Here is a 69343-nt window from a genome sequence, read left to right as displayed (position 1 = left end):
GTGGGGCAGGGCCAGGGTCTCCTTCCCATCCCCTCAGGGAGTCCCCCGCCCCTTTCCTCATGCTGCCCCCACCCCACGTCCCTGCTGGGTGGGTCAGAAGCTCACCCTGCGGGCCTGACGGGGGGCGACCAGAGAGCAGAACAAGTCTCAGCGCAGGGGGGAGGAGGGTGGAAATGCTGGGGGGGCCCAGTACCCCTGAGTCCCCAGGGATGAATGTGACGGATTCTGCTTCCCTTGCAGCAGGAAGACAGCCAGTGAGAGCACAAGGAGCTGAGGAGCCAGCAGCTGCGTCCCCCTCCCCCCAACCCTCCCAATTGTATAGAATGTATTTAAATTCTGATTAAATAACGTTTCAAAAAACATTTGGATCAGGCTTTGTCAATAATTTTTAATGGGGGGGGGCATTTTGGCAAGTGGTCAAGGGCCACATTTCTACCGAGGAGTTTGGGGTCTGCGACGGGGCGGTTGGGTGCAGAAGAGAGCTGAGGGTAGGAGCCTGGGTGCGCACCGTCCATTGCATCATCACGCGGCGCCATTGTGCTAGTGCTGGAGTTTGGGTGACTGGTTTAATTTGAATGTTTACACAGATTAGGTGTTTTAACTTTAGGAAACTTCATTTTAAATAAGGTAAAATGTTAATTTCTGTCTACCACAAAGGGTTTCAAAGTTTTCTTTATTAAAGGCAGGGATGAGGAAGCTTTTTTGTCTCCAGGGCCACTGACCCCCAGAAAAACCAGTTGGGGACCACACACGAGAAAAGCAAAATACAAAAACCCTTCTTCCAAAACCCACAAGCCTCACTGAGGTGAGGGGAAGGGACAGGGAGGACTGAGGTTCGGGGATCCCTCATTTTTGGCCCCCCCTCAGATTGAGAGGGACCCGCAAATGCCACTCTCCCTGGAACCCAGGAGAGTTAATCTGTGCTGGGGCTGGAGTGCCAGGGGAGTGAGATGTCTCAGTCGGGGCCACATTCGTGAGGCTTGGGGGGGTTGGAGGCACCAGGGACGCATTCAGATAGAGCAGGGGAGCCGGCAGGGACCCTGAGAGGAGAAGTGGGAGTGAGAGCCCAGCCGGGGAGACACAAGGAAACCAGAGTCAGTCTAGTATCTCTCAGGCAGCTGGGGTAGACACCCCCCACCCCAAACCCCAGCCTCCTGTTGGATCCTCCTCCCACAGTTAACTGCCTCTGAGTCTGCACCCAAACTCCCATCGCTGCCCTGAACATGTCCCAGAGCCTGCAACCCGCAGCCTCTCCCGCGCCCCACTCCCCAGCCATCCTGCACCGTAACCCCAGCCTCAGGCCAGCGAACCTGAGTGAGGGTGGGGGAGCCCAAGCAGCAGAGGGAGGGGGGAGTGGAATGAGTGGGGGCGTGGCCTCAGAACAGGGGCAGGGGTAGGTGCGGGGAAGGGGGCGGGGCAATGGTAGTGGCCTCTAATGCCCACACCCCTCCCTTCGGCATCGCTTATGTCCCATGTCCGCCCCCTCCTGAGCCCGCAGCCGGTGCCAAGGCCTCGTGCCCAGGGCGGGGTCGCCCCTGTGAGCTGCCAGCCATACTGGGGAGAGGCGAGAGGGTCTGGGCTGCTGTGTCCGTTGCTGGCTCCTGTCAGGCCTTTGCATCGAGTCCTGGTGCAGCCTGAGCAAACCTGGGTCCTTCCCTGCTCCTCCAACACCACCTGGGCAAAGGGAGGAGAGTCCCCAACAGCCTCTGTCACTTCGGCCTCCTGTCGGGGGAACATGCCCCCTGCAGCATGATCCCCTGGAGATCTAGCCCTCTGGGCACTCACACAAGGTCTCTACGCGGCAGCTGCTCTGTGCCTAGTGCTGGCACTGCAGAGCCATTTGCCACTTTGCACCCGACTGTCACCAGGTCCTTTCCATTTGCAGGGCCGGCCACATCTCCTGCCCCCTAGGCCATTGGCTGCACCCTCGTCTCGCTCCTCCTGGTGTCTGTATCCGTCATCACCTTGGTGCTGGAGAGATGGGGCCTGCCCCAGCCTGCCGGGCTGCAAGGGACTCCTGTTGGGAGCAGCTGCATGGGAACCAGAGGCCCAAGAATGGGAGAACCCTATTGACCTGCTGTGAGCAGGAGACGGGGATGGGGAGGGGGCTGGGGAGGTACCTGTACTCAGCTCTGAATGGGGGCTGGGGAGACACAGACACTGCTGATGATTGCTGCACAGTGGGCCCCTGGGTTACAGTCTATGCCCAGGCAGCTCCTCCAGTCACTGCCTGTCACATTACTGGATCTTGAGGGGAGCAGCCAGATCACTGCTGCACCCATAGGTGGGGGTGTTGGCCCCAGAAAATGGTAGAAAAGGGGGCCATGTCGGGTGCTGAATAGAAGCTTATTATCTAATAGTCCTATGTAAGCTATTTATGTGGTTGTATAACGTCTGTGTGTGTAGTTAGGAATCTGTAGTCTGTGTGGATCCTGAATATTTCTCTGCATGTGGTTGACAATTGGGCAGAGCCCGGCCTGTGGACATGCTAATTAGCGAGGCCCTGTGGGACAATGGCACTGAATGGGCCAAGGACACACCTAAAGCGGACACCTAAGAGCGGCCAGCAGAGAGAGGCTGAGGACCAGATGATCTCCTGCAGCCAAGAAGAGGCCAGGAAGGAGGGATAAATAGGCCATGTGGTCGATGCCATCTTGGTTCTCAGCTCAGCACTTCATCCCAGAGGCAGCATTGCAGGGATCGAAGAGCCTGGAAGACCTGTGAACCCATCCTGACCCTAGGATGTGCAACAAGAACTCTTAAACCAGCAGCTGTAACATCTCTGCTAGAGGCTGCATCGAGAACTGGGAGATTCGGTGCATGTAACATACTATTCCTTTAACAACCTTACTCTCATGCTTTTCTTTATTGTAATAATAAACCTTTAGGTGTTAGATGCTAAAGGATTGGCTCAGCATGATTTGTGGGTAAGATCCAGAGGGTAAATTGACCAGGGATCTGTGGCTGGTTTCTTGGGACCAGACAGAACTTGTTCGGGGTAGGTGGGATTGGGTGCTAGGACCCCCACCGGTGTATGAGGCCCGGGGCCATCGGGGGCATGGATATTGCTGGGGTGCCGGAGGGGTTTTGCTCGTGAGGCTTCAGGCAGGCAGCTGAAGCGCTCTGTGGGACTGGTTTGTGGCCTGTGTGGAGAGGTCACCAGTCTGGGGGCTGTAAGGAGCCCCGGATTTGAGCAATTCGCCCTGAGCGGACGCCCTCAGCTGTGCCCAGACACGGCCCGGTCCGTCACACTGCCCCTCAGCCTGCAGGCCTCTCCTCGCTCTCAGCCAGGCCAAGGGCTGAGCCCTGCTGTGGCCTGCCCCAGCCAGCCAGCCAGCCCAGCTCCTCCTCCTGCACAAACAGTCCCGCCTGCTCCTTTAGCAAAGCAGAGCGGGCTGGTTGTGGAACTTCTGGGAGACTGAGGTTCAAGTCCCAGGTCTGCTGCAGAGCCCTTGGCCCTGCCACTCCCCTGAGTGGGCCTCAGCTCCCGTCTGTGAAACGGGGACACTGATTCTAACTCATCTAAGGGGAGAATTTTCAAAGCCCTAAGGGAGTTGGGAGCACAAGTGTGTGATTGTGCTTTGTGCCCACTGCTTGGTGCTCCTAAATCCCCCAGGTGCTTAGCTTGGGAGCTTTTCCGGGCAGGGGCTGCGGCTAGGGTTGCCAGGTGTCCCGTTTGAACCGGACAGTCCAGTATTTGAGCTTTCTGTCCAGGAGATAAATTGAGAAAATCTCTCAATTTTCTAAATAAGATGTACTCTAGGTTGTGATGCAATGGCAAGTATGTCTGGTATTTTTATTGACCATCTGGCAACCCTGGCTGCGGCTGCCTCTCACTACTCTGGTGTGGACAAAGCACTGCAGTCATCCCGGGACAACGCCCCCAGAGACGCTCTCCCTCTGGGGCAGGGTCCTTTAATGCTTTTCACACTGACATAGGCTACGGGACAGCCCCTTGGACACGGGCATGAGTGTCCCCGCGGGGCGGTATCCCCCGGACGCTGCGCAATGCAGAGAAGAGGGGTGAGTCCTGGGGGATTGGTGGGACAAGAGACGTTCCGTTATTTTAACCCCACCCGCTATAAAGCAGCAAAACCCTGGGTCCAGGTACTCAAAAGTGCAGGGCTCTGCTTCTGCGGGATTAGCCGCCCCTTCTCGGCTGGGAACACGCAGGCGAAGCATCAAAGGGCTCCCACCCCACTGAGATGGTGACTGCATGTCTCGGGAAGGGAAGAATCCAGCCATGGGGAGGGGAGGGATCCCCTCTGGCACTGACAGAGAGGCCCAGAGACATGCAGAAGGAAAGTTCGGGAGGGAGGGGGCAGAGATACCAGGTAGGGAGGAGGACGGAGGTGCAGCTAACTCTGGTACTCGTGACACCCAGACCCCATCTCTCCCCACCTCCTTGGACCCAGGCAGCACCTGCTCCTTTTTGTCTCCTCTCCCATTGACTGCCGCCCTCCTCACCACCAGGTCTCCCAAAGGTTCCTCTCCCCAAATGTTTCCCACTCCCCTCCCACTGTTCCTCGCTCCCAAATCCCTGGGGTCCTGTCAAACAAACGTCTCTTCCTCCCTCCTGTCGCTGGCACCTCCATGTCCTGTAGCCTGGCCCCCCTCCCTTTACTCCATCCTTCACCAACCCTTCCAGCTCCTTGAGTTCCATTTCTTCCAGCCTCCACCCCAACTCCCTACATCTGCATCTCCACCCCAGCCCTGCCTCCCAGCCCCGCCTCTTAGCCCCCGGCCCCAAACCTTCCCTTCCCTGGTTCTTCCCTCCCCAAACTGCCTGTTCTGGTTATTTCTAGGCCAGGGGTGAAGCAGGAGCCATTCTGCTGGGCACTCTGCAAACACAGAACAAGGACAGTCCCAGCCCCACGCATCTGGCCCTTGAAGAACAAACCCAGAGGCAGAGGGACCTGGACAGACGGGATGGTGGGGAACAATTTCCCTCAGCAGCTTGGGCCGTCCTGGCAGAATGGTGTCTCAGTCTCCTAGGAGATCACGGTAGTGGGAACCAACTGTCCATGTTGTGCTAGACAAGGGCGATAGGAAGCTTCTCTGGGGTGCCCCACTAAGCCTGGCGGGTTGGGGGCGGGGCTTTGGGTGCTGTCAGCACGCTGGGCTGCACAGCCACTGTGTACTCCAGGGATCTGGTGGCCAAGTAGTGTAGTGGCTGCACTCCCAGTCCCCTGAACTGAGCCTCCAAACACCCCCCACCACCTACCCCTGACTCCTGCACCACAATCCCTGCACTGCGCCCCCCCTCACTCCTGGACTCCCTGCCCTGAGCTCCCCACACCCATACACTCCCCAGCCCCCTGTCCTGAGCTCCACCATACCCCTGCCCTGAGCTCCCCATCCTCCCACACTCCCCACCCCCTGCCCTGAACTCCCCCACATCCTCACACTCCTCATCCCCCGCCCTGAGCTCCCCATACTCCCACATTCCCCATCCCACTGCTCTGAGCTCCCCCACATCTACAGACTTCCCACCCCCCTGCCCTGAGCTCCCCCACATCCTCACACTCCATCCCCCTAACCTGAGCTCCCCACACCCCAGCCCTGAGCTCCCTGGATTCCACACATTCAAATTTCTCACAGGTAATTTCCTGTCATTCAGTTTGGACACAGACGGGCTAACCTTGTGAGGAGGGCTTTAAACTAGGTTCGACCGGGACAGGTGAGCAAAGCCCACAGGTAAGTGCTGAATGTGCGGGACTGGGAGATGGGTTGGAAATGGGGGGGACTACGGCCTATAATGGGAAGGAGCAAGGAGGGTCAGGGCACAACAGGGAGGCAAGATCAAATCAGTATCTTAGATGCCTACATACAAATGCAAGAAGTATGGGTAATAAGCAGGAAGAACTGGAATTGCTAACTAATAAATACAACTTTGATATCATTGGTATTACAGAAACCTGGTGGGATGGGACGCACGATTGGAATGTTGGTATGGAAGGGTACGGCTTGCTCAGGAAGGACAGACAGGGAGAAAAGGGAGGAGGGGTTGCCTTGTATATTAAAAATGTACACACTTGGACTGAAGTGGAGATGAACGTAGGAGATAGCTGTGTAGACAGTCTCTGGGTTAAGCTAAAAGGGGTAAAAAACGAGGGTGATATCATGCTAGGAGTCTACTACAGGCCACCTAGCCAGGTGGAAGAGGTGGATGAGGCCTTTTTTAAACAATTAACAAAACTAGCCAAAGCCCAAGATTTGGTGGTGATGGGGGACGTCAACTATCCAGACATATGTTGGGAAACTAACACAGCGGGGCGCAGGCTATCCAATAAGTTTCTGGACTGCATTGGAGACAACTTTCTGTTTCAGAAGGTTGAAAAAGCTACCAGAGGAGAAGCTGTTCTGGATTTGGTTTTAAGAAATAGGGAGGAACTAGTTGAGAACTTGAAAGTGGAAGACAGTATAGGGGACAGTGATCATGAAATAATAGAGTTCATGATCTTAAGGAAAGGTAGAAGGGAGACCAGCACAATTGAGCTAATGGATTTCAGGAAGGCAGATTTTGATAAGTTCAGAGAACTTGTAGGTAAGGTCCCATGGGAAGCAAGACTGAAGGGAAAAACAACTGAGGAGAGTTGGAAGTATTTCAAAGGGACGTTGTTAAGGGCCCAAAAGCAAACAATTCCGCTGTGTAGGAAAGATAGAAAATATGGCAAAAGACCAGCTTGGCTTAACAAGGAGATCTTGCATGATCTCAAAATTAAAAAAGGAGTCGTATAAAAAATGGAAACTAGGACAACTAACAAAGGATGAATATAGGCAAGCAACACGGGAATGCAGGGGCAAGATTAGAAAGGCAAAGGCACAAAATGAGATCAAACTAGCTACAGGCATAAAGGGAAACAAGAAGACCTTTTATAAATACATTAAAAGCAAGAGGAAGACCAAGGACAGGGTAGGCCCACTGCTTAGTGAGGAGGGAGAAGCAGTAACAGGAAACTTGGAAATGGCAGAGATGCTCAATGACTTCTTTGTTTTGGTCTTCACCGAGAAGTCTGGAGGTGTGCCTAATGTAGTGAATACAAGCAGAGAGAGGGTAAGTTTAGAAGATAGGATACACAAAGAACAAGTTAAAAATCACTTAGGAAAGTTAGATGTCAGCAAGTCACCAGCTCCTGATGAAATGCATCCCAAAATACTCAAGGAGCTGATAGAGGAGCTATCTGAGCCTTTAGCTATGATTTTTGAAAAATCATGGCAGACAGGGGAGATTCCAGAAGACTGGAAAAGGGCAAATATTGTGCCCATCTATAAAAAGGGGAATAAGAACAACCCAGGAAACTACAGACCGGTCAGTTTAACGTCTGTCCCAGGGAAGATAATGGAGCAGGTAATTAAGGAAATCATATGCAAACACTTGGAAGGTAATAAAGTGATAGGGAATAGCCAGCATGGGTTTGTGAAGAACAAGTCACGCCAAACTAATCTGATAGCTTTCTTTGATAGGATAACGAGCCTTGTGGATAAGGGAGAAGCGGTGGATGTCATATACCTAGACTTTAGTAAGGCATTTGATACGGTCTCGCATGATATTCTTATTGATAAACTAGGCAAATATAACTTAGATAGGGCCATGATAAGGTGGGTGCATAATTGGCTGGATAACCGTAGTCAGAGAGTTGTTGTTAACGGTTCTAAATCCTGCTGGAAAGGGATAACAAGTGGAGTTCCTCAAGGGTCTGTTTTGGGACCCGTACTGTTCAATATCTTCATCAATGATGTAGATATTGGGATAGAGAGTACGCTTATTAAGTTTGCAGATGATACCAAACTGGGTGGGGTTGCAACTTCTTTGGAGGAGAGGGACATAATTCAAAATGACCTTAGCAAGTTAGGGAAATGGTCAGAGGTAAACAGGATGAGGTTTAATAAAGAGAAATGCAAAGTGCTCCACTTAGGAAGGAACAATCAGTTCCATACATACAAGATGGGAAGCGACTGTCTAGGAAGGAGCATGGTGGAAAGAGATCTAGGGGTCATAGTGGACCACAAGTTGAATATGAGTCAACAGTGTGATGCTGTTGCAAAAAAAGCAAATATGATTCTAGGTTGTATCAACAGGTGTGTTGTAAGCAAAACTCGTGAAGTCATTCTGCCGCTCTACTCTGCACTAGTTAGGCCTCAGCTGGAGTACTGTGTCCAGTTCTGGGCGCCACATTTCAAGAAAGAGGTGGAGAAATTGGAAAGGGTACAGAGAAGAGCAACAAGAATGATTAAAGGTTTAGAGAACATGACCTATGAAGCCAGGCTTCATGAACTGGGCTTGTTTACTTTGGAAAAAAGAAGATTAAGGGGGGACATGATAGCGGTTTTCAAATATCTAAAAGGATGTCACAAGGAGGAAGGAGAAAATTTGTTCCTCTTGGTTTCTGAGGACAGGACAAGGAGTAATGGGCTTAAAGTGCAGCAGGGGAGGTTTAGATTGGACATTAGGAAAAAATTCCTAACTGTCAGGGTGGTCAAATATTGCAATAAATTGCCAAGGGAGGTGGTGGAATCTCCCTCTCTGGAGTTATTTAAGAACAGGTTAGATAGACATCTGTCAGGGATGGTGTAGACTGAGCTTGGTCCTGCCTTGAGGGCGGGAGGCTGGACTCGATGACCTCTTGAGGTCCCTTCCAGTCCTATTATTCTATGATTCTGTGATTCAAGCTCTTGCCTTGACCTCCACAAAGGGAGGTGTGGTACCACAGTACCTGTAAGAATTTTAAGTTGCTTTCACTCCTGACGCTAGACACAGAAAGTGAGGGGGAATTTTTAGGAAACAATGTGGGGGAGAGGAAAGCAACTTTTCCTCCCTGCCCCCAGTCATGTTACTGGATGTTGAGGGGAGCAGCCAGATCACTGCTGCACCCATGTGGGGGTGTTGGCCCCAAAAGTGGCACAAAGGGGGGCCACGTGAGGTGTCCAGTAGAAGCCTACTTTCTTCTGATTCCATATATGCTATTCATGTGATTGTATAATATTGGTATGTGAAGTTATAAGCATGTATTTTGTGTGGATACCAAATGTTTCTCTGTATGTGGTTGAACTATGGGCAAAGCAGCTCAGCCTATGGATATGCTAACGAGTAAAGCTCTGGAACAATAGCCCTCTTTAGGCCAAGGACACACCTCAAGAGTGGTGACTCATACCTAGTGGCTACCAGCAGGGAACACAGGGATAAGCCATGGGCCAGGTGACCTGCTGTAGCCAAGAAGAGACCAGGAAGGAGGGATAAATAGGCCATGTGGTCGACTCCATCTTGGTACTCAGCTCAGCACTTCATCCCAGAGGCAGCAGTGCAGGGATCGAAGAGCCAGGAAGAACTGTCTGCCCATCCTGACCCTAAGATGCGCAACAAGGACTCGTAAGCCAGCAGCTGTAACATCTCTGCTAGAGGCTGCATCGAGAACCGGGAAATTTGATGCATGTAATGTACTATCCTTTAACAACCTTACTCTCATGCTTTTCTTTATTGTAATAATAAACCTTTAGATGTTAGATGCTAAAGGATTGGCTCAGCATGATTTGTGGGTAAGGTCCAGAGGGTAAATTGACCAGGGATCTGTGGCTGGTTTCTTGGAACCGGACAGTACTTGTTCGGGGTATGTGGGATTGGGTGCTAAACCCCCCCCCCCCACCGATGTTTGAGGCCCGGGGCCATCTGGGGCATGGATATTGCTGGGGTTTCGGAGGGGTTTTGCTCGTGAGGCTTCAGGCAGGCAGCTGAAGCACTCTGTGAGACTGGTTTGTGGCCTGTTTGGAGAGGTAACCAGTCTGGGGACTGTAAGGAGCCCCGAAGTTGAGCAATTCGCCCTGAGCGGAAGCCCTCAGCTGTGCCCAGACACAGTCCGGTCTGTCACAGCCCCAGCCAAGCCGTTTGCTGCGCCATGAGGAGAACCGCCCTGTGCTGGGCACCTGATCAGTGAAGAGAAGTTCAGCGCCCAGACTGCCTGGGAGGGCAGCACAAGGAGTCATCGTCTCCAGGAGAGGCAGTGGTCTCATCACACCATCAGCCCCAGGGTTCTCCTGGCTTTGCAGGCGTCATGGAGACGGGGAGTGCTACGGAGGGAAGGGATGATGAGGCAGCTCAATGGATGTTTTCGGGGAGTTCGTTCAGAGCAGCGAGGCAGAAAGCACAGAGCCCTGGAGGGGCAGAGCGTCAAGAAACCCCCTGAAATCTTCAAGTCTGAGCTGTGAGGGGAGCACGTCACCCTGGACCATTCCTCACAGGTGTCTGCCCAGCCTCTTTTTAAACGCCTCCAGCGACAGCGATTCCACAGCCTCCTTTGGGAGCCTCTTCCAGAGCTTAACTGCCCTTAGGGACAGAAAGTTCCCCTAAATCTCCCTCGGTGCAGGTAAAGTCCCTCACACATTGTCCAACTTCAGTGGACATAGAGACAAGTGATCATCAGCCCCTTTAGAAGAGCCCGTAACACACGGGAAGGCCTGTTATCGGCCCTCTCTACCTTTTCTTTTCTCAAGACTGTCTATGGCGTTCTCATGGGTCAGGTATTTTACACCTTTTATCATTTTTGTGACTCTCCCCTGGACTCGCTCCACCTGGCCCACATCTTCCCTACAGTGTGGCAGCCAGAACCCAACAGAGTCCGTCAGCTGAGACCGGTGGAGGAGGACAGGCACCGCCCAGATCTGACAAGCCAGAGCCCTGTTTAGACAAACCCTTTTTTGCAGCTGTATTACCTTGTTGACTCATATGCCCATTTGTGATCTTGGATAACCCCCAGATCGTGTTCAGCAGCACTGTCCCCAGCCCATGGGCCATCCTCAGCTGGAGCAATTGCACAATCTGGCCTGGGACTTCCTGTCCATTACTGCCCCATGCCCTGCTCTTTCCCACCATCACCCCGCCCTCTCCCTGCGTGGCATCTTGTACCCTAGGATGCAGCTTTGGGGATCACTGGGGGGCTGGCACCACATGGAGGCAGCAGTCATGCCCCCGCTAGTCTCTGTGTGGCAGGAGCCATGGCGGAGTCAGACAGCACTGGACAAATGCACTTGCTCTGTTGTGCTCTGCTTCCCCATGGCTCCTACTGATGTGGGGAGTGTGTGTGGGGCCCGACTGCTGCCTCTGCACAGCACCAGGCCCCCCAGTGACCTCCAAAGCCACGTCCTCCCTCTTCCCAAGCAGAGAGATCCGATCCCAGACAGGAGATGCCACAGCTGAGGATGGCACAACTATGAGGAGCTGCCGGTGTGGGATGCTGGCTCCTGGGAACTTCTTCAGAGAGGTATCCCAAGCTCTGCTACCACTAGCAAGCTTGAAGAAAACCCAATAATCTCTGATAGCTGACCTCTCAGTCTTAGTCATGCACTCACCCACCTCCTATTACTTTCCAGGACACAAGAATCAGATCCTAGTCTTTAAAAGGGTGTTCTTATTAACAAAACAAAAAGATATTCTTGAGAAAGGATACTTCATTGCTAGGTGTTATAGAGCAGCTGAGAAAAGAATAGATTAAAACACAGAGAATTGCTTCCCTGGGATTCAGTTTTAGTTACAGCGTAAGGGGGGGTTAACTAAACACCAAAACAAAGAAAATTGTGTATAACTATAAACATTCCCTATCTACTCACATGTTTGTACTTCCAAAGTCTAGTCCATTTCTAGGCATGGGTATTCATCTCCCTTCCCCCCAGTTCTTGGTTTGAATGCCCAAAGGAAAAGCAGCAGGCAGATTCCCTTTCAAGCCAACTCTAACACGTTCTTCCCATTGGTTCTCCTGGCTACCTGCCAACACTTCCTGGTCACCCACTTTCCAGGGTGAACCCTTTACTTACTGAATGCTGAACTGTTTCTTCAGACAACGAGGGTGAGAAAGGCCAATCTGTACCTCTCTCCTTCACTCTCTTACCAAAACATTGCTTCTCTTTTTAAGCGGTAATATTTTACTAGAAGACTTACTTGGCCTTGCTCGGGTCCTTCAGGGCAGGGGGCTGGCGGTGTGGGGAGTGCAAGAGTCAGAGCTAAGTGGGATGGGCCCTGCCAGCAAGGAGGAGACAGGAAGCCTGCACCTCGTACTCCTGCGAAAAGCCTGCCTGGGGGAAACTCAGCTCTGGAGGGAAGAAGGAAGCCACAGGCTGGCGCACACAGGGCTCTGTGGGCTTGTCGGAGGCTATGGGTGTCAGGCTGTGAGCCCAGCAGCAGAGCATTTAAGGCACCCAGAGTTCCAGGGCAGACGATGACACAACACCTCACTCCCAGAACATGCACCTCAGTCTGTAGAGCGGTGCCGGTAAGGTTCAGGGAGGTGTCACAGGCCGAGGGAGCGAGCTGCAGTGGCTGGAGGCTGACCCTGGAGGTGCTCCCTGTGGCAATAAGAGGCCAGGCTGATTATGGAACCTGGTGGGAGGGAGGGCAAGGGCATGGCAGGTAGCACTGGCATGAAATGCCCAAGCCAGGCAACGCTCCTCAGCCTGGTCCATCCTGCCAGGCCGGAGCCATTCCCTCCCATAGGCTGTGTGAACCACGGCAGCCAGCCACTCCCAGCAACTCAGCCCTGGCTCCTCGTGGTCTCCTGGATGCTTTATTCCCACTGTTCAATCCCAGGGCGCATCCCAGGGGAACGCCCCCAGGAGGCCTCCCATGCGGTCCCGGTAGATCCCGTCGAAGGCCTTGCTCTGCGCCGCTGTGAAATGGTTCTTCCAGTCCCCACAGATGCCTGTGGAAGGCGAGTGGCGCTGCTCAGGATTCGCACCATGGCCATCGCGGGGACTGGGACTCGCCTCCCACCCTGCAGATCGCGGGGCGCTTGCTGCTGCAAGGGGGGTTGAGCCCACCCTGCTCCCAGTGCACAATCCTGGCTCTGCCCCCGGCTCATCCCCCACAAGGGCTCGATGGGATCTGTGAAGCTCCCCAATGATGGGGCTGCCTGACAGCAGCCTCCTCACTATAACTTTGGGCTGGGCCCTGACTGAGCTCCCAGGCAGCCTTCTTATAGTCCTAGTCCCGCCCTTTGACTTCCGGTCAGGTGAGGGGGCGGGGCTAGGCTGGGCCCAAAATGGCCCCCAGAGGGGTTCCTCCGCCTCCGGCTCAGTGGGTGGCCATTCCACCCCCCTACACTCCTCCCCCGTTAAGTCCAGCTCCCAATCTCCGGGACCGGGATTCTGCTCTTCCTCCCTGCGGGACAGGGCATCGACATTGTCCCTCCCTGCTCGGTGTTTCACTGTGAATACATACGGTTGGAGGGACAGGTACCATCTCATCATGCGACTGTTGGTATCCTGCATCTGATGGAGCCATTGTAGGGGTGCATGGTCTGTAAAAAGAATAAAAGAGTCTCCAAGGAGGTAATACCGCAGCGCCTCGATGGCCCACTTTATCGCTAGGGCCTCCTTCTCAATTGCGGCATAGCGGCGCTCTCGAGGAAATAGTTTTCGGCTGATATACAGCACTGGGTGTTCTTCTCCCTCAATTTCCTGGGACAGTACTGCCCCCAGTCCGCAGTCTGACGCGTCCGTCTGGACAATGAAGGGCCGGGAGAAATCGGGGCTGAACAGAACTGGCTCGCTGCACACAGAGGCTTTTAGGTCCTGAAAAGCTGTCTTGCATTCCGGCGACCACCTGATCCTTTGAGGACTATCTTTCTTGAGGAGCGCCGTGAGAGGTGCGGCTCGAGTTTCAAAGTGTGGCATAAAACGGCGATAGTAGCCTGCCAACCCTAAAAACTGTCTTACTTTCTTCTTGGAGTTGGGTGCCGGGTAGTTTTGGACCGCCTCCACCTTCCCTACTAGAGGCCGGACTAGGCCCCACCCCAGCTGGTACCCGAGGTAGGTGGTTTCCTGCCAGCCAAGTTTACATTTCGTGGGATTGGTGGTCAGGCCAGCATCCCGCAATGTCCGCATTACGGCCGCTACCCGCTCGAGATGTTCCTCCCAATCTTGGCTGTAAATTACCACATCATCTAGGTACGCGGCGGCATACGCCGTATGCGGGGATAGCAAGCGGTCCATCATTCACTGAAATGTTGCAGGGGCCTCATGGAGTCCGAATGGCATCCTTATAAAATGGAACAATCCCGGGGGAGTTGAAAAGGCAGTTTTTTCTCTCGATTCGGAGTCCAGGGGGATCTGCCAATATCCCTCTGTAAGATCTAGGATGGTTATAAAGTCGGCTCTCCCCAAGCGTTCTAACAGTGCGTCTGTTCGCGGCATGGGGTAGGCGTCAAATTTTGAAATTTCATTTACTCGTCTGAAATCGATGCAGAAGCGGACACTGCCATCTGGCTTCGGCACCAAGACGATTGGGCTACGCCACTCGCTCTGGGAGCGCTCTATCACTCCCAGTTGCAGCATCGACTGGACTTCCTCCTCGACTACCTTCCGCATCTGGCGGGGGAGAGGCCGAGTACCTTCTCGTACCACTTGGCCTGGAGGGGTCCAAATGTTATGTGTTATTACCCCAGTATGGCCGGGTTGGGTTGTGAAGGTCTTTCGAAATGTCTCTCTGGGTATGTCTACACTACCCTCCTAGTTCGAACTAGGAGGGTAATGTAGGCATACCGCACTTGCAGATGAAGCCCGGGATTTGAATTTCCCGGGTTTCATTTGCATAAGCGGGGCGCCGCCATTTTTAGAACCCCGCTGGTTCGAACCCCGTGCACGAGGAGTAACGGTAGTTTGAACTAGGAAGCCTAGTTCGAACTACCTAGTTCGTGCCCCGTGTAGCCGCGCTGCACGGGGTTCGAACCAGCGGCGTTTTAAAAATGGCGCCGGCCGGCTTATGCAAATGAAGCCCGGGAAATTCAAATCCCGGGCTTCATTTGCAAGTGCGGTATGCCTACATTACCCCGCTAGTTCGAACTAGCGGGGTAGTGTCGACATACCCTATGAGACAATGTGCTTGTTTCACCTGGGTTGCAGAGAGGGTGTTTCCCAGCTGTGGCTCTCTTTCCTCCCCCAGATCAGGTATTTCCGGCCCTAGAGTGGGCTCCGCTGGCTAGGGGGTAATCATCAGGGTCTCCCGTTCTCGCCAGTGCTTCAGGAAATTTACATGAAATATTTGGGTTTTCTTCTTTCGATCCGGTTGATAGATCTCGTAGTTCACCGGCCCGACCTGACGAGTGACCTCACCGGTGTATGAGGCCCGGGGCCATCTGGGGCACGGATATTGCTGGGGTGTCGGAGGGGTTTTGCTCGGGAGGCTTCAGGGAGGCTGCTGAAGCGCTCCGTGGGACTGGTTTGTGGCCTGTTTGGAAAGGTCGCCAGTCTGGGGGCTGTAAGGAGCCCCGAATTTGAGCAATTCGCCCTGAGCGGATGCCCTCAGCTGTGCCCAGACACGGCCCGGTCCGGTCCGTCACACATTGCAACGGATGCCAAAGGAAATATGATGACACAACAGGGGGGGCGGGCTCGTCCAATGAGATGCTTTGTCTCCATGCCCCTTTCCTGGGCTTTGCCCAGCATGACTGAGCCTGGAAATGTCTTTTCAGGGCAGGAAAGTGGCTCTTTCCAAGGGGGAATGCCAAACCCTTCTGCTGGGCGAGTTTCTTCTGGAATTCCCTGCCCCTGTCGTAACCCGGCAGCCAGTGAGTTATTGCCTCCTCTGCACTCACTGGGTGGGGGGTTGCTGTGGCAGGAGGCACCAGACGTATCATCCCACCTGGGCTTCTATTTGACATTTTCTTTTATTTTGAGTTTTTTGCAAATGAAAGGAGACAGAACGGTCAGTTAGAAGCACAAATGGCTTGTGTGAGGTTTAGTTTCAAATAGACATTTTCCTGCCAGTTTGGATTTGGATGCCCAAATCCAAATTGTCACCGCAAAGCACAGGAAAAGATCGCCTTTCAATGCTAAATTATTGTGTGGAAGGCCCAAGATCATTGCACGTGAAGTGTTGAGGGCAAAGATTTAACTTAAATTAAACGATTTGTGCTTTAAATATGTTGGTAAAATATTGTAGAAAAAATTCAATAAGCTTTTTTTTTCATACGCAACGTTTTCGGTGCAGTCTGTTGCCCTCTGTTGCATGGCATCAGAACTGCAAGAGTGTGTCATTAATGGGAATGTCTACACTACAGCACGAATTCGAACTAACTTAATTCGAATTAGTTAATTCGAACTAAGCTAATTTGAACTAGTGTATCTAGACCTAAAAGCTAATTTGAATTCAATCGGGGGACTGTCAGGATCCAGGAGGCCCTGCAGGAGAGCTTCCACCCCAAGGAGCCCGCAGAGCCACCCTAGTCCTCCCCATCGGGGGCTCATGCCCCATTCCTCCCTCACCTCCTTCCACTTACCCCTCCCTAGCCCCGCTTCCTGATGTAAAAAAATAAAGGACACGTGTGTTCAAAAATACAAACTCTCTTTATTTAACAAAACTGGGGAGGGGAAATAAAACTGTGGGGAGACGGGGGAAAGGAGGCAGGAAAGGGCAGGAGAGAGTGTGGGAGAGGGGAGGGGGAAAACTGGGAGGAGGGAGCTGGAAGGGGAAAGCAAGGGGAAAGAGGGGGAGGGGAAACTCAGGGATCGGGGTGGGGGTGACGCCGGGCCAACCGCCTCCCAGCGCGGCAAGGGAGGGGACCTCGGCGTCCCCGGGGGGATGAGGTGGAGGGTGCAGAGGTTGAGGTGGGGGGTGTGGACATTGAGGAGGAGGAGGGTGTGGGGGTTGAGGAGGAAGAGGTGGGAGGGGGACAGGAGTGGGAGAAGGGACAGTTGTTGGGGGGGCAGCAGGCGCAGGATCAGCACAGGGCACCATGCTCTGCAGCAGGGCCTGCAGATTTGCATTTCTGGCTCGGTCCTCAGCCAGCTGCTCCTGGCGGAGCTGCAGGTCTTCCCACATCCAGGCCTTGACGGTGTGGTGCAGGGCTCGCAAGGACCCCAGGTGCTGGTCCCAGTACTCCTGCTCTGTGGTGGCGGACCGGAGCAGGCCATGGGTGCGGGAGCATGTCCCGGGTGGGGTGGTGCGCCCTGCACGAGCAGCTGGTACAGCTGTAGAGAAAGAGAGTGGTCACTTCTCCCTGGGGACACAGTAGATGATGCCCAGCCCCCTCCCCCCGCCCCGCAATGTGAGGGCGACCATGCCCTGCACCGTCAGAGCCGCTGTGCTTGTACAGAGGCCATGGTCAGGATGTCTGGCTCTCCCCGGGACTGGGAGCTGCCCCAAGACCGCACCCATGTTCCTGTGCCATGTATAGTGTGGCCGGGGCGGTGGGCGGGCGGGGGGGGGGAGAGAGATGTCCCCTGCCTCCATGTAGAGGAGACGTGTGGAGGGAAAGCATCCTGCTGGGTCCCGCCCCAGGGTCAGGAGCATGTCAGGTCTCTTCAGACATGCATGTGCCTATTGGGCCACGGCCCCTGGGTGTCACGCAGCTGGAGCGTGGCATGACATGTGCTTGCACGTGCACAGGTGTCTGTGTGATCCGGGGGAGGCATGGCCCACGTGCGCGGTCCCTGGTCTCCCTCCCGCCTCCTCCCCCGAACTACTTAATTCGAACTACTTCCCCGGTACGGTCTCCCTGGATGACCCTTCCGACTCCAGTGCTGGAACCCTTCCGACTCCAGTGGTGGCCCCTCCGGTGTGCCCAGGTCAGGGCCCTCCAGTCCCGGCTCGCTGCCTCCCGGGCTGGCACGGACCGCCCCGCCCCCCAAGAGTCGGTCGAGGGCAGGGAAGTAGGGGCAGGTGGCAGCCCCTGCTGCGGCGCCGCCCCTGGTGGCCCTGGCGTACGCCTGCCGCAGCTGTTTTACTTTCAGGTGCACCTGCTCCTGGGTGGCCTGTGTCCCTTTCGGGCCATGGCGGCCGCTATGCGCCCGTAGACGGCCACGTTCCTCCTCCTAGTACAGAGATCATGGACGCTGGGGGCCTGCCCCCAAACCTCAATGAGGTCCATGACCTCCACACTAGACCAGGAGGGTGCGCGCCATCTACGGCCCCTGGCTGGCCCCTGGGTGCTGGGGGACTGGGCGGGGGGACGGCTCGCTGGCACTGGCTGCCTGGCTCATCCTGCAGCCGCTGGTTCGGGGCAGAGACTGCTGGCAGGGCTGGCTCTGGCAAGTGCCGTCTAGCCAGAGTCTACCCCTTTAAGGGCCCCAGGGCTGGGGAGAGGAGAGGAGTTTTCCTGGTTTGGCCCAGAGCAGCCACGAGGGGAACCTGGGGATGGCTGGCCTCCAGCTACTTCGAATTAAGTGGCTACACAGCCCTTAATTCCAACTACTGAATTCGAATTTGGTGTTACTCCTGGTAGAATGAAGTTTACCTAGTTCGAATTAAGTCCAAACTAGCGGTTTGTATGTGTAGCACCTATAAAAGTTACTTCCAACTAACGGCTGTTAGTTCGAATTAACTTTGTAGTGTAGACATACCCATAGTTCCTATACAACTAACAGCTAATGGGTAGTCTCCCGTAGTTTAAATCTTGGGGCATTTGGAAAAGGAGGGGGAGCTACATGTGTGCGGGGTGTATTGTTGCCCTCTGCTGGATGGACTGTAAATGCTTTATGTATGTATCATATGCCCTATAGTGCTAACAGTTAATGGAGATTCTCCTCTAGCTCACACCTGGCATTTTCTAAAGTAATATATGTGTGTGTATGTGCGAGAGAGAGCAAGAGCCTGGGGGCTCCCTCATGTCTCCTCCCCATCCTGATCTGCTTGGCTTAAGTGCAGGAAAGAAGAAGTAGTGAGCTTTGTGTATTTGACATCAGGTGGAAGCAGGGGAATGGAGGAATAGTGGGAACAAGAGCACTTGGCTTCTTTTCCTGAAGACCGAGAGGGGTGGGGACTGGCTTGAGCTATATAAATCAGATGCCGCTCCATGCCTCAGTTTCCCCCTTCATACAATGCCGATGACACAGAGAATGTTTGTAAAGTGCCTTGTTGTTAGCCCATGGGGCAGAGGGGGAAACTCGGTCTCAGAAGCAGACTGGGGGGAGGTAAAACCCTACCTAGGCAGTGCTGGTTCCACTACGTCACGCTGCCAGACCGGTCTGAGTGGGTCCCTCTCTTGGCTGCTCCTCCCCCCAGAAGGAGTGGGTTCCTCTCCATCGGCTGCAGGAACCAGCATTTCAAGGTCTTTGCCAATGGGCAGCCGTTCTGCAATTCAGCTCTGCCGCGGCTTCCAGCAGATCGATACACTGGAGATCGATGGTGCCGTGGTCGGGTCCTGTGCCCAGTTCTGAGCCCGACCGGTGCCGCTGCCCAGACGGAGATGAGTGGCACACACACGACACCCCCCTACGGCCGCCCTCGCAGACCCAATAAACCTCTCCCTTTCGCAGAACGACTCTGCTCCTGCGTGGTTCTGGGGCTACTTGTGTGTGTGTCCTAGACCCCCTTTCTGCTCACCGCAGATAGAGACTCCTCTGCAGGTAGAGCTGAGTGCGACGCCTGCACTGGGATGGCGTATTGGGATAATGTACTGACAGCTCCTCTGCGCCACCCCTCCTCTTCCTGCCGCTGCAACATCAAATTAACCTTCCTGGTCTGCCCCCGTCCTCCCTCCGGTACCAGGAGACCCCACGCATGATGGGAGGGGCTGCAAACTGGGGAGGAGGCTACTGCAGGGCTGAGGGCAGCAAACCAGCCCCCAGAGCCCTGCAGGGCCTGGCCACGGGGAAGGGGAACTGATGTGAGCAGCATTTACAGCTGGGGGGGGCTGCGGGGAGGAGGACAACGGAGCCACAAGCAGGACAGGGGGTGAGCCAGCACCAGTGAGTCTCAGGGGGTATGTCTACACTACCCCGCTAGTTCGAACTAGGGGGGTAATGTATGCATACCGAACTTGCTAATGAAGCCCGGGATTTGAATTTCCCGGGCTTCATTAGCATAAAGCCGGCGCCGCCATTTTTAAAAGCCGCCTAGTGCAAACCCCATGCCGTGGAACGAGGAGTACAGATAGTTCGGAATGGCTACATAGTCCGAACTATCTAGCCCGTGCCGCGTGTAGCCGCGCGGCACGGGGTTCGCACTAGCCGGCTTTTAAAAATGGCGGCGCCGGCTTTATGCTAATGAAGCCCGGGAAATTCAAATCCCGGGCTTCATTAGCAAGTTCGGTATGCATACATTACCCCCCTAGTTCAAACTAGCGGGGTAGTGTAGAAATACATACCCAGGGGGACTAGAGCCTCCAGGCCTGGCCCCCGTTGAGAGAGAAGCTCAGAGATTGGAGCTGGGGCAGCCAGGAGCCCCCCACTGCTTTGTGGGGTGCAGAACAATGACTGCTCCCGAGGGGGGAAAGGAAGGTGCCTGCACTGCAGGGCCTCCCTGAAGAGACAGTATCGGTCCCTGGCAGACAAAGGTGGAACCAGTTCCAGGGCCTGGCCAGGAAAGAGCCCAAGTCCTGGGAGAAATCAGGCTCCATGCTCAGCTGTGAGTCCGAGTCCCATAGACAAAAGCGCCCCAGGGCAGTGGTGGCTTCTCCACATGTCAATGGGTCTAGTGCAGGCCAGAGGCCTTGCTGGGATGCGCTAGGGCAAAGCCCAGGGCTGGGGCCGGACGGGAGCCCGTGAGAGGCAGCGGGGCGAGTGGGAGGCTCTAACTCTTGCTCCTGGGCAGGAAGTCCAGTGCTGGGTGACATCAAGGCTACGTCTGCACTGCAGGCATTTTGCTCAAGAACAACTGTTCTTGTGCAAAAACTTGTGGCGCGTCTACACTGCACGTGAATTCTTGTGCAAGTAAATTTGCAGTAAAGCATCAGAAAAGAGGGCTTCTTGCACAGGAGTTATTCCTCTCCCCACGAGGAATAAGCCCCTTTTGTGCAAGAGCTGTTGTGCAAGAAGGCAGCGTGGACGGGCACCAGGGGCTTCTTGAGCAAGACACTTTTATGGCTAAAATGGTCATCAGAGCTTTCTTGCACAAGAAAGCGTTCACAATGCCATGGACACTCTTGTGCAAAAGCACATGGCAGGGTGGAGGTGCTCTTGCACGAGACCTTTTGCGCAAGAACTCCGGTGTGAAACAGTTCTTGTGCAAGAAGCCTGCAGTGTAGGGCAGGGAGCAGCCTATGGGGCTACTGGAGCTGCTGGCTGCAGGATGCCCAGTCAGGGAGTGGGGGGGACCCCTAGGAATGGCTCCAACTTCCCAGAGGGGTGGCCAGAGGCAGGACATTTGCCTGGCAGGGTGAGGTGGGGGGGGGCAGTGACCTCACAGGGGCTTTGGGCAGCCCTCAGCAGAGCAGGCAAAGGGCAGGTGGGGAGGTGGTGACCTCACAGAGGAACCCACATCTCAGGCTGAGAAAAGGGGGGGGCGGGCCCAGGGGACTTTGGAGACCCCCGGTTGCTTTAGCTCTGGTGCGTCTCCTGCTCACAGTTGCTTTGTCCTCTGTGAGTTCCACATCCGGACAGCGCTTTGCAGAAGGTAAGAGCCCCCAGGGGTTTGGATCCCGCCCGGGGCCGGCTGGGTTCCAGGCAGGCCCAGCCCTCGGTCAAGGGCCAGAAGTGCCTGTGCAAGACCGAGCCGATAAGCAAGGGGCCATTTGGGGGCTGGGGGCAGTCGCTCTGGGGAGCTGGAACCCCTGGATTTCGCTCTGCAGGCTGCGCCCCAAGCTCCCCTTTGCTCCCCTCATTTGCAGCATGGCCAAACACATCAGGCTGTGGTTCCGGAAAGCCCTGAAGATGGCCCCAGGGCTGGTGGGAAGCAGCTCCTCCGTCCCCGCGGGCGGGGAAGCTGAATCCCACCAGCTCGGGGCGACTCGCCCACCGGCCAGGCCCCTCCGGACCTGGCTCCAGAGGCGGCTGGGAAGGCGGGACCCAGCCCAGCGGGGCAGCCGGGTAGGGTGGCTCTGGGGCCTCCTCTGTGGAGAGAAACACCTGCCCCAGGAGCCCAGCCCCCATTACCACCAGGGGGCATCGCCCTGCCCGGCCCCCGGGGACCTGCCAGTCTCCGGGAGCCCCCAGCCTCTCCGCACCAGCCCCTGCAGCTGTGGGTCCAGCTCAGTGAGCAGCAGCGCCTGGGCCTCCAGCTGCAGCCGGGCCACCTCCTGCAGCCGCTCAGACCCAGGTGAGGGGCCGTGAACATGCTGGGCCCAGGGGCTCACCCAGTACACGGGGGGGGGGGGGGGGGGCAGCCCCAGTGTCTGCCCCGCAGCCAGGGCAATGGATGGGGGCGGGGGGGGGGCTGCTTGGCTCTCTTGTTCCTGGTGGGGGCTCTGCTGAGGGCGTTGGCAGATGTGAGGGTGGAAGGGGGATGGGTCCCTGCGAGGGGCGTGTGGGGCCCAACCTGCCCTGGGTCCCTGACATGGGGGCGCGTGACCCCTGCTGGCCGCTGGAGTCACCCTGGTCCCTTCCCTCCCACACAGAGCCCCCCTGCGCCTCGGCGGAGCTCTGCCAGGAGCGGATGGACTCCCGGGTGGAGGAAGGGGCCATCTATGATATTGAAGAGCAGCTCCACACCCGGGACACGGTAGGAACCTTCTCCACACGGGGGGGACCCGAGATTGTCCGGCCCCTTCCCAGCACGTCCCCCCCTCCGGGAGGGGCTTGTCCCTGGGGATCCCCCTGGGGCCCCTTCTCCTGCATGACCTGGGCCCCCCAAGCTGAGGTCTCTTGTCATGCACCAGCTGGGCCCCCACAAGCCTGAGGAAGCAGTTGGGGGGGGAGTGTGGGGGCTTGGACAACCGGCAGCTCCCACCTCCACTCCTGGGAGGCCTGAGCCCTGCAGCTGTCCGTGGGGGGCAGGCAGGCCCCAGGCTCACAGACTCTCTCTGGGGTGCAGAGCCCAGCCGCCCTGCAGCGGTTCCTCCAGGCCGTCCCCCCCGCCTGCCTCGCCGCCCTCCAAAGGGGCGAGGACACCCTGGCGCCGCGCTGCTGCAAGGACACCATGATGGCCAGGATCGTGGTGAGCGAGTGGCGGCGGCCGGGAGGAGGGGAGGGGATACGTGGGGTGGACAGGGGTCTGCCTGGGCCATGGCGGCGGGTGGGGGTGCTGGAAATGGGATGGGTGGGGCCAGGAGTGCTGGAGGGGGAGGGGGAGGTGGACATGGGGAGGGTGGGTGGGGATGCTGGAGGAGGGAGGGACACAGAAATGGGGCAGGTCTGGGGTGCTGGACAGGGAGGGGGATTCGGAACAGGGAGGGGTCTCCCCGGGCCATGGGGGGGGGAGCTGGAAGGTTAGCAGAGCGGGCTGCTGAGGATGCGCCTGGGGAGCAGGGATGAGGAGGTTCAGAGGCTGGTCACCAGGGCAGTGAGGGGCAGGAGACGGCCTGGGGACAAGGATTGAGCTGGTCCCGGTTTGGGAGGGGGTGCTGGGAGAGGCCCTGTGCCGGGCCGGGGGGCTACAGGCCAGCGGGAGGCAGTGGGGTTGGATCCTGCTGGGTGGGGGCGCTGGCCGTGTGAGCGTCTCTTGGGGGCCCCAGCCTCACACGCCCCTTTGTCTCCTTGGGTCTCACAGGAGATCATGGAGGACTCCCCCCACCCACTGGTCTTGGCCGACTGCCTCAACGCCGCCTGCAGCCTCAGGTACCGACCGCCCCCCCCCCCCCCCGCCGAATCCCCCCCGGAGCAGATCCCCTGACCAGGGAGTGGGAAAGTCTCTGTCTCCTGGGCTATGTCTAGACTGCAAGCCTCTTTCGAAAGAGAGCACCCAGTGAGTCTGGATGCTCTCTTTCGAAGAAGCCCTAGTTACATTCAAGAACGCCTTCGTTCGAAAGAAGCACTTTCCAAAGAAGGCGTTCTTCCTCGTGAAATGAGGTTTACCGCCGTGGAAAGAAAAGCCGCGTTCTTTCGATTTAATTTCGAAAGAACGCGACTGCAGTCTAGACGCAGGTGAAGTTTTTTCGGAAAAAGGCTACTTTTCCCGAAAAAACCCCTGAGTCTGGACACAGCCCTGCTGCTGAATTAACAGTCTCTGCCCCTCTCTCCTGCCAGCACCTTGCAGCCTCCCCTACAGGCCCAGCTCCTGAGCCCCCTGCTGAGGGCGGCCGTGGGACAGACTGTGTCTGGGGACTGGCAGCAGGAGCCCATCCACACACAGGTACGTCCCTCCGGGCCCTGCTCCCGGGCTGGGCTGGAGCTCCAGAGAGGAGTGGGGGTGGGGGCAGAGGGAGAGAAGAAGCTGCAGGTTTGGATCCTTCCCTCCAGGTTTCCCGTTGCTCTCCCTGGGGGCCCGTCCCTTCCATGCCCAGCCTGGGCTCCTCCCTGCTCTGCGAGGCGGCTCAGACCCTGCTCAAGGCTGCACCCCGGGGCCAGCGGGTGGCCTGGATTCCCCAACCCCCCTCTGACCCAGGGCTCCCCCTTGTCTTGCAGCAGTTCATCCGGGCCCTTCCCTTCGACCTCCAGGCCCTACTGGCAAGCCTCCTCGCCGAGTCCCCAGACACCGCCAGGCTGCAGCTGATCATGGAGGTGAGCCCCGTGGGGGGGACGGGGCCATTGTCCCTGCTTCCTCGGGGGGCCGAGAGAGGAGCTGTGTCAGTGGCTGGTGGGGGGGGGGGCACAGTCTGAGAGGAGCCCCAGGCTCTGCCCAGAACCGGCGCCTCCCTACGGGTCCTGACCTGCCTCTTTCCCCCCCAGCACCTGAGCCCGTGGCTGGAGTCCCGCCTGCCCCAGGAGCGAGCCAGGGCCCTTGGCAGCACCACGGCCCTGCTGGGAGTCGCCACCACCCTCCCGGGGTTTGAGGTAAGTGACCTCGGAGCCGGGGGGTCTGGGGCTGCAGGGCGCGGGGCTGGGAGCGTCCCCGGGAGGCAGAGCTGGGAATGGGCCGGGAATGGGCCGCGTTCTCCTTTCCCCGGGGAGGGGCGACCCTGGGCCTTTCCGGGGGGCACCTGGGCCCCAGACTGGGGAGTGGCCGTCAGTGGATCCCCTTGTTCCACCCCCGGAGTGACCCTTCAGTCGGGGCCATTGCTCAGGGTTGTCTCCTCGCAAGGCCGGCCCCGCCCCGCCCCGCCCCGCCCCGGGAGGTGTCTCTCTCCGTCCCCGAGCTCAGAACCGCCTCGGCGGCCGTTAGCATGGGACGTGCAGCCCCAGGATGCTGAGGGACCCCCCCTCTTCTCTCCCCTCAGAACTCCGCCGACTGGCCGAGGATGGGTCACCACGTGGCCCAGCTGGGCCTTTTTATTTCGGACCCATCCGAAGACGTCAGCCGGCTGGCCCGGAAGGGGGTGCACAGCCTGTACCGACTCCTCCTGCACCACAGGGGTAAGGAACCCAGCCGGGACCTGGGCCCCAGGGACACCCTGGGGGTGCCGGCGGCGGGGGGAGGGGACCCAGCCCTTTTCCCCAGACTGGCCCAAGGGGGGATGCGTCCCTCTGTGTTCCCCTTCTGCCCCCTGTGCCCCTCCATTTGCCCAGGGATGCCTGCAGGGACCCGTGGGAGGGGAAGGGCTCAGACCTGCCAGCAGAATCACCCTGGTTTGTCTCTTGCAGGCCTCAACATCCACCAGGCAGAGGACCTGTGGTGCAGGCACTACTATAAGGAGAGATGGGTCCTGGCGCATAGCAACACCGTCAGGGTGGGAGAGGTAAGGACGCGCTGCCAGGGCAGGGCAGGGCTCGGGGGTGGGGCTGGCTGGGGCCCTCGTGCGGGTAGGACGCGGGGTGGAAGCGGGGAGGCGCTGATCGAATGGTCGATGCATTTTCCCTCGACTATTCGAGCCGTGGACAGGGCGGCGCTGCCCCTTTGTGACGCTGTCCCGGCGTTTCAAAGGGGCGGCGCTTCCTAGGGGCAGCGCCGCACCTTGCCCCGGATCTCCCATAGAAGGGGAAGCAGGGCGGGGGGGGCAACACTTTTTGATGGAGGTCGCTCCAAGATGTTGGCCAGTGGCCTAGGGCTGCTCTGTTGTGCGGAGGGGGTGAGGTCTGGGAGGGTCTTGGGGGCAGGAGGAAGGTGTGACCTGGGGCAGGGGTTGGGGTGCAGGGTGAGGAGAGCGTCTGGGTGCAGGGTCTGGAAGGGAGTTTGCAGAAGGAGGAAGCTGTTTTAGCCCCAGGAGTTGGGGCCGGGCTCTGGGCCGTCAGCTGAAACCTCCCGTGCTCTTGATTTCAGGTCTTTGGGCAGCTCTTCACCCCAGAGCAGGAGAACTGCTTTTTAGACAAGGCTCTGCTCGCTGCCCGCTCCCCCCTGAGGCGCCCCAGCCAGGCCGGGCTGGTCCTGGCCCACGCCCTGCATGGGCAGGCCCATCAGCTCCTGGGATACATGGTGAGCAGCCGGAGCAGATGCAGGAGAGTGGGGCAGGGCCAGGGTCTCCTTCCCATCCCCTCAGGGAGTCCCCCGCCCCTTTCCTCATGCTGCCCCCACCCCACGTCCCTGCTGGGTGGGTCAGAAGCTCACCCTGCGGGCCTGACGGGGGGCGACCAGAGAGCAGAACAAGTCTCAGCGCAGGGGGGAGGAGGGTGGAAATGCTGGGGGGGCCCAGTACCCCTGAGTCCCCAGGGATGAATGTGACGGATTCTGCTTCCCTTGCAGCAGGAAGACAGCCAGTGAGAGCACAAGGAGCTGAGGAGCCAGCAGCTGCGTCCCCCTGCCCCCAACCCTCCCAATTGTATAGAATGTATTTAAATTCTGATTAAATAACGTTTCAAAAAACATTTGGATCAGGCTTTGTCAATAATTTTTAATGGGGGGGGGCATTTTGGCAAGTGGTCAAGGGCCACATTTCTACCGAGGAGTTTGGGGTCTGGGACGGGGCAGTTGGGTGCAGAAAGGAGCTGAGGGTAGGAGCCTGGGTGCGCACCGTCCATTGCATCATCACGCGGCGCCATTGTGCTAGTGCTGGAGTTTGGGTGACTGGTTTAATTTGAATGTTTACACAGATTAGGTGTTTTAACTTTAGGAAACTTCATTTTAAATAAGGTAAAATGTTAATTTCTGTCTACCACAAAGGGTTTCAAAGTTTTCTTTATTAAAGGCAGGGATGAGGAACCTTTTTTGTCTCCAGGGCCACTGACCCCAGAAAAACCAGTTGGGGACCACACACGATCAAAGCAAAATACAAAAACCCTTCTTCCAAAACCCACAAGCCTCACTGAGGTGAGGGGAAGGGATAGGGAGGACTGAGGTTCGGGGATCCCTCATTTTTGGCCCCCCCTCAGATTGAGAGGGACCCGCAAATGCCACTCTCCCTGGAACCCAGGAGAGTTAATCTGTGCTGGGGCTGGAGTGCCAGGGGAGTGAGATGTCTCAGTCGGGGCCACATTCGTGAGGCTTGGGGGGGTGGAGGCGCCAGGGACGCATTCAGATAGAGCAGGGGAGCCGGCAGGGACCCTGAGAGGAGAAGTGGGAGTGAGAGCCCAGCCGGGGAGACACAAGGAAACCAGAGTCAGTCTAGTATCTCTCAGGCAGCTGGGGTAGACACCCCCCACCCCAAACCCCAGCCTCCTGTTGGATCCTCCTCCCACAGTTAACTGCCTCTGAGTCTGCACCCAAACTCCCATCGCTGCCCTGAACCTGTCCCAGAGCCTGCAACCCGCAGCCTCTCCCGCGCCCCACTCCCCAGCCATCCTGCACCGTAACCCCAGCCTCAGGCCAGCGAACCTGAGTGAGGGTGGGGGAGCCCAAGCAGCAGAGGGAGGGGGGAGTGGAATGAGTGGGGGCGTGGCCTCAGAACAGGGGCAGGGGTAGGTGCGGGGAAGGGGGCGGGGCAATGGTAGTGGCCTCTAATGCCCACACCCCTCCCTTCGGCATCGCTTATGTCCCCTGTCCGCCCCCTCCTGAGCCCGCAGCCGGTGCCAAGGCCTCGTGCCCAGGGCGGGGTCGCCCCTGTGAGCTGCCAGCCATACTGGGGAGAGGCGAGAGGGTCTGGGCTGCTGTGTCCGTTGCTGGCTCCTGTCAGGCCTTTGCACCAAGTCCTGGTGCAGCCTGAGCAAACCTGGGTCCTTCCCTGCTCCTCCAACACCACCTGGGCAAAGGGAGGAGAGTCCCCAACAGCCTCTGTCACTTCGGCCTCCTGTCGGGGGAACATGCCCCCTGCAGCATGATCCCCTGGAGATCTAGCCCTCTGGGCACTCACACAAGGTCTCTACACGGCAGCTGCTCTGTGCCTAGTGCTGGCACTGCAGAGCCATTTGCCACTTTGCACCCGACTGTCACCAGGTCCTTTCCATTTGCAGGGCCGGCCACATCTCCTGCCCCCTAGGCCATTGGCTGCACCCTCGTCTCGCTCCTCCTGGTGTCTGTATCCGTCATCACCTTGGTGCTGGAGAGATGGGGCCTGCCCCAGCCTGCCGGGCTGCAAGGGACTCCTGTTGGGAGCAGCTGCATGGGAACCAGAGGCCCAAGAATGGGAGAACCCTATTGACCTGCTGTGAGCAGGAGACGGGGGTGGGGAGGGGGCTGGGGAGGTACCTGTACTCAGCTCTGAATGGGGGCTGGGGAGACACAGACACTGCTGTTGATTGCTGCACAGTGGGCCCCTGGGTTACAGTCTATGCCCAGGCAGCTCCTCCAGTCACTGCCTGTCACATTACTGGATCTTGAGGGGAGCAGCCAGATCACTGCTGCACCCATAGGTGGGGGTGTTGGCCCCAGAAAATGGTATAAAAGGGGGCCATGTCGGGTGCTGAATAGAAGCTTATTATCTGATAGTCCTATGTAAGCTATTTATGTGGTTGTATAACGTCTGTGTGTGTAGTAAGGAATCTGTAGTCTGTGTGGATCCTGAATATTTCTCTGCATGTGGTTGAGCATTGGGCAGAGCCCGGCCTGTGGACATGCTAATTAGCGAGGCCCTGTGGGACAATGGCACTGAATGGGCCAAGGACACACCTAAAGCATGAGGGCGGACACCTAAGAGCGGCCAGCAGAGAGAGGCTGAGGACCAGGTGATCTCCTGCAGCCAAGAAGAGGCCAGGAAGGAGGGATAAATAGGCCATGTGGTCGATGCCATCTTGGTTCTCAGCTCAGCACTTCATCCCAGAGGCAGCATTGCAGGGATCGCAGAGCCTGGAAGACCTGTGAACCCATCCTGACCCTAGGATGTGCAACAAGAACTCTTAAACCAACAGCTGTAACATCTCTGCTAGAGGCTGCATTGAGAACTGGGAGATTCGGTGCATGTAACATACTATTCCTTTAACAACCTTACTCTCATGCTTTTCTTTATTGTAATAATAAACCTTTAGGTGTTAGATGCTAAAGGATTGGCTCAGCATGATTTGTGGGTAAGTTCCAGAGGGTAATTTGACCAGGGATCTGTGGCTGGTTTCTTGGAACCGGACAGTACTTGTTCGGGGTATGTGGGATTGGGTGCTAAGACCCCCCCACCGGTGTATGAGGCCCGGGGCCATCTGGGGCACGGATATTGCTGGGGTTTCGGAGGGGTTTTGCTCGTGAGGCTTCAGGCAGGCAGCTGAAGCGCTCTGTGAGACTGGTTTGTGGCCTGTTTGGAGAGGTAACCAGTCTGGGGACTGTAAGGAGCCCCGAAGTTGAGCAATTCGCCCTGAGCGGAAGCCCTCAGCTGTGCCCAGACACAGTCTGGTCTGTCACAGCCCCAGCCAAGCCGTTTGCTGCGCCATGAGGAGAACCGCCCTGTGCTGGGCACCTGATCAGTGAAGAGAAGTTCAGCGCCCAGACTGCCTGGGAGGGCAGCACAAGGAGTCATCGTCTCCAGGAGAGGCAGTGGTCTCATCACACCATCAGCCCCAGGGTTCTCCTGGCTTTGCAGGCGTCATGGAGACGGGGAGTGCTACGGAGGGAAGGGATGATGAGGCAGCTCAATGGATGTTTTCGGGGAGTTCGTTCAGAGCAGCGAGGCAGAAAGCACAGAGCCCTGGAGGGGCAGGGCGTCAAGAAACCCCCTGAAATCTTCAAGTCTGAGCTGTGAGGGGAGCACGTCACCCTGGACCATTCCTCACAGGTGTCTGCCCAGCCTCTTTTTAAACGCCTCCAGCGACAGCGATTCCACAGCCTCCTTTGGGAGCCTCTTCCAGAGCTTAACTGCCCTTAGGGACAGAAAGTTCCCCTAAATCTCCCTCGGTGCAGGTAAAGTCCCTCACACATTGTCCAACTTCAGTGGACATAGAGACAAGTGATCATCAGCCCCTTTAGAAGAGCCCGTAACACACGGGAAGGCCTGTTATCGGCCCTCCCTACCTTTTCTTTTCTCAAGACTGTCTATGGCGTTCTCATGGGTCAGGTATTTTACACCTTTTATCATTTTTGTGACTCTCCCCTGGACTCGCTCCACCTGGCCCACATCTTCCCTACAGTGTGGCAGCCAGAACCCAACAGAGTCCGTCAGCTGAGACCGGTGGAGGAGGACAGGCACCGCCCAGATCTGACAAGCCAGAGCCCTGTTTAAACAAACCCTTTTTTGCAGCTGTATTACCTTGTTGACTCATATGCCCATTTGTGATCTTGGATAACCCCCAGATCGTGTTCAGCAGCACTGTCCCCAGCCCATGGGCCATCCTCAGCTGGAGCAATTGCACAATCTGGCCTGGGACTTCCTGTCCATTACTGCCCCATGCCCTGCTCTTTCCCACCATCACCCCGCCCTCTCCCTGCGTGGCATCTTGTACCCTAGGATGCAGCTTTGGGGATCACTGGGGGGCTGGCACCACATGGAGGCAGCAGTCATGCCCCCGCTAGTCTCTGTGTGGCAGGAGCCATGGCGGAGTCATACAGCACTGGACAAATGCACTTGCTCTGTTGTGCTCTGCTTCCCCATGGCTCCTACTGATGTGGGGAGTGTGTGTGGGGCCCGACTGCTGCCTCTGCACAGCACCAGGCCCCCCAGTGACCTCCAAAGCCACGTCCTCCCTCTTCCCAAGCAGAGAGATCCGATCCCAGACAGGAGATGCCACAGCTGAGGATGGCACAACTATGAGGAGCTGCCGGTGTGGGATGCTGGCTCCTGGGAACTTCTTCAGAGGGGTATCCCAAGCTCTGCTACCACTAGCAAGCTTGAAGAAAACCCAATAATCTCTGATAGCTGACCTCTCAGTCTTAGTCATGCACTCACCCACCTTCTATTACTTTCCAGGACACAAGAATCAGATCCTAGTCTTTAAAAGGGTGTTCTTATTAATAAAACAAAAAGATATTCTTGAGAAAGGATACTTCATTGCTAGGTGTTATAGAGCAGCTGAGAAAAGAATAGATTAAAACACAGAGAATTGCTTCCCTGGGATTCAGTTTTAGTTACAGCGTAAGGGGGGGTTAACTAAACACCAAAACAAAGAAAATTGTGTATAACTATAAACATTCCCTATCTACTCACATGTTTGTACTTCCAAAGTCTAGTCCATTTCTAGGCATGGGTATTCATCTCCCTTCCCCCCAGTTCTTGGTTTGAATGCCCAAAGGAAAAGCAGCAGGCAGATTCCCTTTCAAGCCAACTCTAACACGTTCTTCCCATTGGTTCTCCTGGCTACCTGCCAACACTTCCTGGTCACCCACTTTCCAGGGTGAACCCTTTACTTACTGAATGCTGAACTGTTTCTTCAGACAACGAGGGTGAGAAAGGCCAATCTGTACCTCTCTCCTTCACTCTCTTACCAAAACATTGCTTCTCTTTTTAAGCTGTAATATTTTACTAGAAGACTTACTTGGCCTTGCTCGGGTCCTTCAGGGCAGGGGGCTGGCGGTGTGGGGAGTGCAGGAGTCAGAGCTAAGTGGGATGGGCCCTGCCAGCAAGGAGGAGACAGGAAGCCTGCACCTCGTACTCCTGCGAAAAGCCTGCCTGGGGGAAACTCAGCTCTGGAGGGAAGAAGGAAGCCACAGGCTGGCGCACACAGGGCTCTGTGGGCTTGTCGGAGGCTATGGGTGTCAGGCTGTGAGCCCAGCAGCAGAGCATTTAAGGCACCCAGAGTTCCAGGGCAGACGATGACACAACACCTCACTCCCAGAACATGCACCTCAGTCTGTAGAGCGGTGCCGGTAAGGTTCAGGGAGGTGTCACAGGCCGAGGGAGCGAGCTGCAGTGGCTGGAGGCTGACCCTGGAGGTGCTCCCTGTGGCAATAAGAGGCCAGGCTGATTATGGAACCTGGTGGGAGGGAGGGCAAGGGCATGGCAGATAGCACTGGCATGAAATGCCCAAGCCAGGCAACGCTCCTCAGCCTGGTCCATCCTGCCAGGCCGGAGCCATTCCCTCCCATAGGCTGTGTGAACCACGGCAGCCAGCCACTCCCAGCAACTCAGCCCTGGCTCCTCGTGGTCTCCTGGATGCTTTATTCCCACTGTTCAATCCCAGGGCGCATCCCAGGGGAACGCCCCCAGGAGGCCTCCCATGCGGTCCCGGTAGATCCCGTCGAAGGCCTTGCTCTGCGCCGCTGTGAAATGGTTCTTCCAGTCCCCACAGATGCCAGTGGAAGACGAGTGGCGCTGCTCAGGATTCGCACCATGGCCATCGCGGGGACTGGGACTCGCCTCCCACCCTGCAGATCGCGGGGCGCTTGCTGCTGCAAGGGGGGTTGAGCCCACCCTGCTCCCAGTGCACAATCCTGGCTCTGCCCCCGGCTCATCCCCCACAAGGGCTCGATGGGATCTGTGAAGCTCCCCAATGATGGGGCTGCCTGACAGCAGCCTCCTCACTATAACTTTGGGCTGGGCCCTGACTGAGCTCCCAGGCAGCCTTCTTATCATAGAATCATAGAATCATAGAATAATAGGACTGGAAGGGACCTCGAGAGGTCATCGAGTCCAGCCCCCCGCCCTCAAGGCAGGATCAAGCTCCGTCTACACCATCCCTGACAGATGTCTATCTAACCTGTTCTTAAATATCTCCAGAGAGGGAGATTCCACCACCTCCCTTGGCAATTTATTCCAATATTTGACCACCCTGACAGTTAGGAATTTTTTCCTAATGTCCAATCTAAACCTCCCCTGCTGCACTTTAAGCCCATTACTCCTTGTCCTGTCCTCAGAAACCAAGAGGAACAAATTTTCTCCTTCCTCCTTGTGACACCCTTTTAGATATTTGAAAACCGCTATCATGTCCCCCCTTAATCTTCTTTTTTCCAAAGTAAACAAGCCCAGTTCATGAAGCCTGGCTTCATAGGTCATGTTCTCTAAACCTTTAATCATTCTTGTCGCTCTTCTCTGTACCCTTTCCAATTTCTCCACATCTTTCTTGAAATGTGGCGCCCAGAACTGGACACAGTACTCCAGCTGAGGCCTAACTAGTGCAGAATAGAGCGGCAGAATGACTTCACGAGTTTTGCTTACAACACACCTGTTGATACAACCTAGAATCATATTTGCTTTTTTTGCAACAGCATCACACTGTTGACTCATATTCAACTTGTGGTCCACTATGACCCCTAGATCCCTTTCCGCCATGCTCCTTCCTAGACAGTCGCTTCCCATCTTGTATGTATGGAACTGATTGTTCCTTCCTAAGTGGAGCACTCTGCATTTCTCCTTATTAAACCTCATCCTGTTTACCTCTGACCATTTCTCTAACTTGCTAAGGTCATTTTGAATTATGTCCCTATCCTCCAAAGAAGTTGCAACCCCACCCAGTTTGGTATCATCTGCAAACTTAATAAGAGTACTCTCTATCCCAATATCTACATCATTGATGAAGATATTGAATAGTACGGGTCCCAAAACAGACCCTTGAGGAACTCCACTTGTTATCCCTTTCCAGCAGGATTTAGCACCGTTAACAACAACTCTCTGACTACGGTTATCCAGCCAATTATGCACCCACCTTATCGTGGCCCTATCTAAGTTATATTTGCCTAGTTTATCAATAAGAATATCATGCGAGACCGTATCAAATGCCTTACTAAAGTCTAGGTATATGACATCCACCGCTTCTCCCTTATCCACAAGGCTCGTTATCTTTTCAAAGAAAGCTATCAGATTAGTTTGGCATGACTTGTTCTTCACAAACCCATGCTGGCTATTCCCTATCACTTTATTACTTTCCAAGTGTTTGCATACGATTTCCTTAATTACCTGCTCCATTATCTTCCCTGGGACAGACGTTAAACTGACCGGTCTATAATTTCCTGGGTTGTTCTTATTCCCCTTTTTATAGATGGGCACAATATTTGCCCTTTTCCAGTCTTCTGGAATCTCCCCTGTCTGCCATGATTTTTCAAAGATCATAGCTAAAGGCTCAGATACCTCCTCTATCAGCTCCTTGAGTATCCTGGGATGCATTTCATCAGGACCTGGTGACTTGCTGACATCTAACTTTCCTAAGTGATTTTTAACTTGTTCTTTGTGTATCCTATCTTCTAAACTTACCCTCTCTCTGCTTGTATTCACTACGTTAGGCACACCTCCAGACTTCTCGGTGAAGACCGAAACAAAGAAGTCATTGAGCATCTCCGCCATTTCCAAGTTCCCTGTTACTGCTTCTCCCTCCTCGCTAAGCAGTGGGCCTACCCTGTCCTTGGTCTTCCTCTTGCTTTTAATGTATTTATAAAAGGTCTTCTTGTTTCCCTTTATGCCTGTAGCTAGTTTGATCTCATTTTGTGCCTTTGCCTTTCTAATCTTGCCCCTGCATTCCCGTGTTGCTTGCCTATATTCATCCTTTGTTAGTTGTCCTAGTTTCCATTTTTTATATGACTCCTTTTTTATTTTGAGATCATGCAAGATCTCCTTGTTAAGCCAAGCTGGTCTTTTGCCATATTTTCTATCTTTCCTACACAGCGGAATTGTTTGCTTTTGGGCCCTTAACAACGTCCCTTTGAAATACTTCCAACTCTCCTCAGTTGTTTTTCCCTTCAGTCTTGCTTCCCATGGGACCTTACCTACAAGTTCTCTGAGCTTATCAAAATCTGCCTTCCTGAAATCCATAACCTCAATTGTGGTGGTCTCCCTTCTACCTTTCCTTAAGATCATGAACTCTATTATTTCGTGATCACTGTCCCCTATACTGTCTTCCACTTTCAAGTTCTCAACTAGTTCCTCCCTATTTGTTAAAACCAAATCCAGAACAGCTTCTCCTCTGGTAGCTTTTTCAACCTTCTGAAACAGAAAGTTGTCTCCAATGCAGTCCAGAAACTTATTGGATAGCCTGTGCCTCGCTGTGTTAGTTTCCCAACATATGTCTGGATAGTTGAAGTCCCCCATCACCACCAAATCTTGGGCTTTGGATAGTTTTGTTAATTGTTTAAAAAAGGCCTCATCCACCTCTTCCACCTGGCTAGGTGGCCTGTAGTAGACTCCTAGCATGATATCACCCTCGTTTTTTACCCCTTTTAGCTTAACCCAGAGACTCTCTACACAGCTATCTCCTACGTTCATCTCCACTTCAGTCCAAGTGTGTACATTTTTAATATACAAGGCAACCCCTCCTCCCTTTTTTCCCTGTCTGTCCTTCCTGAGCAAGCTGTACCCTTCCATACCAATATTCCAATCATGCGTCCCATCCCACCAGGTTTCTGTAATACCAATGATATCATAGTTGTATTTATGTCCCGCCCTTTGACTTCCGGTCAGGTGAGGGGGCGGGGCTAGGCTGGGCCCAAAATGGCTCCCAGAGGGGTTCCTCCGCCTCCGGCTCAGTGGGTGGCCATTCCACCCCCCTACACTCCTCCCCCCTTAAGTCCAGCTCCCAATCTCCGGGACCGGGATTCTGCTCTTCCTCCCTGCGGGACAGGACATCGACATTGTCCCTCCCTGCTCGGTGTTTCACTGTGAATACATACGGTTGGAGGGACAGGTACCATCTCATGATGCGACTGTTGGTATCCCGCATCTGATGGAGCCATTGTAGGGGTGCATGGTCTGTAAAAAGAATAAAAGAGTCTCCAAGGAGGTAATACCGCAGCGCCTCGATGGCCCACTTTATCGCTAGGGCCTCCTTCTCAATTGCGGCATAGCGGCGCTCTCGAGGAAATAGTTTTTGGCTGATATACAGCACTGGGTGTTCTTCTCCCTCAATTTCCTGGGACAGTACTGCCCCCAGTCCGCAGTCTGACGCGTCCGTCTGGACAATGAAGGGCCGGGAGAAATCGGGGCTGAACAGAACTGGCTCGCTGCACACAGCGGCTTTTAGGTCCTGAAAAGCTGTCTTGCATTCCGGCGACCACCTGATCCTTTGAAGACTGTCTTTCTTGAGGAGCGCCGTGAGAGGCGCGGCTCGAGTTGCAAAGTGTGGCACAAAACGGCGATAGTAGCCTGCCAACCCTAAAAACTGTCTTACTTTCTTCTTGGAGTTGGGTGCCGGCTAGTTTTGGACCGCCTCCACCTTCCCTACTAGAGGCCGGACTAGGCCCCACCCCAGCTGGTACCCGAGGTAGGTGGTTTCCTGCCAGCCAAGTTTACATTTCGTGGGATTGGTGGTCAGGCCGGCATCCCGCAATGTCCGCATTACGGCCGCTACCCGCTCGAGATGTTCCTCCCAATCTTGTCTGTAAATTACCACATCATCTAGGTACGCGGCGGCATACGCTGTATGCGGGGATAGCAAGCGGTCCATCATTCGCTGAAATGTTACAGGGGCCCCATGGAGTCCGAATGGCATCCTTATAAAATGGAACAATCCCGGGGGAGTTGAAAAGGCAGTTTTTTCTCTCGATTCGGAGTCCAGGGGGATCTGCTAATATCCCTCTGTAAGATCTAGGGTGGTTATAAAGTCGGCTCTCTCCAAGCGTTCTAACAGTTCGTCCGTTCGCGGCATGGGGTAGGCGTCAAATTTTGAAATTTCATTTACTCGTCTGAAATCGATGCAGAAGCGGACACTGCCATCTGGTTTCGGCACCAAGATGATTGGGCTACGCCACTCGCTCTGGGAGCGCTCTATCACTCCCAGTTGCAGCATCGACTGGACTTCCTCCTCGACTACCTTCCGCATCTGGCGGGGGAGAGGCCGAGTACCTTCTCGTACCACTTGGCCTGGAGGGGTCCAAATGTTATGTGTTATTACCCCAGTATGGCCGGGTTGGGTTGTGAAGGTCTTTCGAAATGTCTCTCTGGGTATGTCTACACTACCCTCCTAGTTCGAACTAGGAGGGTAATGTAGGCATACCGCACTTGCAGATGAAGCCCGGGATTTGAATTTCCCAGGCTTCATTTGCATAAGCGGGGCGCCGCCATTTTTAAAACCCCGCTGGTTCGAACCCCGTGCACGAGGAGTAACGGTAGTTTGAACTAGGAAGCCTAGTTCGAACTACCTAGTTCGTGCCCCGTGTAGCCGCGCTGCACGGGGTTCGAACCAGCGGGGTTTTAAAAATGGCGCCGGCCGGCTTATGCAAATGAAGCCTGGGAAATTCAAATCCCGGGCTTCATTTGCAAGTGCGGTATGCCTACATTACCCCGCTAGTTCGAACTAGCGGGGTAGTGTCGACATACCCTATGAGACAATGTGCTTGTTTCACCTGGGTTGCAGAGAGGGTGTTTCCCAGCTGTGGCTCTCTTTCCTCCCCCAGATCAGGTATTTCCGGCCCTAGAGTGGGCTCCGCTGGCTAGGGGGTAATCATCAGGGCCTCCCGTTCTCGCCAGTGCTTCAGGAAATTTACATGAAATATTTGGGTTTTCTTCTTCCGATCCGGTTGATAGATCTCGTAGTTCACCGGCCCGACCTGACGAGTGACCTCACCGGTGTATGAGGCCCGGGGCCATCTGGGGCACGGATATTGCTGGGGTGTCGGAGGGGTTTTGCTCGGGAGGCTTCAGGCAGGCTGCTGAAGTGCTCCGTGGGACTGGTTTGTGGCCTGTTTGGAAAGGTCACCAGTCTGGGGGCTGTAAGGAGCCCCGAATTTGAGCAATTCGCCCTGAGCGGATGCCCTCAGCTGTGCCCAGACACGGCCCCGTCCGGTCCGTCACACATGGCAACGGATGCCAAAGGAAATATGATGACACAACAGGGGGGGCGGGCTCGTCCAATGAGATGCTTTGTCTCCATGCCCCTTTTCTGGGCTTTGCCCAGCATGACTGAGCCTGGAAATGTCTTTTCAGGGCAGGAAAGTGGCTCTTTCCGAGGGGGAATGCCAAACCCTTCTGCTGGGCGAGTTTCTTCTGGAATTCCCTGCCCCTGTCGTAACCCGGCAGCCAGTGAGTTATTGCCTCCTCTGCACTCACTGGGTGGGGGGTTGCTGTGGCAGGAGGCACCAGACGTATCATCCCACCTGGGCTTCTATTTGACATTTTCCTTTGTTTTGAGTTTTTTGCAAATGAAAGGAGACAGAACGGTCAGTTAGAAGCACAAATGGCTTGTGTGAGGTTTAGTTTCAAATAGACATTTTCCTGCCAGTTTGGATTTGGATGCCCAAATCCAAATTGTCACCGCAAAGCACAGGAAAAGATCGCCTTTCAATGCTAAATTATTGTGTGGAATGCCCAAGATCATTGCACGTGAAGTGTTGAGGGCAAAGATTTAACTTAAATTAAACGATTTGTGCTTTAAAAATGTTGGTAAAATATTGTAGAAAAACTTCAATAAGCTTTTTTTTTCATACGCAACATTTTCGGTGCAGTCTGTTGCCCTCTGTTGCATGGCATCAGAACTGCAAGAGTGTGTCATTAATGGGAATGTCTACACTACAGCACGAATTCGAACTAACTTAATTCGAATTAGTTAATTCGAACTAAGCTAATTTGAACTAGTGTATCTAGACCTAAAAGCTAATTTGAATTCAATCGGGGGACTGTCAGGATCCAGGAGGCCCTGAAGGAGAGCTTCCACCCCAAGGAGCCCGCAGAGCCACCCTAGTCCTCCCCATCGGGGGCTCATGCCCCATTCCTCCCTCACCTTCTTCCACTTACCCCTCCCTAGCCCCGCTTCCTGATGTAAAAAAATAAAATACAAACTCTCTTTATTTGACAAAACTGGGGAGGGGAAATAAAACTGTGGGGAGAGGGGGAAAGGAGGCAGGAAAGGGCAGGAGAGAGTGTGGGAGAGGGGAGGAGGGAGCTGGAAGGGGAAAGCAAGGGGAAAGAGGGGGAGGGGAAACTCAGGGATCGGGGTGGGGGTGACGCCGGGCCAACCGCCTCCCAGCACGGCAAGGGAGGGGGCCTCGGCGTCCCCGGGGGGATGGTGTGGAGGGTGCAGAGGTTGAGGTGGGGGGTGTGGACATTGAGGAGGAGGAGGGTGTGGGGGTTGAGGAGGAAGAGGTGGGAGGGGGGCAGGAGTGGGAGGAGGGACAGTTGTTGGGGGGGCAGCAGGTGCAGGATCAGCACAGGGCACCATGCTCTGCAGCAGGGCCTGCAGATTTGCATTTCTGGCTCGGTCCTCAGCCAGCTGCTCCTGGCGGAGCTGCAGGTCTTCCCACATCCAGGCCTTGACGGTGTGGTGCAGGGCTCGCAAGGACCCCAGGTGCTGGTCCCAGTACTCCTGCTCTGTGGTGGCGGACCGGAGCAGGCCATGGGTGCGGGAGCATGTCCCGGGTGGGGTGGTGCGCCCTGCACGAGCAGCTGGTACAGCTGTAGAGAAAGAGAGTGGTCACTTCTCCCTGGGGACACAGTAGATGATGCCCAGCCCCCTCCCCCCGCCCCGCAACGTGAGGGCGACCATGCCCTGCACCGTCAGAGCCGCTGTGCTTGTACAGAGGCCATGGTCAGGATGTCTGGCTCTCCCCGGGACTGGGAGCTGCCCCAAGACCGCACCCATGTCCCTGTGCCATGTATAGTGTGGCCGGGGCGGTGGGCGGGCGGGGGGGGGGGGGAGATGTCCCCTGCCTCCATGTAGAGGAGACGTGTGGAGGGAAAGCATCCTGCTGGGTCCCGCCCCAGGGTCAGGAGCATGTCAGGTCTCTTCAGACATGCATGTGCCTATTGGGCCATGTTCCTCCTCCTAGTACAGAGATCATGGACGCTGGGGGCCTGCCCCCAAACCTCAATGAGGTCCATGACCTCCACACTAGACCAGGAGGGTGCGCGCCATCTACGGCCCCTGGCTGGCCCCTGGGTGCTGGGGGACTGGGCGGGGGGACGGCTCGCTGGCACTGGCTGCCTGGCTCATCCTGCAGCCGCTGGTTCGGGGCAGAGACTGCTGGCAGGGCTGGCTCTGGCAAGTGCCGTCTGGCCAGGGTCTACCCCTTTAAGGGCCCCAGGGCTGGGGAGAGGAGAGGAGTTTTCCTGGTTTGGCCCAGAGCAGCCACCAGGGGAACCTGGGGAGGGCTGGCCTCCAGCTACTTCGAATTAAGTGGCTACACAGCCCTTAATTCCAACTACTGAATTCGAATTTGGTGTTACTCCTGGTAGAATGAGGTTTACCTAGTTCGAATTAAGTCCAAACTAGCGGTTTGTATGTGTAGCACCTATGAAAGTTAATTCCAACTAACGGCTGTTAGTTCGAATTAACTTTGTAGTGTAGACATACCCAAAGTTCCTATACAACTAACAGCTAATGGGTAGTCTCCAGTAGTTTAAATCTTGGGGCATTTGGAAAAGGAGGGGGAGCTACATGTGTGCGGGGTGTATTGTTGCCCTCTGCTGGATGGACTGTAAATGCTGTATGTATGTATCATATGCCCTATAGTGCTAACAGTTAATGGAGATTCTCCTCTAGCTCACACCTGGCATTTTCTAAAGTAATATATGTGTGTGTATGTGCGAGAAAGAGCAAGAGCCTGGGGGCTCCCTCATGTCTCCTCCCCATCCTGATCTGCTTGGCTTAAGTGCAGGAAAGAAGAAGTAGTGAGCTTTGTGTAGTTGACATCAGGTGGAAGCAGGGGAATGGAGGAGTAGTGGGAACAAGAGCACTTGGCTTCTTTTCCTGCAGACCGAGAGGGGTGGGGACTGGCTTGAGCTATATAAATCAGATGCCGCTCCATGCCTCAGTTTCCCCCTTCATACAATGCCGATGACACAGAGAATGTTTGTAAAGTGCCTTGTTGTTAGCCCATGGGGCAGAGGGGGAAACTCGGTCTCAGAAGCAGACTGGGGGGAGGTAAATCCCTACCTAGGCAGCGCTGGTTCCACTACGTCACGCTGCCAGACCGGTCTGAGTGGGTCCCTCTCTTGGCTGCTCCTCCCCCCAGAAGGAGTGGGTTCCTCTCCATCGGCTGCAGGAACCAGAATTTCAAGGTCTTTGCCAATGGGCAGCCGTTCTGCAATTCAGCTCTGCCGCGGCTTCCAGCAGATCGATACACTGGAGATCGATGGTGCCGTGGTCGGGTCCTGTGCCCAGTTCTGAGCCCGACCGGTGCCGCTGCCCAGACGGAGATGAGTGGCACACACACGACACCCCCCTACGGCCGCCCTCGCAGACCCAATAAACCTCTCCCTTTCGCAGAACGACTCTGCTCCTGCGTGGTTCTGGGGCTACTTGTGTGTGTGTCCTAGACCCCCTTTCTGCTCACCGCAGATAGAGACTCCTCTGCAGGTAGAGCTGAGTGCGACGCCTGCACTGGGATGGCGTATTGAGATAATGTACTGACAGCTCCTCTGCGCCACCCCTCCTCTTCCTGCCGCTGCAACATCAAATTAACCTTCCTGGTCTGCCCCCATCCTCCCTCCGGTACCAGGAGACCCCACGCATGATGGGAGGGGCTGCAAACTGGGGAGGAGGCTACTGCAGGGCTGAGGGCAGCAAACCAGCCCCCAGAGCCCTGCAGGGCCTGGCCACGGGGAAGGGGAACTGATGTGAGCAGCATTTACAGCTGGGGGGGGCTGCGGGGAGGAGGACAACGGAGCCACGAGCAGGACAGGGGGTGAGCCAGCACCAGTGAGTCTCAGGGGGTATGTCTACACTACCCCGCTAGTTCGAACTAGGGGGGTAATGTATGCATACCGAACTTGCTAATGAAGCCTGGGATTTGAATTTCCCAGGCTTCATTAGCATAAAGCCGGCGCCACCATTTTTAAAAGCCGGCTAGTGCGAACCCCGTGCCGTGGAACGAGGAGTACAGATAGTTCGGAATGGCTACGTAGTCCGAACTATCTAGCCCGTGCCGCGTGTAGCTGGGGCAGCCAGGAGCCCCCCACTGCTTTGTGGGGTGCAGAACAATGACTGCTCCCGAGGGGGGAAAGGAAGGTGCCTGCACTGCAGGGCCTCCCTGGAGAGACAGTATCGGTCCCTGGCAGACAAAGGTGGAACCAGTTCCAGGGCCTGGCCAGGAAAGAGCCCAAGTCCTGGGAGAAATCAGGCTCCATGCTCAGCTGTGAGTCCGAGTCCCATAGACAAAAGCGCCCCAGGACAGTGGTGGATTCTCCACATGTCAATGGGTCTAGTGCAGGCCAGAGGCCTTGCTGGGATGCGCTAGGGCAAAGCCCAGGGCTGGGGCCGGACGGGAGCCCATGAGAGGCAGCGGGGCGAGTGGGAGGCTCTAACTCTTGCTCCTGGCCAGGCAGTCCAGTGCTGGGTGACACCAAGGCCACGTCTGCACTGCAGGCATTTTGCTCAAGAACAACTGTTCTTGTGCAAAAACTTGTGGCGCGTCTACACTGCACGTGAATTCTTGTGCAAGTAAATTTGCAGTAAAGCATCAGAAAAGAGGGCTTCTTGCACAGGAGTTATTCCTCTCCCCACGAGGAATAAGCCCCTTTTGTGCAAGAGCTGTTGTGCAAGAAGGCAGCGTGGACGGGCACCAGGGGCTTCTTGAGCAAGACACTTTTATGGCTAAAATGGTCATCAGAGCTTTCTTGCACAAGAAAGCGTTCACAGTGCCATGGACACTCTTGTGCAAAAGCACATGGCAGGGTGGAGGTGCTCTTGCACGAGACCTTTTGCGCAAGAACTCCGGTGTGAAACAGTTCTTGTGCAAGAAGCCTGCAGTGTAGGGCAGGGAGCAGCCTATGGGGCTACTGGAGCTGCTGGCTGCAGGATGCCCAGTCAGGGAGTGGGGGGGACCCCTAGGAATGGCTCCAACTTCCCAGAGGGGTGGCCAGAGGCAGGACATTTGCCTGGCAGGGTGAGGTGGGGGGGCAGTGACCTCACAGGGGCTTTGGGCAGCCCTCAGCAGAGCAGGCAAAGGGCAGGTGGGGAGGTGGTGACCTCACAGAGGAACCCACATCTCAGGCTGATAAAAGGGGGGGGCGGGCCCAGGGGACTTTGGAGACCCCCGGTTGCTTTAGCTCTGGTGCGTCTCCTGCTCACAGTTGCTTTGTCCTCTGTGAGTTCCACATCCGGACAGCGCTTTGCAGAAGGTAAGAGCCCCCAGGGGTTTGGATCCCGCCCGGGGCCGGCTGGGTTCCAGGCAGGCCCAGCCCTCGGTCAAGGGCCAGAAGTGCCTGTGCAAGACCGAGCCGATAAGCAAGGGGCCATTTGGGGGCTGGGGGCAGTCGCTCTGGGGAGCTGGAACCCCTGGATTTCGCTCTGCAGGCTGCGCCCCAAGCTCCCCTTTGCTCCCCTCATTTGCAGCATGGCCAAACACATCAGGCTGTGGTTCCGGAAAGCCCTGAAGATGGCCCCAGGGCCGGTGGGAAGCAGCTCCTCCGTCCCCGCGGGCGGGGAAGCTGAATCCCACCAGCTCGGGGCGACTCGCCCACCGGCCAGGCCCCTCCGGACCTGGCTCCAGAGGCGGCTGGGAAGGCGGGACCCAGCCCAGCGGGGCAGCCGGGTAGGGTGGCTCTGGGGCCTCCTCTGTGGAGAGAAACACCTGCCCCAGGAGCCCAGCCCCCATTACCACCAGGGGGCATCGCCCTGCCCGGCCCCCGGGGACCTGCCAGTCTCCGGGAGCCCCCAGCCTCTCCGCACCAGCCCCTGCAGCTGTGGGTCCAGCTCAGTGAGCAGCAGCGCCTGGGCCTCCAGCTGCAGCCGGGCCACCTCCTGCAGCCGCTCAGACCCAGGTGAGGGGCCGTGAACATGCTGGGCCCAGGGGCTCACCCAGTACACGGGGGGGAGGGGCAGCCCCAGTGTCTGCCCCGCAGCCAGGGCAATGGATGGGGGCGGGGGGGGGGCTGCTTGGCTCTCTTGTTCCTGGTGGGGGCTCTGCTGAGGGCGTTGGCAGATGTGAGGGTGGAAGGGGGATGGGTCCCTGCGAGGGGCGTGTGGGGCCCAACCTGCCCTGGGTCCCTGACATGGGGGCGCGTGACCCCTGCTGGCCGCTGGAGTCACCCTGGTCCCTTCCCTCCCGCACAGAGCCCCCCTGCGCCTCGGCGGAGCTCTGCCAGGAGCGGATGGACTCCCGGGTGGAGGAAGGGGCCATCTATGATATTGAAGAGCAGCTCCACACCCGGGACACGGTAGGAACCTTCTCCACACGGGGGGGACCCGAGATTGTCCGGCCCCTTCCCAGCACGTCCCCCCCTCCGGGAGGGGCTTGTCCCTGGGGATCCCCCTGGGGCCCCTTCTCCTGCATGACCTGGGCCCCCCAAGCTGAGGTCTCTTGTCATGCACCAGCTGGGCCCCCACAAGCCTGAGGAAGCAGTTGGGGGGGGAGTGTGGGTGCTTGGACAACCGGCAGCTCCCACCTCCACTCCTGGGAGGCCTGAGCCCTGCAGCTGTCCGTGGGGGGCAGGCAGGCCCCAGGCTCACAGACTCTCTCTGGGGTGCAGAGCCCAGCCGCCCTGCAGCGGTTCCTCCTGGCCGTCCCCCCCGCCTGCCTCGCCGCCCTCCAAAGGGGTGAGGACACCCTGGCGCCGCGCTGCTGCAAGGACACCATGATGGCCAGGATCGTGGTGAGCGAGTGGCGGCGGCCGGGAGGAGGGGAGGGGATACGTGGGGTGGACAGGGGTCTGCCTGGGCCATGGCGGCGGGTGGGGGTGCTGGAAATGGGATGGGTGGGGCCAGGAGTGCTGGAGGGGGAGGGGGAGGTGGACATGGGGAGGGTGGGTGGGGATGCTGGAGGAGGGAGGGACACAGAAATGGGGCAGGTCTGGGGTGCTGGACAGGGAGGGGGATTCGGAACAGGGAGGGGTCTCCCCGGGCCATGGGGGGGGGAGCTGGAAGGTTAGCAGAGCGGGCTGCTGAGGATGCGCCTGGGGAGCAGGGATGAGGAGGTTCAGAGGCTGGTCACCAGGGCAGTGAGGGGCAGGAGACGGCCTGGGGACAAGGATTGAGCTGGTCCCGGTTTGGGAGGGGGGTGCTGGGAGGGGCCCTGTGCCGGGCAGGGGGGCTACAGGCCAGCAGGAGGCAGTGGGGTTGGATCCTGCTGGGTGGGGGCGCTGGCCGTGTGAGCGTCTCTTGGGGGCCCCAGCCTCACACGCCCCTTTGTCTCCTTGGGTCTCACAGGAGATCATGGAGGACTCCCCCCCCCACTGGTCTTGGCCGACTGCCTCAACGCCGCCTGCAGCCTCAGGTACCGACCCCCCCCCCCCCGCCGATTCTCCCCCAGAGCAGATCCCCTGACCAGGGAGTGGGAAAGTCTCTGTCTCCTGGGCTATGTCTAGACTGCAAGCCTCTTTCGAAAGAGAGCACCCAGTGAGTCTGGATGCTCTCTTTCGAAGAAGCCCTAGTTACATTCAAGAACGCCTTCGTTCGAAAGAAGCACTTTCCAAAGAAGGCGTTCTTCCTCGTGAAATGAGGTTTACCGCCGTGGAAAGAAAAGCCGCGTTCTTTCGATTTAATTTCGAAAGAACGCGACTGCAGTCTAGACGCAGGTGAAGTTTTTTCGGAAAAAGGCTACTTTTCCCGAAAAAACCCCTGAGTCTGGACACAGCCCTGCTGCTGAATTAACAGTCTCTGCCCCTCTCTCCTGCCAGCACCTTGCAGCCTCCCCTACAGGCCCAGCTCCTGAGCCCCCTGCTGAGGGCGGCCGTGGGACAGACTGTGTCTGGGGACTGGCAGCAGGAGCCCATCCACACACAGGTACGTCCCTCCGGGCCCTGCTCCCGGGCTGGGCTGGAGCTCCAGAGAGGAGTGGGGGTGGGGGCAGAGGGAGAGAAGAAGCTGCAGGTTTGGATCCTTCCCTCCAGGTTTCCCGTTGCTCTCCCTGGGGGCCCGTCCCTTCCATGCCCAGCCTGGGCTCCTCCCTGCTCTGCGAGGCGGCTCAGACCCTGCTCAAGGCTGCACCCCGGGGCCAGCGGGTGGCCTGGATTCCCCAACCCCCCTCTGACCCAGGGCTCCCCCTTGTCTTGCAGCAGTTCATCCGGGCCCTTCCCTTCGACCTCCAGGCCCTACTGGCAAGCCTCCTCGCCGAGTCCCCAGACACCGCCAGGCTGCAGCTGATCATGGAGGTGAGCCCCGTGGGGGGGACGGGGCCATTGTCCCTGCTTCCTCGGGGGGCCGAGAGAGGAGCTGTGTCAGTGGCTGGTGGGGGGGGGGCACAGTCTGAGAGGAGCCCCAGGCTCTGCCCAGAACCGGCGCCTCCCTACGGGTCCTGACCTGCCTCTTTCCCCCCCAGCACCTGAGCCCGTGGCTGGAGTCCCGCCTGCCCCAGGAGCGAGCCAGGGCCCTTGGCAGCACCACGGCCCTGCTGGGAGTCGCCACCACCCTCCCGGGGTTTGAGGTAAGTGACCTCGGAGCCGGGGGGTCTGGGGCTGCAGGGCGCGGGGCTGGGAGCGTCCCCGGGAGGCAGAGCTGGGAATGGGCCGGGAATGGGCCGCGTTCTCCTTTCCCCGGGGAGGGGCGACCCTGGGCCTTTCCGGGGGGCACCTGGGCCCCAGACTGGGGAGTGGCCGTCAGTGGATCCCCTTGTTCCACCCCCGGAGTGACCCTTCAGTCGGGGCCATTGCTCAGGGTTGTCTCCTCGCAAGGCCGGCCCCGCCCCGCCCCGCCCCGCCCCGCCCCGGGAGGTGTCTCTGTCCGTCCCCGAGCTCAGAACCGCCTCGGCGGCCGTTAGCATGGGACGTGCAGCCCCAGGATGCTGAGGGACCCCCCCTCTTCTCTCCCCTCAGAACTCCGCCGACTGGCCGAGGATGGGTCACCACGTGGCCCAGCTGGGCCTTTTTATTTCGGACCCATCCGAAGACGTCAGCCGGCTGGCCCGGAAGGGGGTGCACAGCCTGTACCGACTCCTCCTGCACCACAGGGGTAAGGAACCCAGCCGGGACCTGGGCCCCAGGGACACCCTGAGGGTGCCGGCGGCGGGGGGAGGGGACCCAGCCCTTTTCCCCAGACTGGCCCAAGGGGGGATGCGTCCCTCTGTGTTCCCCTTCTGCCCCCTGTGCCCCTCCATTTGCCCAGGGATGCCTGCAGGGACCCGTGGGAGGGGAAGGGCTCAGACCTGCCAGCAGAATCACCCTGGTTTGTCTCTTGCAGGCCTCAACATCCACCAGGCAGAGGACCTGTGGTGCAGGCACTACTATAAGGAGAGATGGGTCCTGGCGCATAGCAACACCGTCAGGGTGGGAGAGGTAAGGACGCGCTGCCAGGGCAGGGCAGGGCTCGGGGGTGGGGCTGGCTGGGGCCCTCGTGCGGGTAGGACGCGGGGTGGGAAGCGGGGAGTCGCTGATCGAATGGTCGATGCATTTTCCCTCGACTATTCGAGCCGTGGACAGGGCGGCGCTGCCCCTTTGTGACGCTGTCCCGGCGTTTCAAAGGGGCGGCGCTTCCTAGGGGCAGCGCCGCACCTTGCCCCGGATCTCCCATAGAAGGGGAAGCAGGGCGGGGGGGGGCAACACTTTTTGATGGAGGTCGCTCCAAGATGTTGGCCAGTGGCCTAGGGCTGCTCTGTTGTGCGGAGGGGGGTGAGGTCTGGGAGGGTCTTGGGGGCAGGAGGAAGGTGTGACCTGGGGCAGGGGTTGGGGTGCAGGGTGAGGAGAGCGTCTGGGTGCAGGGTCTGGAAGGGAGTTTGCAGAAGGAGGAAGCTGTTTTAGCCCCAGGAGTTGGGGCCGGGCTCTGGGCCGTCAGCTGAAACCTCCCGTGCTCTTGATTTCAGGTCTTTGGGCAGCTCTTCACCCCAGAGCAGGAGAACTGCTTTTTAGACAAGGCTCTGCTCGCTGCCCGCTCCCCCCTGAGGCGCCCCAGCCAGGCCGGGCTGGTCCTGGCCCACGCCCTGCATGGGCAGGCCCATCAGCTCCTGGGATACATGGTGAGCAGCCGGAGCAGATGCAGGAGAGTGGGGCAGGGCCAGGGTCTCCTTCCCATCCCCTCAGGGAGTCCCCCGCCCCTTTCCTCATGCTGCCCCCACCCCACGTCCCTGCTGGGTGGGTCAGAAGCTCACCCTGCGGGCCTGACGGGGGGCGACCAGAGAGCAGAACAAGTCTCAGCGCAGGGGGGAGGAGGGTGGAAATGCTGGGGGGGCCCAGTACCCCTGAGTCCCCAGGGATGAATGTGACGGATTCTGCTTCCCTTGCAGCAGGAAGACAGCCAGTGAGAGCACAAGGAGCTGAGGAGCCAGCAGCTGCGTCCCCCTCCCCCCAACCCTCCCAATTGTATAGAATGTATTTAAATTCTGATTAAATAACGTTTCAAAAAACATTTGGATCAGGCTTTGTCAATAATTTTTAATGGGGGGGGGGCATTTTGGCAAGTGGTCAAGGGCCACATTTCTACCGAGGAGTTTGGGGTCTGCGACGGGGCGGTGGGGTGCAGAAGAGAGCGGAGGGTAGGAGCCTGGGTGCGCACCGTCCATTGCATCATCACGCGGCGCCATTGTGCTAGTGCTGGAGCTTGGGTGACTGGTTTAATTTGAATGTTTACACAGATTAGGTGTTTTAACTTTAGGAAACTTCATTTTAAATAAGGTAAAATGTTAATTTCTGTCTACCACAAAGGGTTTCAAAGTTTTCTTTATTAAAGGCAGGGATGAGGAACCTTTTTTGTCTCCAGGGCCACTGACCCCCAGAAAAACCAGTTGGGGACCACACACGAGAAAAGCAAAATACAAAAACCCTTCTTCCAAAACCCACAAGCCTCACTGAGGTGAGGGGAAGGGACAGGGAGGACTGAGGTTCGGGGATCCCTCATTTTTGGCCCCCCCTCAGATTGAGAGGGACCCGCAAATGCCACTCTCCCTGGAACCCAGGAGAGTTAATCTGTGCTGGGGCTGGAGTGCCAGGGGAGTGAGATGTCTCAGTCGGGGCCACATTCGTGAGGCTTGGGGGGGTGGAGGTGCCAGGGACGCATTCAGATAGAGCAGGGGAGCCGGCAGGGACCCTGAGAGGAGAAGTGGGAGTGAGAGCCCAGCCGGGGAGACACAAGGAAACCAGAGTCAGTCTAGTATCTCTCAGGCAGCTGGGGTAGACACCCCCCACCCCAAACCCCAGCCTCCTGTTGGATCCTCCTCCCACAGTTAACTGCCTCTGAGTCTGCACCCAAACTCCCATCGCTGCCCTGAACCTGTCCCAGAGCCTGCAACCCGCAGCCTCTCCCGCGCCCCACTCCCCAGCCATCCTGCACCGTAACCCCAGCCTCAGGCCAGCGAACCTGAGTGAGGGTGGGGGAGCCCAAGCAGCAGAGGGAGGGGGGAGTGGAATGAGTGGGGGCGTGGCCTCAGAACAGGGGCAGGGGTAGGTGCGGGGAAGGGGGCGGGGCAATGGTAGTGGCCTCTAATGCCCACACCCCTCCCTTCGGCATCGCTTATGTCCCATGTCCGCCCCCTCCTGAGCCCACAGCCGGTGCCAAGGCCTCGTGCCCAGGGCGGGGTCGCCCCTGTGAGCTGCCAGCCATACTGGGGAGAGGCGAGAGGGTCTGGGCTGCTGTGTCCGTTGCTGGCTCCTGTCAGGCCTTTGCATCGAGTCCTGGTGCAGCCTGAGCAAACCTGGGTCCTTCCCTGCTCCTCCAACACCACCTGGGCAAAGGGAGGAGAGTCCCCAACAGCCTCTGTCACTTCGGCCTCCTGTCGGGGGAACATGCCCCCTGCAGCATGATCCCCTGGAGATCTAGCCCTCTGGGCACTCACACAAGGTCTCTACACGGCAGCTGCTCTGTGCCTAGTGCTGGCACTGCAGAGCCATTTGCCACTTTGCACCCGACTGTCACCAGGTCCTTTCCATTTGCAGGGCCGGCCACATCTCCTGCCCCCTAGGCCATTGGCTGCACCCTCGTCTCGCTCCTCCTGGTGTCTGTATCCGTCATCACCTTGGTGCTGGAGAGATGGGGCCTGCCCCAGCCTGCCGGGCTGCAAGGGACTCCTGTTGGGAGCAGCTGCATGGGAACCAGAGGCCCAAGAATGGGAGAACCCTATTGACCTGCTGTGAGCAGGAGACGGCGGTGGGGAGGGGGCTGGGGAGGTACCTGTACTCAGCTCTGAATGGGGGCTGGGGAGACACAGACACTGCTGATGATTGCTGCACAGTGGGCCCCTGGGTTACAGTCTATGCCCAGGCAGCTCCTCCAGTCACTGCCTGTCACATTACTGGATCTTGAGGGGAGCAGCCAGATCACTGCTGCACCCATAGGTGGGGGTGTTGGCCCCAGAAAATGGTAGAAAAGGGGGCCATGTGGGGTGCTGAATAGAAGTTTATTATCTGATAGTCCTATGTAAGCTATTTATGTGGTTGTATAACGTCTGTGTGTGTAGTTAGGAATCTGTAGTCTGTGTGGATCCTGAATATTTCTCTGCATGTGGTTGAGCATTGGGCAGAGCCCGGCCTGTGGACATGCTAATTAGCGAGGCCCTGTGGGACAATGGCACTGAATGGGCCAAGGACACACCTAAAGCATGAGGGCGGACACCTAAGAGCGGCCAGCAGAGAGAGGCTGAGGACCAGGTGATCTCCTGCAGCCAAGAAGAGGCCAGGAAGGAGGGATAAATAGGCCATGTGGTCGATGCCATCCTGGTTCTCAGCTCAGCACTTCATCCCAGAGGCAGCATTGCAGGGATCGAAGAGCCTGGAAGACCTGTGAACCCATCCTGACCCTAGGATGTGCAACAAGAATTCTTAAGCTAGCAGCTGTAACATCTCTGCTAGAGGCTGCATCGAGAACTGGGAGATTCGGTGCATGTAACATACTATTCCTTTAACAACCTTACTCTCATGCTTTTCTTTATTGTAATAATAAACCTTTAGGTGTTAGATGCTAAAGGATTGGCTCAGCATGATTTGTGGGTAAGATCCAGAGGGTAAATTGACCAGGGATCTGTGGCTGGTTTCTTGGGACCAGACAGAACTTGTTCGGGGTAGGTGGGATTGGGTGCTAGGACCCCCACCGGTGTATGAGGCCCGGGGCCATCGGGGGCATGGATATTGCTGGGGTTTCGGAGGGGTTTTGCTCGTGAGGCTTCAGGCAGGCAGCTGAAGCGCTCTGTGGGACTGGTTTGTGGCCTGTGTGGAGAGGTCACCAGTCTGGGGGCTGTAAGGAGCCCCGGATTTGAGCAATTCGCCCTGAGCAGACGCCCTCAGCTGTGCCCAGACACGGCCCGGTCCGTCACACTGCCCCTCAGCCTGCAGGCCTCTCCTCGCTCTCAGCCAGGCCAAGGGCTGAGCCCTGCTGTGGCCTGCCCCAGCCAGCCAGCCAGCCCAGCTCCTCCTCCTGCACAAACAGTCCCTCCTGCTCCTTTAGCAAAGCACAGCGTGCTGGTTGTGGAACTTCTGGGAGACTGAGGTTCAAGTCCCAGGTCTGCTGCAGAGCCCTTGGCCCTGCCACTCCCCTGAGTGGGCCTCAGCTCCCGTCTGTGAAACGGGGACACTGATTCTAACTCATCTAAGGGGAGAATTTTCAAAGCCCTAAGGGAGTTGGGAGCACAAGTGTGTGACTGTGCTTTGTGCCCACTGCTTGGTGCTCCTAAATCCCCCAGGTGCTTAGCTTGGGAGCTTTTCCGGGCAGGGGCTGCGGCTAGGGTTGCCAGGTGTCCTGTTTGAACCGGACAGTCCAGTATTTGAGCTTTCTGTCCAGGAGATAAATTGAGCAAATATCTCAATTTTCTAAATAAGATGTACTCTAGGTTGTGATGCAATGGCAAGTATGTCTGGTATTTTTATTGACCATCTGGCAACCCTGGCTGCGGCTGCCTCTCACTACTCTGGTGTGGACAAAGCACTGCAGTCATCCCGGGACAACGCCCCCAGAGACGCTCTCCCTCTGGGGCAGGGTCCTTTAATGCTTTTCACACTGACATAGGCTACGGGACAGCCCCTTGGACACGGGCATGAGTGTCCCCGCGGGGCGGTATCCCCCGGACGCTGCGCAATGCAGAGAAGAGGGGTGAGTCCTGGGGGATTGGTGGGACAAGAGACGTTCCGTTACTTTAACCCCACCCGCTATAAAGCAGCAAAAGCCTGGGTCCAGGTACTCAAAAGTGCAGGGCTCTGCTTCTGCGGGATTAGCCGCCCCTTCTCGGCTGGGAACACGCAGGCGAAGCATCAAAGGGCTTCCACCCCACTGAGATGGTGACTGCATGTCTCGGGAAGGGAAGAATCCAGCCATGGGGGGGGGAGGGATCCCCTCTGACACTGACAGAGAGGCCCAGAGACATGCAGAAGGAAAGTTCGGGAGGGAGGGGGCAGAGATACCAGGTAGGGAGGAGGACGGAGGTGCAGCTAACTCTGGTACTCGTGACACCCAGACCCCATCTCTCCCCACCTCCTTGGACCCAGGCAGCACCTGCTCCTTTTTGTCTCCTCTCCCATTGACTGCCGCCCTCCTCACCACCAGGTCTCCCAAAGGTTCCTCTCCCCAAATGTTTCCCACTCCCCTCCCACTGTTCCTCGCTCCCAAATCCCTGGGGTCCTGTCAAACAAATGTCTCTTCCTCCCTCCTGTCGCTGGCACCTCCATGTCCTGTAGCCTGGCCCCCGTCCCTTTACTCCATCCTTCACCAACCCTTCCAGCTCCTTGAGTTCCATTTCTTCCAGCCTCCACCCCAACTGCCTACATCTGCATCTCCACCCCAGCCCTGCCTCCCAGCCCCGCCTCTTAGCCCCCGGCCCCAAACCTTCCCTTCCCTGGTTCTTCCCTCCCCAAACTTCCTGTTCTGGTTATTTCTAGGCCAGGGGTGAAGCAGGAGCCATTCTGCTGGGCACTCTGCAAACACAGAACAAGGACAGTCCCAGCCCCACACATCTGGCCCTTGAAGAACAAACCCAGAGGCAGAGGGACCTGGACAGACGGGATGGTGGGGGGCAATTTCCCTCAGCAGCTTGGGCCGTCCTGGCAGAATGGTGTCTCAGTCTCCTAGGAGATCACGGTAGTGGGAACCAACTGTCCATGTTGTGCTAGACAAGGGCGATAGGAAGCCCCTCTGGGGTGCCCCACTCAGCCTGGCGGGCTGGGGGCGGGGCTTTGGGTGCTGTCAGCACGCTGGGCTGCACAGCCACTGTGTACTCCAGGGATCTGGTGGCCAAGTAGTGTAGTGGCTGCACTCCCAGTCCCCTGCCCTGAGCCTCCAAACACCCCCCACCACCTACCCCTGACTCCTGCACCACAATCCCTGCACTGCGCCCCCCCTCACTCCTGGACTCCCTGCCCTGAGCTCCCCACACCCATACACTCCCCAGCCCCTTGTCCTGAGCTCCACCATACCCCTGCCCTGAGCTCCCCATCCTCCCACACTCCCCACCCCCTGCCCTGAGCTCCCCCACATCCTCACACTCCTCATCCCCCGCCCTGAGCTCCCCATACTCCCACATTCCCCATCCCACTGCTCTGAGCTCCCCCACATCTACAGACTTCCCACCCCCCTGCCCTGAGCTCCCCCACATCCTCACACTCCATCCCCCTAACCTGAGCTCCCCACACCCACACACCCCAGCCCTGAGCTCCCTGGATTCCACACATTCAAATTTCTCACAGGTAATTTCCTGTCATTCAGTTTGGACACAGACGGGCTAACCTTGTGAGGAGGGCTTTAAACTAGGTTCGACGAGGACAGGTGAGCAAAGCCCACAGGTAAGTGCTGAATGTGCGGGACTGGGAGATGGGTTGGAAATGGGGGGGACTACGGCCTATAATGGGAAGGAGCAAGGAGGGTCAGGGCACAACAGGGAGGCAAGATCAAATCAGTATCTTAGATGCCTATATACAAATGCAAGAAGTATGGGTAATAAGCAGGAAGAACTGGAATTGCTAACCAATAAATACAACTTTGATATCATTGGTATTACAGAAACCTGGTGGGATGGGACGCACGATTGGAATGTTGGTATGGAAGGGTACGGCTTGCTCAGGAAGGACAGACAGGGAAAAAAGGGAGGAGGGGTTGCCTTGTATATTAAAAATGTACACACTTGGACTGAAGTGGAGATGAACGTAGGAGATAGCTGTGTAGACAGTCTCTGGGTTAAGCTAAAAGGGGTAAAAAACGAGGGTGATATCATGCTAGGAGTCTACTACAGGCCACCTAGCCAGGTGGAAGAGGTGGATGAGGCCTTTTTTAAACCATTAACAAAACTAGCCAAAGCCCAAGATTTGGTGGTGATGGGGGACTTCAACTATCCAGACATATGTTGGGAAACTAACACAGCGGGGCGCAGGCTATCCAATAAGTTTCTGGACTGCATTGGAGACAACTTTCTGTTTCAGAAGGTTGAAAAAGCTACCAGAGGAGAAGCTGTTCTGGATTTGGTTTTAAGAAATAGGGAGGAACTAGTTGAGAACTTGAAAGTGGAAGACAGTATAGGGGACAGTGATCATGAAATAATAGAGTTCATGATCTTAAGGAAAGGTAGAAGGGAGACCAGCACAATTGAGCTAATGGATTTCAGGAAGGCAGATTTTGATAAGTTCAGAGAACTTGTAGGTAAGGTCCCATGGGAAGCAAGACTGAAGGGAAAAACAACTGAGGAGAGTTGGAAGTATTTCAAAGGGACGTTGTTAAGGGCCCAAAAGCAAACAATTCCGCTGTGTAGGAAAGATAGAAAATATGGCAAAAGACCAGCTTGGCTTAACAAGGAGATCTTGCATGATCTCAAAATAAAAAAGGAGCCGTATAAAAAATGGAAACTAGGACAACTAACAAAGGATGAATATAGGCAAGCAACACGGGAATGCAGGGGCAAGATTAGAAAGGCAAAGGCACAAAATGAGATCAAACTAGCTACAGGCATAAAGGGAAACAAGAAGACCTTTTATAAATACATTAAAAGCAAGAGGAAGACCAAGGACAGGGTAGGCCCACTGCTTAGTGAGGAGGGAGAAGCAGTAACAGGAAACTTGGAAATGGCGGAGATGCTCAATGACTTCTTTGTTTCGGTCTTCACCGAGAAGTCTGGAGGTGTGCCTAACGTAGTGAATACAAGCAGAGAGAGGGTAAGTTTAGAAGATAGGATACACAAAGAACAAGTTAAAAATCACTTAGGAAAGTTAGATGTCAGCAAGTCACCAGCTCCTGATGAAATACATCCCAGGATACTCAAGGAGCTGATAGAGGAGCTATCTGAGCCTTTAGCTATGATTTTTGAAAAATCATGGCAGACAGGGGAGATTCCAGAAGACTGGAAAAGGGCAAATATGGTGCCCATCTATAAAAAGGGGAATAAGAACAACCCAGGAAACTACAGACTTAAACTACAGTTTAACGTCTGTCCCAGGGAAGATAATGGAGCAGGTAATTAAGGAAATCATATGCAAACACTTGGAAGGTAATAAAGTGATAGGGAATAGCCACCATGGGTTTGTGAAGAACAAGTCATGCCAAACTAATCTGATAGCTTTCTTTGATAGGATAACGAGCCTTGTGGATAAGGGAGAAGCGGTAGATGTCATATACCTAGACTTTAGTAAGGCATTTGATACGGTCTCGCATGATATTCTTATTGATAAACTAGGCAAATATAACTTAGATAGGGCCACGATAAGGTGGGTGCATAATTGGTTGGATAACCGTAGTCAGAGAGTTGTTGTTAACGGTTCTAAATCCTGCTGGAAAGGGATAACAAGTGGAGTTCCTCAAGGGTCTGTTTTGGGACCCGTACTGTTCAATATCTTCATCAATGATGTAGATATTGGGATAGAGAATACGCTTATTAAGTTTGCAGATGAAACCAAACTGGGTGGGGTTGCAACTTCTTTGGAGGAGAGGGACATAATTCAAAATGACCTTAGCAAGTTAGAGAAATGGTCAGAGGTAAACAGGATGAGGTTTAATAAAGAGAAATGCAAAGTGCTCCACTTAGGAAGGAACAATCAGTTCCATACATACAAGATGGGAAGCGACTGTCTAGGAAGGAGCATGGCGGAAAGAGATCTAGGGGTCATAGTGGACCACAAGTTGAATATGAGTCAACAGTGTGATGCTGTTGCAAAAAAAGCAAATATGATTCTAGGTTGTATCAACAGGTGTGTTGTAAGCAAAACTCGTGAAGTCATTCTGCCGCTCTACTCTGCACTAGTTAGGCCTCAGCTGGAGTACTGTGTCCAGTTCTGGGTGCCACATTTCAAGAAAGAGGTGGAGAAATTGGAAAGGGTACAGAGAAGAGCGACAAGAATGATTAAAGGTTTAGAGAACATGACCTATGAAGCCAGGCTTCATGAACTGGGCTTGTTTAGTTTGGAAAAAAGAAGATTAAGGGGGGACATGATAGCGGTTTTCAAATATCTAAAAGGGTGTCACAAGGAGGAAGGAGAAAATTTGTTCCTCTTGGTTTCTGAGGACAGGACAAGGAGTAATGGGCTTAAAGTGCAGCAGGGGAGGTTTAGATTGGACATTAGGAAAAAATTCCTAACTGTCAGGGTGGTCAAATATTGCAATAAATTGCCAAGGGAGGTGGTGGAATCTCCCTCTCTGGAAATATTTAAGAGCAGGTTAGATAGACATCTGTCAGGGATGGTGTAGACGGAGTTTGGTCCTGCCTTGAGGGCGGGGGGCTGGACTCGATGACCTCTTGAGGTCCCTTCCCATCCTACTATTCTATGATTCTATGATTCTATGAATTCTCTGCAATGTAACTGTTTTAATTAAGGTTACAACCTCCACTCCTTGCTTTCTTCATGTATCTCAATCCATTAGTTAAAATGGAGTCCAGTTCTCATCCTTCAATGGCTTGTCCATGGGCCCTAATGGAGATTCAATCACAAGGACAGCAAAAAGAGCAATAAAATATTGCATTCTCAGATTAAAATTGAATAGGAAAATTTTTGACACACATCCAGTCAAGACAAGTCTGTTGCTCTAAAGGAAAGAAATAATTTACACAGATCTAGGAAGGTACAGATTTATCTAAGCATATTCCTTACTAAAAAGCAATGTTAAAAGCTTATTAGAGTTGCAAAGTAAAGCACTAAAACATCATTAAATGCAAGCATTAGATTGCTTAAGCTGTCTTAATTTGGCGCCTTGAACTCATGCATTATGATATAGCCAAATTCCTTGATAACCTGATATTTGTTATCAAGGACCATTGCCACATATTCCTGCCTGGTCAAATAACCTAAGGTCAGGGCCGGCTCTAGGTTTTTTGCCGCCCCAAGCAAAACATTTTTTGGCCCTTTCCCCCCCCCCCTTTGTTTTGTCCTGGGAGGGTGCGTGCACAAATGCAGCTTGCACAGCTTGCTGGGGATGTGTGCACAAATGCAGTTTGTGCAGCTTCCTGGGGGGTGGGGCGTGTACTTCAGGAGGAGCCCAAACCCCAGGGCATTTTCATCTCCTAGGAGAGTGTCAGGGACTCCCCATGGGAGGACAATGGGAGGGCAGGTTCATCTACAGCAAGTCAGTTAAAGACTTCCAGAGCATGCAGCTCTTCATATCACCTAGTGTTGGAGTTCAGGTCCCACTCCTCACTCTGCAAAGGGATTTTATTACTAGAAGCCTTATAATCACTCAGACTCCAACCCCAACATATAAGCTGTCCAACTCTTGGTGTCCATGGACAAGAATCAGCCTCACTATGCAATGAGACAGTTCAAAGGGATTAAGAGAACTTTTGTTTCAATTCCCCAGCTCAACTGTCCAGAACAAGACAGACACCAGACAACAAAACCCCACTAGCTTAGGACCTATTCCATGAGCGCAGCCCTGGGCTTTCTCCTTCAGGGACGGACCAAACAGTCTCTGAAGCAGGGTGGATTGATTTAAATAGCTTTGTTTTAAATCTCTAATTGTACTCATGATTTAAACCAGCAAGCAGAAAACCTTGGTTTAAATGAGCAATTAAGCATTTAAATTATACTTCTAAAATATTTTCCTAAAGGATGGTTGAGTCTTAACGATTAGCAACCTTTAAAACACATTGATTTACAACTAAATATAACCTTTATGCCAAATTTGGTGCTTCTGTTTACTAACCAGGAGAACACACTCAGTACAGCTACCAACTAAATAAATGCCCAAATAATCGTGTAACTTACATTTAATCGGATTCTTAATTTTTACATTTTTATTCTATTACAAAATAGTGTGTAATAGGAACACTTAAGAGACAGGTTTTACCCCATTTATTATTTGCTAAGTCGTGGCTACTTTTTTAAAAACATATGATTTGCATCTACTTCTGTCTGGATGGAAATTCTATTTAAAGTAAACAAAACCAGCATTTAATTTTTGTATGAAATAAAACTACCTTAAATGTGAAGGATACATAACAAAAAAGCATGCAAACACATTTTGCATCTAAAATTCATGTATTAAACAAAGGAAATATCCATAGTGAATTTAACAGATCAAATCTAGTCATCATGTTCTTCAAGATGTTAGAACGCTCTCATAACCAGTATTTTACTAAGAGAAGAGAAAAACATGTTTTTCTGCTTCCTCAACTCTTGGTTTTGAAACGGTAAATGAACTAATCATTGAATTGAACTGGCCAAATAAACCAATGATAAAAACATTCTCTCTTCACCTGCAGAAGAAGCTGCTGCTGATATAAACACTGGTTCTGGGTACTTACACTAGTGAACTGGTAGAATTTCTTTAAAAGTTGACAGGAGACATGTTCTATTTAATTTTTAAATTTAATTAATGAGTTATTTAAATAGGTTATGATAAATTTAGGCCATAACAATTTTTAATTTAATTTTAATGGTATATTATTTAAAACAAAGCCTATTTAAATGAGATCACAATTCCAATTTTAATAAAGCTCTCCTGTCCTAGACAGGAAGGGACTTGGGGACATGGGCACTGGGAACACCAGAGTTCCCCTTCCTCAGACAAAGGGAGAGGTAGAATCATTTGGGTCCCAGGTAGAGGTGAAGTTTTCAGAACACAGCAAAAGGGGGCTGGGTTCCTGGGCAGGTGTGTGTGTGGGGGGGGGGGACTCAGGGCCCCGAAAGTAGGGGGAGAGGGGATTGTTTAGAGAGCCAGACAGGAGATGGGGATACGGGGGGGGGGGGAGAAGAGGAGACGGGGTCCCAATAGGGTTTCATTGGGCCAGGAGGTGGGATTGTTGGGCAGAGGCTGAGCTAGGGGAGGAAAAGAGAGGGGGGAGGTGTGGGGGGGGTCGCAGTTCAGTGGGCAGGGGCACAAAGGCCAGGGAGGGGGACAGCCAGGCAAGGAGGGTTTACAGGCGGGGGAGTTGTGGGGGACAGAAAACAGGCAGGGGCAGGGGTGGGGGAGTTGTGGGGAGGACTCACGGGGGGGGTGCCACCAGCTGGGGTGGAGGGCGCACTCACGAAGGTGAAGAAGAGACCACTGGGCTCAGCCTCACCAACTGCAGGATCCCCATGCCGCCCTCCAGGAATCATCCTGCCTCGGGGCTGCCCACAAAGAGATCCCTGCACCCCAGGTCCAGGCACAGGCTCCTAGCAGCCAGGTGCAAGGCTCCTAGCTCAGGGTGGCCTCCGTGGGGCTCCCTGCTTGGGGGATGGGGCCCCGTCATGGCTGAGCCCCAGCACCCACCAAGCCCCTGAACTCTGGGAGCAGCCACTATGGCCATGGCCTGCCCCACAGGCCTCAGCATTGCCTGCCGCAGCCGCTCTGCACCAGGGCCAGGCACCCCGCCCTCCCAGCACCGTGCCCTGCCCTGCCCTGCCCCACCCTGCCCTGCCAGCACCCCGGAGCCAGGCACAGGCTCTGAGCAGCCAGGCACGGGGCTCCCAGCTCAGGGTGTCCTCTGTCCCGTCGCCCTGCTCCTCCTCCGGCTGGAATGCCGCCCTTGGCAATGTGCCGCCCCAAGCACCTGCTTGTTTTGCTGGTGCCTAGAGCCAGCCCTGTCTAAGGTACAGTCCCATCATAGGAGCAGTCCCAATGACACCAGTAGGATTGGTCATATACTTAAAATTAAGCACCATAGCGGCATCAGCATCTGTCTGCTGCAAACTCCCCATCCTTTCTATGTGTCTGCTATTGCTGTTTTCAGCAAAATGGGAACCACTGCCTATGAGCATCCCCTTTCTCTAGCCAATGGTTCTCTTGTCAAGTCTTCCTCAGGTTAGTGCTCCAGCTGACCCACACATGCTGGCCTCCCTTCTGGGATACATAGTCCTGAGTTCTTTTCTTGAGCCTGGTATGGGACCATAGCTCGAAAGCATCTTCACCAAAGCACTGCCTTCTTCAACAACCCAGCAGGGCTCTCCTTGGTACCCTCACTTGATGTCCTTTCAGCAGCCTTTCCTGGGTTCAGACTGCACCCAGATCAGCAGGGCCCATTGCAGTACCCTTACCCTGGTGAGCCAGGGTCTGGGCTCAGTTCCTTAGGCTAAACCTGGCCATGGACCTGCTGCTCTTTTATACATCCTGGCAAACAGTCCTCTATTTTCAAAACACCAGGCAGCAACTATACACACCACCTATGCAACTCCTTTTTCTCTGGTTCCTCTGGCCCCTGATTAGTTTCTCCAACAGCCCCTCTGATTGTAAGATCCCCTGCAGCCGCTCTAGGCTGTGTGAAGGACTTTTCAACTGTTCTGTTCTGGGGCATGGTGAGGCAGGACTTGCGGGGCTTCCAGCATGGGGCCTCCATACCTCATCCACCTCATCACAAGCACCAACAGAAGTATTTTGCTGAGTAAGAGCCTGAAGGAACTCTAGGTCCTGCAGAAAAAAAAAGAACTTGATCATAAAAATGAAAAGATCACAATTTATCTTCCATTTCATGTGAAATTGAGTTTATTTTTTTTCTTCCAAAATTAAATTAAAAGAAATTGGAAATGTCCCAGAAAATAAAGTTTTAAAAGTTTAGGACAACCAAATTGTTTTGTTCCAAAGAAATCAAAATACTTTGTTCCTATTTGACCATTTTAATTAATAAATAATATGAAATAAAACTCTCAGGCTACGTCTACACTGGCCCCTTTTCCGAAAGGGGCATGCTAATTTTACAGGTCATAATAGGGAAATCCGCGGGGGATTTAAATATCCCCCGTGGCATTTAAATAAAAATGTCCGCTGCTTTTTTCCGGCTTTTAGAAAAGCCGGAAACGAGCGTCTAAACTGGCCCCAATCCTCTGGAAAAAAGCCCTTTTCCGGAGGATCTCTTATTCCTACTTCAAAGAGAGGAATAAGAGATCCTCCGGAAAAGGGCTTTTTTCCGGAGGATCGGGGCCAGTGTAGACGCTCTTTTCTGGCTTTTCTAAAAGCCGGAAAAAAGCGGCGGACATTTTTATTTAAATGCCGCGGGGGATATTTAAATCCCCCGCAGATTTCCCTATTACGACCTGTAAAATTAGCATGCCCCTTTCGGAAAAGGGGCCAGTGTAGACGTAGCCTCAATGACTAGATAAATCAAAGCATGCTGTTAATAAAATGCTGCAATCAAACATTTTGACCTTATCAAAACTCATCTTCATTTTTCTCCCCCAAAAGAAAATTTCATTAAAATTGGCATAATTTCACAAAACATTTCACTTTTGACATATCATAGAATCATAAAATCATAGAAAATTAGGGTAGGAAGCAACTTCAGTAGGTCATCTAGTCTAACCATCTTTTCAAAGCATGACCAACTACAACTAAATAATTCCAGCTAGTGCTTTGTCAAGCCTGGTCTTAAAAACTGCTAAGGATAAAGATTCCACTACCTCCCTAGGCAACCCCTTCCATGCTTCATCATCTCTTAATTAAATAGTTCTTCCTACTATCCAACCTAGACCTCCCCTACTGACACCTTGGCTTCTTGTTTTGTCATCTGCCTCCACTGAGACTAACCTGGCTGGATCCAGTGGCTTGGCAGGCCAGATTTTGTCCGGCCCTGGTATAAACTATTCAGGAAGGACTAGTAGGGGAGAAAAGGTGGAGGAGTTGCACTGTATGTAAGGGTATGTCTACACTACAAAGTTAGTTCGAACTAACTTTAATAGGTGCTACACTAGCGCTCCGCTAGTTCGAATTTGAATCGAACTAGCAGAGCGCTTAGTTCGAACTAGGTAAACCTCATTTTACCAGGACTAACGCCTAGTTCGAACTAGCTAGTTCGAACTAAGGGCTGTGTAGCCCTTTAGTTCGAACTAGTGGGAGGCTAGCCCTCCCCAGGTTTCCCTGGTGGCCACTCTGGCCAACACCAGGGAAACTCTATGCCCCCCTCCCGGCCCCGGACCCCTTAAAGGGGCACAGGCTGGCTACGGTGCCCGTGCCAGGTGCAAGCCTGCCAGCACCCAGCTAGCAGACCCTGCACCTGGCACGGCACAGAGCCACCCACCCGATGCCCCCCAGCCCACCCCCTCTTGCTGGGACCAGGCTGGCGGCTCCCGGGAGCTTGCCCTGGACCGCAAGAGGCGGGCACCTTCCTGGGCTAGTGCGGACATCGTGGACCTCGTCCACGATCTCCGCACTAGGCACAGGAAAGTGGCCGTCTAGGGCAGGAGAGCTGCCAGCCTGGCCACCCAGGAGCAGGTGTGCATGAAAATCAAGGGGGTCCACTGAGACCCCCGACACTAAGCCCTGAGCTTACAATGGCCGTCCTGGGTCAGACCAAAGGTCCATCTAGCCCAGTAGCCTGTCTGCCGACAGTGGCCAACCCTAGGGACCCTGGAGGGGAGGGACCGAAGACAGTGACCAAGCCATTTGTCTCGTGCCATCCCTCTCCAGCCTTCCACAAACTTTGGGCAGGGACACCACTCCTACCCTCTGGCTAATAGGACTCCATGGACCCAACCTCCATGACTTGATCTCACTTCCCTTTAAACTCTGTTCTAGTTGTAGCCTTCACAGCCTCCTGCAGCAAGGAGTTCCACAGGTTAACTATTTGCTTTGTGAAGAGGAACTTTCTCTTACTAGTTTGAAGCCTGCTACCCATTCCTTTCCTTTGGTGTCCTCTAGTCCTTCTTGATGGGAACTCAGGAAGAACTTTTCTGAATGCACCCTCTCCACCCAACCCCTGCTTTTAGAGACCTCTATCCTGTCCCCTCTCCGTCTCCTCTTTTCTAAGCTGAACAGTCCCAGTCTCTGTAGCCTTTCTTCATCTGGGACCTGTTCCCAACCCCTGATCATGTTAGTTGCCCTCCCCTCTCCCAGCCTTTCTCTTCCCCTCTCCCACCTCCTTTTCCCAGTCTCCCCCAGTTTTGTTCAATAAAGACAGAGTCAATGTTGGAAGAAACGTTATCTTTATTTTGTACATCAATAAGAAGGGGGGCTAAGGAAGGGTAAGTGGAAGGAGGTGAGGGAGGAATGGGGTACGAGCCCCCGATGGGGAGGACTGGGCTGGCTCTGCGGGCTTCTGGGGGTGGAAGCTCTCCTGCAGCCCCCCAATTACTCCCTCTCCCCAGATGGCAGCCTGCGGCAAGTGCAGCCGGGCTGATGGCCGAGTGGTGTGATGTGCCCAGTGTGGGCACTCAGGGCACTCCAAGCCAGAACTTCTTTGCAAGCGGGGCACCCCTTAGAACTGTGTGTCCGGGGTGGGGGTCGGGACCCTTTAAGCGCAGCCCTCGGCTAGCCTGAGACAGCATCTCCATGCTCTAAGTCCTCCTTTTATGCCCTGCCGGCACTGCTTCCGGCCATCCTTAATCCCTGTTCAGGGTCCACTCAATGTGGACTTACTAGTTCGAACTAGCAAAACGCTAGTTCGAACTAGTTTTTAGTTCTAGATGCGTTAGTTCGAACTAGCTTAGTTCGAATTAACTAATTCGAACTAAGTTAGTTCGAACTAGCGCTGTAGTGTAGACGTACCCTTTGAGGGCAGTATGATTCTTCTGTGCTCCAGTAAGAAACTAGAGAAAATCCTGTTGAGAGTCTCTGGGTTAAGTTTAGAGGTGGGAGCAACAAGACTGATGTTGTGATGGGCATCTATTATAGATCACCAGACCAGGAGATGAGGTAGATAAGGCTTTCTTCAGACAGTTAACGGAAGTTTCCAGATTAGAGTCTCTGATTCTTATGGGGGACTTCAATCACCTTGACATCTTAGGGGAGAGCAATGCAGACAATCTAGAAAGTTTTTGGAGTATTGGGGACAACTTCCTCATCTATCTCATCTCCAGATCCAGCCCACGGACCACTCTGTCGGGACCCTCAGGCACATAGCTGCCCTGGTTTAAGATGCAGTCCCTATGGTTCTCTGCTCTGCAGGGAGGGGGAAAGCTTTGTGTGATCTCACACTCTTGCCCAATCCTCAGATCCTATTGGCCAAACACAACTGGCCAATAAGAATTGACATCAGCCAATCGCTCAGCTCCTATTGGCTGGAAACAGCCAGCCAACTGGAGCTGAGAGATTGGCCTGGGGATGGGTGCAGCAAGATTTCTTCCCCCACCCGGAGTTGAGAGACATGTGGAGGGAACAGCCTATATTTTCAAGTGGTCTGAGGCTGCAGCAGGCAGGGAGCCCAGCCTGCCTTGGGGTGCTGCAGGCTGAGAGATGCTTAGGTAAGTGCCTCCCAGCCAAAGCCTGCCTCTGACACCCTTGCCCCTCCCACACCCCAACTCCCTTTCCAAGGTCACAATTCCCTCCAAGAACCTGTACTCCTTACAGCCCTCTCCCAAGCCAAAATCCTCTCCTGCACCCAAACACCTGCCAGACCCTGCACTCCATTCCCATGACCCAGGTCACAACCCCCTCCTCCACTCAGACACCCTCTCAGACCCCACACCCTCTCCTGCACCCCAGTCCCTTACCCCGTGTGTCCTATATCCAGCCTCCATCCTAGACCCCACACCTTCTCCATGGAAAAGTTGGCCCTTGACCGCTTAAAAAAATCTTGGAGTGGCCCCCCACCAAAATTATTGTCCACCCCTGATTTATACCCATCCACAACAGTTCTCCAGTTGTGCAAGTTACCTCACCAAGTCTCCATTATTCCAATCGCATCATACTGCTTAGATTGTGCAAGAAATTTTAATTCTTACTGTTTCCCAAGCTTTTTGCATTCGTTTACTGGCACCTAAGATAAATAGCCAATTGCCCTATTTTCACCCACTATCCCACTTTCCTCAGGATTTAGGTTAAAATCCCTCAGAAAACCTAATTTAAAGCCCTCCTCACTAGGTTAGCAAGACTGTCTGTGAAGATTCTCTAAGCAGATCCTACCTCTTCCTATCAATCCTTCTTCCTGGACCAACTTTCCAAAGTTGAACAATCCAAAGCTCTGTCTCCAACACCACCTGCACAACCATGCATCTCTACCTCCACAATTCAATGGTCTCTAACCTGGGCCTTTTCCTTCAACAAAGAAATGGGGTGAAAACTCAACTTTTACCTCAAACTCCTTTATCCTTCTTTCCAGAGACAGTCTGCAATGACTAACTCAAGGTCATTCTTGGCAGCATCATTGGTGCCCACGTGGAGAAATAGGAAGTGGTAGTGATCTGATGGCTTGAGCAGTGTCTGGAGGCAAGCTCCAGGCAAACACCACAGTATCAATATTTCCAATGGAAAACATTCCTTTAGAAAATTTCTGACAAACTCTAATAGTAATTTCTATACCCAGGGAGCACTGTTTCCCTTGGCAACCTTGATGAATTTATAGTTTTTAAATGTATTTTCCTAGGTTTGTTTGGATATTTTAAAAATAAAAAACAGAAAAAACAAAAATTCTATCCCATGATATGCTTTTACTCACACAAGGTGAGTACCCAATGAAATAAGCTGTTACCAGGAATGAAATAGAAGGGAGTTAATGCTGAAGTTTCAGAAAAGTTGGAGTCTGTATGGGACAATAATTATTTTTGTAACCAAATGATAGCAAATAATACCATAAAGCCAGAAACTAGCTTTTTACAGGTGGATTATATCCCGGCATTTTGAAGAACTATTAATTGTATCCTTTTCACAGACAATTTTTCTAACCTATTCTTACTTATACACCATTCCATGTAAAATTACCTAGTAATATTCTATGACCTGTGATATAGAGGAGATGAGACAAGCTGATCACAATCATTCCTTGTGCTCTTAAAAAAAAATCTATGGATCGATTAATTAATTTGAAGTGTTGGAAAATCAACACTAGTCATTAATTCAACTGAACTTCCCATTTGCTTACTTTAATTGAACACAATCTTTCAGACTGAAAATACAGAAAGCAATTGAGTTTGCATCTACTTTAGAGACAGAATCCAATACCCCCTGCATACTAGTGGTATTTTACTCTACAAATAGATCAACTAAAGTATATGGGAGTCCTCTGGGAGGAAAGATTTGCGTAAGTAAATATATCAGAATCTGGTCCTTAATAGTCTGTCCACTTTTTTCTCTTTTATCCAAGCAATTATAAACTGCCACTTTCACATATGAGTTAGCCATTCAATGATCCATGGATTTCAGATAGGAAGATTTAAGATAGGAAGGGTATGTTAACATGAAGCTATCCAAAAGTTTTAAACATTTACTTTTTCCTTGTAATGAGGCAATTGGCATGATCAGCATTATTTGTCATTAAACACTGTGCTCCATATAAATGAGACTGCGGTATATATGGGGCTTTTCTTGAATTCTACTACTCTGCCGATTGAGTGCCAAATGGGGGGAAAATGTAGCATCTTAAGACTTTTAAATTTTCAATAATTGAATAACAAGCCCCAGGGTTTCCTGCAGGCATTTATAACAATATGTTTTTTAACCAGATTAATGGAGGTTTTTTTGTGGAACACCAAATTTATTAAAATATTGCTATTCCATGTGTATGCTTTCCTTTGTTCTTTTGTTACACTGTTGCTTTGAAAAATAAATTACAGCAGCAGGGGGAAAATGAAATATAATGGGAAACAGCATTATAAGCACATTAGGAATTAGACTATCCTGAAAAATATGTGTGTGAGTATTAAATAAGTTTTTTTATTTCTTATTTGATTTGCTGTGATGCTATAAGTTTGTTCATAAAACTCAGTTTGACACCTGAAGACTGAAAAACAACTGTGTTCCAGTGAGACTTAATTAAAATATATAGCACTGGATTGTCCTTCAACTGCAGGTGAAAGTAGCAAAATCTGAAATGAATGTGGCTGATGTGAAAGGGTTCAGAAAATACAAAAAACAACCAGCAGGTTGTATATAAGGCATTTACAAGACCATTTGCTCTGGGGAGGATTTCTGGCTCTGTGAACTGCATTCCATTTGGTTCTTTTGGTATGGAGAGAGGGGAGACAGTCTCCCTTGTAAAACAGGTGAGCTTTAAAATGGCACCAACTGTGTAAGAGCTTCAAGCAAGATTTGAGAGTGGCTATAATTGAGATTCATGTAGCAGAAGCAGAGGGTCCAAGAATGCTCTCAGTTATGTGCTTAAGGGTGCTTCTTATTGCGTTATCTTATTTATTTCAAAATAGCTTATTTTGAAATTTGTCGTGTCTAAACAGCTCCAAATTTTAAATAATGTACTATTTCCAGACATTCCTTAACCCTCATGAAATGAGGGTTACTGGGATACCAAAGGAGCATGCCCATTATTTTGAAAAATATTTTGAAATAATGGGTGGCTTGTGGAGATGCGGGGTAGCTATTTCAGAATACCTCCGGTATCCCGAAATAACCAAGCAGTGCAGATGTACCCTAAAATTCCTACTGGGGCTTAGGATGCTATATCTGAGGACAGAGTTGGGTCATGTATATCTAAGGAGAAGCTGGGATGGTGGGTTAGTTCAGTTCTATAACATTCTCAGGTGTGATCCAAACCAGTGATGTGTGGAGCTATATTATATCTGCTTTGCAACTATGGGTGACTCCCAAAGGCTTGCTGCTGTAGTTCTCATTGGCCCTCTTCACAAACAGACAAACAGTATGCAGGTCACACCCTGAGGGTGCATCTACACTTGCTCCCTAGTTCGAACTAGGAATGCAAATGTAGGCGATCAAAATTGCTAATGAATTTATTTAAATATCCTGCGCTTCATTAGCATGATCTCACAAGCACATTACTCCACTCAACAGCTTTTCAAAAGTGAAAGTGCATGCTGGGACGTGTTAGTTCGAACCAAACCCCTTGGTTCAAACTAACGTTACTCCAGCTTTGGTTACCAGTTGGAGTGTGATCCCAAAACATTCCCAGGCCTAGATTTCCCCCCAAAACATGTTAAGCATTGTCCAGTCTTGTCCTGTACAGTCAAAGCAAATTAGGTCCATTGATCTTTTAAAGGGATTAATATACAATAGTTTGCTATAATAAATGAAGTTATCCACACAGTTCCATTTAAAGATAACACTAAATTAGCTTTTAATTAAAGAAAAGAGCAAGTTTTAAGTACAAAGAGATTTTTAAGTGAGTAAATGTATAAGGCATTAAAGTCTGAAACAGTTACTAGAGAAATAAAGATAACATGCTTCCTAGGGTTAACACCTAACAAGTTAAGACTTGGTTCAAGTTAAAGTCTTACCATACGCTCCCAGCAATAGGGCTGGCCACATTTCAGATTGGGAGCTCTCCTAAAGTCTATAGGATGTTTCTTTTCAATTCATAGCAGAAAAGGAGAGAGATGGTGTGATAGATAGGAGGAGCGCTGGCCAACACTCAGTGACTAAGAAGTTAAATTCAGATAGCTAGCAAGGGTGTTGGCAGGGAGCCAGAAGAACCAATGGAGATACAGTGTTGAAATCTGAATTGGATATAGATACCTGGTCTGCTCTTCCTTGGTGGATTCTAAGTTAAGGGCTGGAGGGAGCAGATGCAGTAATCAGAATTCCCAAGCCTATAAGAAATATTGTACATGGGAGTGAACTGTGCCTTGAAGTACAGATCAGCACAGATTGTGAGCAGAGGGGAAAAGTGTAGCGAGTCTCGATCAGGGCATCTTTCTTTGTTTTGGTTGTTTGGTTTAATCTTCTCTACATGAATCTATGCCTTCCCTCCCCTGTTCACTATCTCAGAGGGTGTGTCTAAACTACATGGCTCCGTCGATGGAGCCATGTAGATTAGGCTGATCGGCAGAGGGAAATGAAGCCGTGATTTAAATAATCGCGGCTTCATTTAAATTTAAATGGCTGCCGCACTCTGCTGACCAGCTGATGATCAGCTGTTTGTTGGCAGATTGGGGCAGTCTGGATGCACCGCTGTCGACAAGGAAGCCTTTGTCGACTGGTGCAGGTAAACCTCGTTTCACAAATGACAAAGGCTTCCTTGTCGACAGCGGCGCGTCCAGACTGCCCCGATCTGCCGACAAACAGCTGATGATCAGCTGTTTGTCGGCAGAGTGTGGCAGCCATTTAAATTTAAATGAAGCCGCGATTATTTAAATCACAGCTTCATTTCCCTCTGCCGATCAGCCTAATCTACATGGCTCCATGATGGAGCCATGTAGTTTAGACACACCCAGAGTGTACCCAGAGGTGTTTTATGTATTTTGATTTATTGTTGTTCTGTAACACTTAGCAACCAAGCAGAGGAAGCCTGGCCAAGGCACATCAGTCTGGGTAACCGCGGGGCCACCATGCAGTGGCAGCGGGGGCCACAGAAGTCTGGGCGGCAGTGGTAGCAAGATCGGGACTGCCTCCTACCTAGCAGCAAAGCCATTGCTGATGCCACAGCAGCCCATGAGGGGAAGCCTGTCTGGGGCTGGAGCAGTGTGGCAGAGGCAGCCCCACTTTGGCTTCATGCCACCCAACTGGCATCAGGGCTGAG

At 54.2% G+C, this 69343-nt stretch overlaps 1 protein-coding gene and 2 long non-coding RNA genes across 3 annotated transcripts; all 3 read left to right on the top strand.

Annotated features, from left to right (window-relative positions):
• The first annotated feature begins 21512 nt into the window (after positions 1-21512).
• On the top strand, positions 21513-25605 carry LOC149520710 (uncharacterized). The gene is made up of 8 exons (XM_089775279.1): positions 21513-21958; positions 22257-22360; positions 22673-22795; positions 23348-23415; positions 23824-23929; positions 24202-24297; positions 24466-24570; positions 25318-25605. The coding sequence occupies exons 1-8, from the start codon at positions 21532-21534 to the stop codon at positions 25414-25416; spliced, it is 1128 nt and encodes a 375-aa protein (XP_089631405.1). The 5' UTR covers positions 21513-21531; the 3' UTR covers positions 25417-25605.
• Positions 25606-43112: 17507 nt separating this feature from the next.
• Positions 43113-44352, top strand: LOC149520709 (uncharacterized). Its single transcript, XR_016348329.1, has 3 exons — positions 43113-43517; positions 43810-43913; positions 44226-44352. It is a non-coding gene; the product is annotated as an uncharacterized LOC149520709 (long non-coding RNA).
• Positions 44353-44627: 275 nt separating this feature from the next.
• Positions 44628-47200, top strand: LOC149520708 (uncharacterized). Its single transcript, XR_016348370.1, has 5 exons — positions 44628-44968; positions 45372-45477; positions 45750-45845; positions 46013-46117; positions 46870-47200. It is a non-coding gene; the product is annotated as an uncharacterized LOC149520708 (long non-coding RNA).
• Positions 47201-69343: the final 22143 nt, after the last annotated feature.

Source organism: Pelodiscus sinensis, chromosome Z (assembly GCF_052426305.1).
Source record: "Pelodiscus sinensis isolate ZL-2025 chromosome Z, ASM5242630v1, whole genome shotgun sequence".
NCBI classification, from domain to species: domain Eukaryota; kingdom Metazoa; phylum Chordata; order Testudines; family Trionychidae; genus Pelodiscus; species Pelodiscus sinensis.
The sequence above is the reverse complement of the archived record's forward strand: the minus strand, read 5'-3'. Positions and strand labels throughout refer to the sequence as shown.

What these genes read in the sequence shown, in the direction of transcription:
- LOC149520710 (XM_089775279.1), top strand. Translation starts at nt 21,532, where the DNA reads ATGGCCAAACACATCAGGCTGTGGTTCCGGAAAGCCCTGAAGATGGCC. An exon ending in AGCTCCACACCCGGGACACG is followed by an intron (nt 22,361 to 22,672) that starts GTAGGAACCTTC and finishes TCTGGGGTGCAG; the next exon opens with AGCCCAGCCGCCCTGCAGCG. An exon ending in CCATGATGGCCAGGATCGTG is followed by an intron (nt 22,796 to 23,347) that starts GTGAGCGAGTGG and finishes TGGGTCTCACAG; the next exon opens with GAGATCATGGAGGACTCCCC.